Below are 72,089 nucleotides of genomic sequence, written 5' to 3'. Positions count from 1 at the left end.
CACTGATACTTTTCCAGATGAGAAAACACCTGTAATAAGGACCACACATGGCATCTGGGTCACACTTCCCTGTCCTGATTATATTCCCTCTGCTTGAAATTCTCCAAAAGGCCAACTATACCTATTTCAGTTTAAGGCCAATGCAAAATACATCTGCTTTCTAATTTTCTTGGCTATGTCTCCAGAGAGCTTTGTGTACATCTGTCACAGGACAACAAGGGAGCTGGGTATGTCTAAAATAGTCACAAAGGAAAAGAACCAAGTGACCAATTAGAGGGAAAGCTTGTTAAGCTTACAGAGGGCAAGTCTTTATTTTTATACTTTGATCATCTAACACAATGCCTAGGATTTAGTGCATGTTGAATAGGTATTTGACCAAAAGTTGCCTAGGGCCTGCAAATTAGGCTACTCCTAAAAAGAAGCTAGGTGATAGACAAGGAATAAGGTAATAAAAATGGAAACTAGGGTTTCAGCCTTCAGATTTCAAAGTAGATATTTCTTGAGGCTATGGCTAGTTTCCTGAGTACTGTGAATGATGGGTGATTATGAATACTTTGGAAGCTGAAGGATTTTCGGAAGTTCTTTGAAAGATGGGTCTACCAGCATTTCCTGTTCTGAGTGAGCATGAGTTCCCTTAACTCATGCCCTCAGAGCGCAGTGTTAGTGTGCCACATACTGTTGCCTTAGCCCAGATTTTTCCTGTCAACAAAACATCAAAAACAACTTTAAATGGAGAAAATGAGTTTGTGGGGGAGGAGGGAGGAATCTATGAGTCCAAGAATAACCTCCAGTTTGGTAATGATTTATCCTGTTCCATTGTTAATTTTGCAATTAAGCAAGAGTACTTTATATGCCTGAATAACCCATGGATTGTATCTTTATCAAATTACTATGTCTGCAACATAAGACTGATTCCAGTGATCAACTATTAGAATGACAAACGATGCAAAGCCCAAATATTCTCATGAAGCAAAGCCTAGTTTTCTTGCTCCTTTCTCTGTTTTGTCCTCGCTAAACTCTCAATCATGAAAGCTTAATGGCTAAAAGCCTGTTGTTTTGATACCAGACATGAGCTCCTATTGGTTAAAAATATGAGAAGGCTGGCTATCTCCTCTGCCCCATTTCAAACCCACTGTGTGTGTGTGTGTGTGTGTGTGTGTGTGTGTGAGAGAGAGAGAGAGAGAGAGAGAGAGAGAGAGAGAGAGAGAGAGAGAGAGAGAGAGAGAGAGAGAGAGAGAGAGAGAGAGACTCTGTACATGGGTTTGATGAAAATGAACTGTGGTTAATCCTTTGTATTATATACTTCCTGCCACTGACATTTGTTGTTGCTCCAGTGTGATAAGGTTGAGACTGTGAAGGAGAATCACATGCAAACTATATATATGTATAATCAATTATGACTACCCCTCTCACCCACCATGCTTGGAAAACCTGAGAACCTAGGAGTAGATGACTGTGAATGTCATTTAGAAATTACACTACCTTAAAGTCACCCCATACAACTGTAAGTTAACTTAGTTGATAAGAAATTTGAAAAATAAGATTGAGCTTAAATATATGTGCATATATATAGAGAGAGAGAGAGAAAGAGAGAAAGACTATAAACCAAAGTAGCCATTTTTTTAAAAGGAGCCTTATGATATCAGTCAAAATTATTATCCCTGTTCTCTGTTCATCAATTTTCTGTAGGATCTTAAGCAAAAGTTTACTACTCTTCTCCAATCTGATTGTGTGTGTGTGTGTGTGTGTGTGTGTGTGTGTGTGTGTGTGTGTGTGTGTGTGTGTGTGTGTGTGTGTGTGTGATCATACTAGGGCTTGAACACAGGACCTGGGACACTGTTCTTTAGCTTTTCAGCTCAGGCTGGTACTCTACCACTCGAGCCACATATCTAGTTCTGTTTTGGGGGGGGCGATTAATTGGTGATAAGAATCTCACAGATGTTCCTGCCTAGGCTGGCTTTGAATCAGGATCCTCAGCCTGCTGACGAGCTAGGGTTACATGTGTGAGCCACTGGGTCTAATCTATTTTATACAACTCATACAGTAATTTTTAAAAATGTTAATCATATCACACTACTTTCCAGTTTGAAACCTTACTACAGCATCTAGCTGGTCTCAGTAATTACAAGGAAGTTCAAAGTACTTTATGTGGCTTAGAATGTACTACATAATATACCCCCTGACCCCCTTCTTTTATCTCACCCACCTCAAGACCTTAGCCACTTCTGCAGCCTTGTGGTCTTCATACAAGCTGTTCTTCCTGCCTGCTTACTCATTGCTCCTTTCCTGGCTCACAGTGTAAGCATCTTCTCTTTAGACGGTATTTCACTTACCCATTATTGTAAACTATGCCATTTCTTCTCCTTTATTTCCTTCTATGTTTTCCTTATCACTGCATCGCAACTTGTAATTTTACAAGTTTTTGTTTTACTCTCTACTTAATGCCTATTTGTTCTCTAGTCAACAAGTTATGTCTGCTTTGTCTGTCTCCTTCCTTCCTTCCCCTGCCCCTTTCTCCTTTCTTTTTAGTACCAGTACTAGGGTTTGAAGGCCTCTCACTTTTGCTTGGCTTTCTCACTCCCTGTTAGTGCTGTACAATTTGAGCCACAGCTCTACTTTTGCATTTTTGCTGGCTAATTGGCGATAAGACTCATGGGCTTTTCTACCCTGACTTTGAATTATGCTTCTCAGATCTCAGTTTCCTGAGTAGTTAGGATTGCAGACGTAAGCCTCCAGTACCCAGCCACAATGACTTTTATAATGCTTAAAATTCCTTAGTCATGAAATAGAAATAGTCATGTTATCCTTACTCTACAAATAGCTATGGAATTCATTTTCATGTTTGCTTTCTGTTGAACTTTGAGATGCTAGAATATCAGTTGGATATGGAAGGCATGCAAGACAGTTTTTGTTTTTGTCTTTGCTTCCTCTGTTCAAAGTTCACTGGGTCCTGTAGCTGAGCACAGAGTCTGTGTTTCAATCTATGACAAGGCAGATCAGCAACACTACTGCTATATCAACTCTACTTTGGCTTGGGTAGTCAAAGTCTCTGCCTTCAACAATTCAGGTAAGTTAGAGAGAATACAGAGAAGTCAATAGCTGGATACTCCTTGCTATTTATCCTTTCTTGTCTTGTCCAAGCAACCTTGGAGTAGTGTGGGGTTTTTTTTTTTTTTGTTTTTTTTTTTGTCGGCCGTGGGGCTTGAACTCTGGGCCTGGGCGCTGTCCCTCAGCTCTTCAGCTCAAGGCGAGCACTCTACCACTTGAGCTACAGCGCCACTTCTGGTTTTCTGGTAGTTTATTGGAGATAGGAGTCTCACGGTCTCTCCTGCCCAGGCTGGCTTTGAACCGCGATCCTCAGATCTCAGCCTCCTGAGTAGCTAGGATTACAGGCGTGAGCCACCAGCGCCCGACTTGCTCTAACTTTCAAAACAGGCATGTAAACCTAACAGAAGGTGAGACTGAAGAGTTTTGAATACCAAAAGGAGCTACGTGTTTTCAGAACACCCAATGAATAACTCTAGACTTTGGTTTATCTATAGATAAGAGTTAAGTGTTCTAACCTGATAGAACATTTAAGACTAAATTAAATTACATGCGTTGAGATGCTTTTATCATGTCTGACATTCAATGCTCCATAAATGCTGACTGATTATTAACTGACCACTTTGACTTCTCTTGTTGGCCACTCCATAGGCCATATTATTCAGCTCAAGATGAGACGAGAGAGTCAGTGACTTGGGAGGCAGAGACAGGAGGATTACAGTTAGAGGCAGGTCTGGGAAATGAAGTTATCACAAGACCCTAAATGAAAAACAAATTAAAAAAGCAAAAAGAGTTAAGGTATGGCTTAAAAGTACCTATCTAGCAAACACGAGGCCTTGAGTTCCATCCCCAGTACTGAAAAAAGAAAAGACAGAAAAGGATAGATGAAGTGTTTTCTTTATCAGATGAATTTTGTACAGGAAGAAGTCTTATCTTTGGAATTTGCATGAAAACTTGCATGGATAAGGCTTGAGAACTAGAAATGAAAGTGTAGCTGGAGGCAAATTTCCTAGTCCAGATTTATATGCTATTTTGAAATATACTTCAAAGTCCAGAGGAAGAATTCCATTTCAAAAGATGTGGGATTTTTTTTTCCTTTTTGTTGAAAGTGCTCTTTAAGAAGCAAGAGTATGGATGGGGGTTGTATTGCTATTATAATGAGAGAGATGCCAAACCTGTTGTCTCTGACTCTTCAGCAGAGATAATGGATGAACGGAACAAAAACAATAAATTGAGACATTGTTCTGAGAGAGATGGCACCTAGTGCCCTGACAAGATATTGCATTGGCACCTAAAGCAGGGGATAGTGGAAGGGGATAGGCCTTCAGGAACAGTGGCATTTAAAGTGAGATCTAAGGATTAGAGGAAATCCTGACAGAGTTGGAGGCATGTTTCCAACAGAGAAATCAGCGTGGGCAAAGGCCCCAGGTGAAAGATCATAGAGACAGGTAAAAAGAGCCAGAGCAAGTGTGGGAAGGTAGCAGGAGAAAGGAGTAGGTGGAGATGAGTTAGAGGTAGGCGGAAGGGCAGCTCCCGAGCATCTGAGTAGCCAAACTGAGGGATTAGCCTCCATCCTAAAACCATTCAATGTTTTGATCAAGGAGTAATGGTAACCAGAGATGCTGCTGGCTAGGGCCTGTCTGGATACTTGTCCAAAAAGAAAGGAAAATAGTCAGGATTCAGGCAGTGTTGATGGGGCACGTGAAAAGAGGAAGGATTCAGAGATGGTTAGGCCAGACACTGACAGCACTTGGCAATGGGTTAGCTATAAGGTACCTGAAGGAGAAAGAAGCTGTTGAGAATGACACCCAGAAATTTGGCCTGTGCACTGCTGCTCATCGAGACAGAAAGAGGGGGCAAGGAGCAGCTATTTGAGGATGGGTGTCAAGTTCAGTGTGGATATAAAGGTTTGGAGTTATCAGCATAGAAGTAATGTTTTCTCCAATTATTTTCCAGCTACCATTTGCATGAAAGCCACCTGCGGTACTTGAGATTACCAGGGAAGACTACCGTTAGTAGACCTGTTATATGCTTTATCTATGAAATGGCCATAGGATATAAGTTGGAACGTTCTCTTAAAACAAGTGGCCATTTGAGTAATGGTATTTGCGTATTTCTTGTGTGGAATGGCACAGAGATGTAGGAAGGGCTTTATTTTGTTTTCCTGGTCTCCTTGTCTTTCATACTATGTTTTCCACACACCTACGTCCTCAACATATACTAGTGTTTTGTGTGTGTGGCTAGTGCAAGTGAAGCCCAGCTCTATGCTTTCTTTTTTCTTCTTTTTAAAAAATTTCTTTTGCCTCACACATTAAAAAAAATTATCTTTAAGAAGTTGTACAAAAGAGTTGCCACTTAACAGAAGAGTTTAGAAATACAGTGTATCTTGATCACTGTACCCTTTTCAATGTTCTTACCCATCCTCCCCACCCACCCCTTTCCTCACTTTTCTTAATTTTGCAGGATAGACACTGAATTTTTTATTGCATTCTCCCCCTCCCATTTCTCCCCTTCGTCAGTCTACCCTTCTCCCCTGGACCCCACCCTACTCCATGCCTTTCAAATACCTATTCCCTGGTATTTATTTTGCTGAACTTTTGACTTTGCCTTATCTAAGGAATTACAATCTTTGAGTTCTCCTTTGAATCTATGGTACTTCAGTTAATAGATGTATATATCCTTGCATACCACCCAACATATTTACTGGTAAGTTTATAAGCTAATTCTATAAGCTAACTCTCGTTTCCACATATAAAGGAAAACTTACATCTTTTGTCTCTCTCCAACTTATTCACTTGACATAACTTTTTCCAGGTCTTTCTGTTTCTGTCCACATAATATAATTCTTTTCTTTCTCTTTCTTTATGTCTAATCCAGGACAGAAAAAAAACCTTTTTATCAAAAGAACAGATGTCATCTGCTTTGGCCTTTTTGGTGGTTTTATTTTATTTTATTAAAAAAAATGTCTTGTAGATGAGGCTCATTTAAACATAATGACAAGGTCACAAAAGACGTACCACAGAGAAGCTTCAGATAGGGTATTAGTCAGAAGAGGGAGATCAAACAAGGAGATGTCCTGTCCATTTGTCTCCTCACTTCCCCCCTTTTTTTCCAGTCCCAGAGCAGCTGCATTTCAGATGCAAATGGGAGATGAAGGAGGGGGCATTGGGAGGGCGATGGAAATGCCCGGGAAGCTGGCGTGCAGGTGTTGAGGATTCCAGACATCACTGCAACAACAGGCTCTGAGAACACAGAGCCCACAGAGAGGGCGGGCTTGAGTGTGCCGCTTGGAGGGCTCAAGTGGACCCGCAGCTGCACTGGACATTCCTTTTTGTGGTCATCAATGAGCCCTGTATTGAGAATATGTGAGTGAGCAACTGGCATGTTCAGAGAAGGGAAATGCTTTGGAAATGGAGCAAACCCCAGGCTGAAGGAGCTTCCTCGTGGGTTATGCTCATTATGTAAACTCACGTATGTGCATAAAGCAGATATTTGATCTGTGATACTGTGGCATCCTGGGGTTGGAAGGAATTTATGGAATTGTTGAATCCATCCATCTTCTTTAGGCTTCTAGGAGTCCAGTGACTTAAACCAGGTCAGGTCAGGCTGCACATCAGTGAGACAGAAGACATAAGATTGCGGGGGGCGGGGGGGGCAGTGGAATTTATCAAGTATTTCCTGTTCTAGACACTGTTCAGTACTTTGTGTGTGTGGTTTTATGTAATTTTCACAGCAGATCGAAGAGCTTGGTTTCAGTAGTTTCCATTTTAATGTTGGAAAATTAAGACTTTAATGAATTTAGAATTGTCCCAAGCCAAAAAGCTAATAAGAATCTGGTTTTGAATCTATGTAGGTTTTCAAGTTTTATTCCAGAAATCATCTCTTTTAAGAAAAATTATATTTCATTCCTAACTCTTCAGCAGGCATTTTCTGCTTCACACACACATCTGTATATATGCTAATATTGTTTCCACTCAGGTAAATAAAATACACACACACACACACACACACACACACACACACACACACACACATATATACTTGAAAACATGAAACAATTGACTTCAGGCATAAACATTTAACTAAGGTACTATCAAATACAGCTTTGACATAGCTAAAGTTATGGTTGGTGGTAAGCTTTTGCACATGTTATGTACGTACTCAGTAATTCTGAGTGTTGTTCTTCCTTAGAAACAGAACCTTGCTCTTGTAACTGTAACCCCTCTGTACAGTACTTTTACAATAAAAGCCTATTAAATAAATTCTTGCAATAATAAATAAAAATTTTCATTAAAAAAGAACCTAGCATCTACCAACATTACTATTTCTATGAATCATATATATATTTGGTCTCAGGGCCCTGAGCATTGTCCCTGAGCTCTTTTGCTTAAGTCCAGTGCTCTACCACTTTGAGCCACAGTGCCACTTCCAGTTTTCTGGTGGTTAATTGGTTAAGTCTCACAGACTTTACTACTTGGGCAAGGCGTTGGACCCATGCTCCTCAGATCTCAGCCTCCTTAGTAGCTAGGATTACAGGCATGAGCCACTAGCACCCACTTTGTCTATTTTTATTGAGATTGTATTCATGAGACATGTTTGTAGATATTCATTCAATATATTGTGGCAGTATCTAGAAAAGAATGGAGTAAAGTTGCTCTCATCTTGAAGATAAGAAAACCGAGGCTCAGAGAAATTTAAAGAATCATCCCAGAGAAATATGGAGGGTGATCTCAGGCCTTCTGAGAAAATCTGGCAGAAGCTAGTCAGTGATGTTAGTGATTGGGACCCAGGGTAAAAACTATCTGAGAAAAGGAGCTCTTGCTTTCCTGATGAAAGATGCTGTGGTGTGATGTGTAGAACTCCAGATTTGCAGACAGACAATCTGACACCTTGTGGGTGTGTGAGTGTGTGGGTGGTACTAGAAGGTGAAGGAATCATAGAGAGGTGACCTAGAAGAGGTGAGACTGTGTAGGTGGCTTCTGTAGCACAGATGTGTCACCCTTAGCCTGCCTGAAGACTGACAACTCTTGTGTGAGTGCATGCAAAGAGCACCCATGTGGGTAGAGGACAGGAGGTTAGTGACATAGCTAGAGTACTCATCTGAGGTGTTCTGAGTCTCACGTTTTGGGTCCTTACATAGAGCACCAGTTTTCAGCAGTTTTGTAATGTCACCTTGAGTTCTTGAGATCAGTTATTTTGCTGTGTGGGTGGGCCCACAGTCCCACTCCTTCCTTGGAAAAAATAAGTCAGCAAATATCTCCTGCTAATTAGTGGGTTAAGAGTGTGACTTGATATTTGAAGAGAATGATTGTATACAATTTAAGGCTACTAAAGTTGGAAGGTACTTAGATGGATAGAGCATTGGAGACCAGAGGACAAAAATAGGTTTTAAAATTCATAGTCTATTGCTTCAACAAACATTTGTTGAGTAGCTATTCAAAAGAAGGATCTATGTTTGAGGCTGTCAGTGTAAGGGAGAGAGACAGGCATAAATAAGAAGTTACAAGATTAGTAGGTAAGCTGATGGGCATCTGGGAGGGTCATACCTGAGAGATAATATTGGAGCCAAATCTGGAAAGATAAGCAATTTTGGCAGAGAAGTACATAACTGTGAGAGGGAGTAGCATGTTCAAAGACTCTGAGGTAGGAAGAGAGATATGCAACAGAGGACTCTGAGGGCTGGCTGGAATCTAGGTCTTATCTTTGTATATGAATTTATGGGGTGGGGTCAACAGACAAAACCAGAAGGTAGGAAAGTGCTGGACCATAAAGTGCCTTAAACATCAGACTAGAGAATCTAGACTGTCTTGTGAAAACTAGAGAAGACTTAGTGGATGGTAACAAGACAAAGTTGGTGGGAATGTAAATTGGTGCAACCACTGTAGAAGGAATTTTGGAGATTCCTCAGAGAATTAAACATAGAACTATCCTACAATCCAGTTATACCACTCTTGGGCATTTATCCAAAAAATTACAAGTCAAGATATAGTAAAGATACTTGCACACCCATGTTCATTGCTATACTATTCACCATAGCAAAGTTAAGGAAATAGTCCAGCTGCCATTTCATAGATACATTAATCAAGAAAATGTGAAATATATATTATATAGTATATATATGTATATGCACACACACACACACACACACACACACACACATATATATGTATTTTACTCATCAATCAGGAAGAATGACACTATGTCATATGTAGGAAAATGGATAGACCTGGAAGAAATTATGTTAAGTGAAGTAAGTCAAGCACAGAGAGACAAAGGATGCATATTTTCTCTCATCTGTAAAGGTTAGATCTAAATTATAAATATGTATATATATACACACACATACATGCACATACATAGCTATAGGGTCAAATGCATATGTACACAAACACATTAACTCACATATAGTATATGCAGGGAAGATTCCAATACTGTGATTCATTTGAACAAAAAACTTACAGTTTAATAAAATGAATACCAGGGAACATGTATGTGTGTGGGGGGGGGGAGGTGGATGGGTTGAGGTCAAGGGGAGGGAGTAATCAAATGAAGAGAAGTATGGGTGAAAGCAAATCATGTACTAATAGAATGTGAAATGAATTTTAAAGGTATTATTCCATGTAGTTGGAAAACAGACTGAAGAGAGATGGGATAGGGAGACTAGTTCACATGGACGAAGGTGTTACCAGAGCCGCCTGTCATGAGAAAAAAAGCAAAAAATACATAGATAAATAAACAAGAGAGATGAGAAATTCAGGAACTGGAATTCATATGGATATTGCAACAATCAGGAATATGATTGGTGAATGGACTCAGCTGACTCTGGGTATAGGCTGAGTGATTGGTTGGATAATGGCACAGCCAAACAGCAGAGGGGCTGAGTGATGTTGGACAGCGTGGGCTTCATTGTGTCCAGCTGTGAACTTGCCTCATACACAATGCTCAGGGATATCAAGATATCTCTGTGGGAAGAGTTCATAGTCTGGTGTCCAGATGTCTGTCAGAATTAGGACCAGATTTGTTTTTTTTAAAGGTTAGTCCATCCAAAATGGTATCCAAGTATCTCAATACTTGGCTGAAAGGTTCCAAAGGACAGAGAGTGTCCAGCATGTGCTCTGAAGGGCCTCTATAGTCAGGCAATGAGTTCAGCTTGAAGGGAGGTGAAAGGAATCATGGGAAGCACTCAGACCCCTGTCTTGTCGGCATATATCAGAGCCAGGAACTGAGGAGGGTCTATTGCTTCATCTTGGATACATCCTCCATCAGATACAATATTCACTCATTTCCTCTTAGCCCCCACCTTCTTTCTACCACCACCACCTTCTTACCTTAGTCATGAGAGCTGAATCATCCTTTGAACCTAATTCTGTCACTTTTGCCTCCATATTTTGGGCATAGGCTACTGGGCATAGGCATAGCATAGGCTATCTGTTGCATATTGCTATCTGCTGGCCAGATGGGAACAAGGGGCAGGATCCCAAACTTGGGATTCTAATTCTTTAACCACTGTTTAGTTTCCAGAAGAGAAAAAAAAAAGAGACTGGCCAGTTTCTGTTACCTTAGACAAGAACTGAAAGAAAAAAGTGATGGGAACTGAGCCTTTCCTGCGTGCCCAGAAAATGCCGTACTCATCAACATTCATTCCCTTTCACCAATGATCACAGGCTGTGGCAATTTCCTCAGACGAGAAATACGAGACCCAGTGAAGTGAAGCCGTATCTTTCAGGGTCACCCCATAGGGGTATCTGAAGGAATTCAAAGCAAATACTATTTCTACCTCATTGCTTTGCCTCTTTACCTCACCTCTAGTTGAGCATGGAATTTGAGCTAGCTCCTGATCGAGTGCTCACTTGTGGAAACATTGAGCTAGAGAGGTTCAAAGAGGGCTCATGCTCTCGGGAAGCTTAGCATCCCTTAATGGAAATCCCTGATGCTCTGATTTACATCCTGAATAGTAGCTAGACACCACCTATATATAGTGCCGATCCCACAGGGGGTTATGGAGACTTTCAGCTCAGGCCTACCATAACACTGAAGACAGTATGCTATGATAAGACAGGAAGGCACACTGAATATTCTATGGAGAGTTCCAGGGAGATAGCTCACTTCTTTTAGAGAGACCTTGAAGGGGTGAGGCTTTTGGTAGATCTGGGCATAAAATCCAAGGAAGTAGGAATTGAAAGGACATAGAGGTGGAGAACACAGGAAACATAAGGTATGCCTGGTACATATGGAGATCAGGATGAGTTGGTAGATGATGAATAGCTGCTTGCTAATCAAAACAGGCCTTTAAAATCCTATTAACAAGAGGCAAACTGCTGAAGTCTTGAATGCTTGCTTGTTTATTTGTTGGCTAATGAGATATTTGTGGCATGCTTCCTCATTTCTAGGTTCTGGGCCAAATGCTAGGGTGTTAGCTTTTAAGTCCATGACTAAAAATTCGTGGGCAGTCCCTAACTTTAAGGAGATCAAAGATTTATCTAATAGGTCATAGGGCAATGAATGTCTTACAAACTTAGCATCATAAAGCGAAAGATGATAATGAGAAACACCAGAGAACAGGCAGAACTGTTTCTTCTCTTTTCTTCGTATTTTTTTTGAGAGTGGTAAGAATAGACTAAAGAAATCGTTTTAACCTGAATCTGGAAACATGAACAGGAAGAGTCATGAGTGTGTGTGTGTGTGTGTGTGTGTGTGTGTATGTATGTGTGTGAGTGTGAGTGGGGGGGCGTCGGTGTGTATGTGAATGCACACATACACATGTGCGTGCACATATGCGCAAGCACATTCATTGAGAGAAAAGTAGAGACAAGGAATAGGGGCAGGGAATATTGTTCCAAAAGGATGGAATTAACAAGGGGTCTGAGGTGATACAACCAACACTAGCAAAACATCAGGGCAGGATAGTTTAGAAGTTGGCAGCACCTTGCCAGCTTTCCTGAATTCAGTTGTTATCATGGTAATACCCTGTGATCATCCTGGGGAAACCTCTACTGGGGCCTGCCTAGTATTGGGTCTTTTATCCTGCATTTTCTCTGTGACTGGGAGCCTTATGCTTCAACGTCGTCATCTGTAGAGTGAACTAGAACAGGCCTCTGTATCTTTCAACTTACTGCTCTGGTCCTAACTAGAAAGGGTAACACATAAATTGTCCATAGACATTCACTCAAAAGCCAGGTGCCGATGGCTCACGCCTGTAATCCTCACTATTCAGGAAGCTGAGATTTGAGGATTGTGGTTGGGAGCCAGCCTAAGCAGGAAAGTCTATGCACCACTCATTTCCCATTAATCACGAAAAAACTGAAAGTGAAGCCATGGTTCAAGTAGTAGACTGTTAGCTCAGGGACAGTGCTCAGGTCCTGAGTTTCAGCCCTAGGAGCAACACACACACACACACACACACACACACACACACACACACACACACACACACACACACACACACACACACACACACACACACACACACACACACACACACACACTGCCACTGCCACAGTTTGATACTTTCTAGTAGATGGGTGTGGATTTTAGACCACACAGCTCTAAGTGAAGAGACTTTGAAAGATGCAGGGCACGACTCTCCACTGTGTTCCTTGGGACACTGTTAAAAAGAGGAAATTGCCTTCATTTATCTTAATTTCTAGACACCCGTTTCTTCCTAGAGTTACAAAAGGCCTTTTGTTTGGAGCAAAAGTACATCACACACAAGGATTAGTATCTGAGCTGGAATGAGAATTCAGATCTCTGTAGCACTGGACTGCCACTTTTTGAAAGCCAAAGTCCTGGCAGAATTTTCTCTTTTGTTGTACAAAAGCCTAAGAATGCTTAGACTCTGCAACCTTCAGAGACAAACGAGAAGATATTTCCATGTTATTCAATAAATTCCCATCCCAACGATGGACTGTGACAGTTCTCAGAGTGGATGTGTGCTTTAGGAACTGGAGAACAGACTTTCTTTTTTTTAAGGCCTTGGTTTTAGTAGATGTTGTCTCTTTGACCTTGAATATGGCCACTTCCTCAGTTTGCAACTGTTTCTCCATCTCTAAAACAAAGTATTTGGCATAGGATTACTGAATCTGTGTAGCCCTAATGTGCTATATTTCTCAAACTTCAAGCCCCCATAGGAAGTCTGGGATTGGGATTTGGATTCCCCTTTCCCTATGTTTGTTTGTTGTCTGGAAGGCACCTCCTTCTCCCTTCCTGGCATTCTGTCACTTAAGCCTAGACTGCAAATAAGGTTTCCCAACAATACTATCAGCACTAGCATTTCATGGATGACTTCTACATAGTTTCAGAGTTCTTATTTAGGAGGGCTCAATGGGCCTGAATTGATGCCAAATGAAGTTTGGTTTATATTGCAAGCAGAACCATGGTCAGCCAAGATAAGCCAAATGGAAGATGATGGATGCATCTTAGTGTTACTTTTCTATATACTCACAATGATGTATGCATAGACTATACCTATTTGTTTCTTGAACATTCTTATTTCTATACATTTAATCTCATATATGAAATTAAATATATATATAGGAGATTAAATATATATATATATATCTGATATCTACAGTTGGTCCAAACTAGGGAATAGAAGTAAGCAAACAACCTTAATGTTTTTATATTTAAAAAGAGTCTTATTGAAAAGCTTTCTGATCTCTCCCATACCAAGGAGTTTTAGAGGGGAAAGTACTTTCATCCTCCCAACTTAAATCAATGTAACACAAACCATGTAATTTCCTTAGCTGTTCATGATGACCCTGTAAAGTTGTGAGGGCTGACAGAAGCTCAGGAAACAGAGGCCCAGAAAGTCATCCAGCTAAGTTCCAGAACTAAAAGACAACTGCTGTCTGATAAAAACCCAATACAGTGCAAGCATCTAAGTCATCCATAGTACTAATGTAATCCTGTGGACGAGAAACCAAAGGCTTTAAAGCTAAGCAAGTCCCCGTGGGTTGTGATTTGGCCTAGCTCTGTGCTTGACCTGGACAGCTGCCCATCACAAGATTGTATTGCTTTCTGCTTGATTATAAGGGTTACCACTCTGGTGAGACAGTTCTACTCACAGCTCACACGTCTGTCATTCTCTGTCTCTTTGAAAACCCATTTCATGGTCCAGTAGAGCAGAGTTTCATCCACTAGCACTTTTGACTTGGTGGCTTCAAAGTGCAGTGCCCACCCCCTGGCTAGGTTTCAGGCAGTAATGCTTTAACAGTCTGGTGATTAAATGAGGAACAATAATAACATTGGAGTCAGGTTTGGTTTCAACACCCCGGTAAGTCTCAACCCTCAAGCTGTAAGTGGAAAGGTAAAAAGGGAGGGATATATTTGGAATTCTTCTGTAGAATTCCTACTTTGTTCTTCTATAGCTGGACAAAACAAGAAAACCCATTTGGCCATGAACCAAAATATTGCCCCATGATTGGAAAACCTTGTATTCCATAGACCACCTTTCAAGGGTCAATACTGACAAACTAGAAATAACCTAGAATAATGTATTCTAACACTATTCCAAAGAAAAAACTTTCCCCCAAATGTCTGGATTGGCTTACTATCTGAGCATCTGCTATTTGAGTTTTCTCCCAAGTATTAATTAAACAATCTTTCTAGCTCTGACCCTCAGAATAACTCCAGGGTCCCCAGAAACAAAGTGTCCTGACTATGTCTGTCCCTTTTCCAAGCCCGTTCTGGCATGAGGGCTCCACCTTGACTTCCAGAGTTCAACACCCTCAGATGCCCCAATGAGAGCAGATTGGTCCATGGTTCACTTCAGGACAATGCAAACTGAGCTATGCATTTACTGTAATTCTAATCAGATGATTCTATAATTGGAAGAACACCAGTGGCATTTTGTCTTTGGAGTCTTCTCCATTAAGTGACTGAACAAGGGCCAGGGGACCTTTGTTTGTCCCAAATGTAGATCCTGATAGAGACTTTGGGATCAGGGCATCACTTTGTTCCATTCTATAATAGGACCAAGTTCTTTCGTCTCTCTTGGTAAGATTATGAAATGTGAATAGCAATCATTTACCACACACTCTTAATAAATTCTTACCAATTGCTATTCTAACACTAAAAACAACAAATGAAATTAAGTGTGTGTGTGTGTGTTTGGGCCAAGGTATGCCTCCATGTATTTTTTTGACTGAGGATTAATATTTTATGTACATATCTCCCATAATCATCTATAAAAATCTAAAATAACAAATAATAACTTGAATTTCTTAATCTCTCGATACCTTAGACACATAGACACAAAACGTTGACAGATGTACTCAGACAAATGAACTGAGTTTGTAATAGAAACTTTGCCAACTTTTGTGTGGCTTTTGGAATTACAGAAATGAACCAGATCTACACCTTTGACCTTGAAGAGCCATAATTTAGAGAGGGGGCTAAATCATGATCATATGAATCATAACCTAAGATTGGAAGTTCAGAGCCTATGACACTGGGAGTTAGAGGAAGGAAAAATTATTCCTTGCTGGGGAAATCTGGGATTTTAAGCTATACTTCAAAGAGCAAGAAGGATTTGGTCCAGGGACAAAAGAGAAAAAGCAGGAAAGGAAATATGAAGGAGGATGTGGAGCTGCTGAATGTTGCATTCAGGGTAGTGGGTAAAGGACATTACTATAGATCACCAGGGATCCTCTTAAAATATAGATCCTGACGTAGTAGGTCTGGGTGGAGCCTGACATTCTGTGTTTCTAGTACCCTTCAGGTGACTCTGAAGTTGGTAGTCCAAGGTTCCCTCTAAGCAGCAGGGCATCACTGAGGGTTTAAAATAGTAGGAAGGAGTTCCTGATATAGCCTCAGCCTTTCATGTCCCTTTAATGAGGCATTCTGAAGTTGGACACATGGAACAATTGGTATAGCAAGCAATGTTTCTCTTAACATTTGCTTTGTATCCTCCTTTCTTTACTTGTACCAATCAAGTTAGAGTTGAAAAGAATGAAAAAGCACTAAAGACCCGGATTTGAGAAAACAGATGGATACAAGCCATTGCATCAATGTTGTTTGGTTTCAGAAATAGAGTCTCCTTTTGGACTGTTTGTTAGAGGATAAAAGAGAAGATAAAAGACACACTTGTATATGGTCAGTGATTTAAATACTGAACCTATGGTTTGATCACTATAAAATGTTGTGATAGCAACACTCATACCATGGGATAAGAACTGGAATTAGAATTGAAGATGTACCTTTACAATCTTCAGCCTCTCTGGATCTCCAGTGAGCTTCTTCACCCATAATAATCCCAGAGAATAATCTTTTCCTTTACTACCTCTCAGTTCATCATAAAAGTCAAATGAACTAATCATGCACACGAAAGTGCTTTGTAGAGAGAAAGTGTCTTGCAGATATTGTAATGGCCACCTTTTATTATTATGAATAGAAACCTTTGTCTTTTCTCTGTTCCTAAGAAGTGCCAGTGGAAGGAGTTAGTAACCATTGGGAAGAACTCGTGACAGCTTCTTAGCATGGCAGGCGAGGTCCCCCTGTGGAGTTTGCTTTCCCTGCTAGAGCAGGATGCACCTGTGGCCATGTCTGGTGGTGTAGCTTCCTGTGATCTCTGGGGAAATGCTATCAGCAGCAATATTGCCCTGCAGACCATCCCCTGGGAGTGACTTTGGGGGCCAGACTCATCTGCCCTGAGCTGCTTCCTAAATTATGCGCTATATTCTCTGCTACCCACTGAAGATTTTTCTTTTGGCCATACTTTCAGACCAGGTAACAGGTAGCTAGAAATATTTAATGGCTAAAAGTAAGGACAAGAGCCTTCGGGTGCCAAGGGCCAATAGAAAAGAAGACATCAATAAACTGTCTTTTAGCAGGCAAATAGATGGCTTTCAAAAAAACACTTAGGGAGACAAAGAAAGATGATTTCTGAGAGCCAAACTTGAAAAGTCAATACCTACAGAAGGTATTTGGGAGGGGGGGGGGTTAATTCTATAGCATTTTTATAATTAAGAAAATTGGATAACAGGCATTAAAATTAAACACGGAGGTCAAATTTGACCTAACTTTGCATATGCAGACACCAAAGGATTTGGCACAAAGGGCTTGCTCCAGCTACTTTAATTAATAGAAGACCTTAGGATAAATCCCAGGTCTTTTAATTATCTGTCTTGCTGTTTGGCCAATGCATCCTTTTTGCCTCCCTTGGCCTCAGTTTCTCGAAATAAAAAATCAGAGGAAAAGCTACTGTCTTCTGATGATGCTCTCCCAGCTCAAATAGTTGATGGGACCCAGGATCCCAGGCTCCAATCTTCCCATCCAGGCCAGGCCCATAGGAATTTTACCCTCTCCCTTCATTCTCCCCAGGGAAAAACTGCAACTATGCTAAATTCCTGCTCCCAGACCCACTTTCACCAGGGGGAATCAATAGATTCTTCAAGCTGGACCACAGGCTGATGCTTAGGCCTATTTTGTCAACCAGGTGCGCTGGTGAGGGAAGTTGTATGAGTCATTGTCGGTCAGAAATGTAAATCTGACCTGAGGCTTCCTTTGCAGTGAAATTCAGATCATTAATAATAGTGGCCATCTGTACAGCACCTTACAGTTACCAAGCACTTTACATATTTGATTTGCTTATCACACCTATTCAGAGACATGTTATTGTTATACCTATTTTACAGATGAGGAAAATAGACTCTGGAGATATGGTAATATGCCCAACGTGATAGAAAATTTGAATGGCAGACCTGGGACTTTAGTTAAGATTTTGAACTTTTTATTTATGTTATTTGTACCACATTTCCTTCTACCAATTAGGCTTCCTTCAACATCTAGTCTGCCCATATAGATAAACAAAAGCAAGGAAGGCCATAGGTCCATATTTGAAGAATGGGTAATTGCAGCCTTCATGTAGGTATGGCAATCATGGTACAAGGTTTGGAAACAGACCTACAGGGCAATGGGGCAGATAGCCTCTGTCCAAACCTGCCCAGCGTATGTGTCTACTACCCTCTACCATTCCTCAGACTTAAGGTCAAACCTCTTGATTCCAAAACCAGAGCATCTTCCTCTTGCATTTTTCAAGTTTGGAAAGAAAACCGAATACTGTACTCTAGCAAACATCCATGGTGGTTCACTTTCATACTGTTAGGTAAATATGTCTAGGTGTTTCCCTCGTATGCAAGTGTTTAAATTGACCCTTCAATAGAGGAAAGCCATGGAACTAGTCCTGATAACCTAGCTGTGAAAGATGACTGTGTCACCTCAAGGCTAAGGCATGCAATTGCTCTCATAACCATCAGCAAGGAGTTGTGACACCCAGCAGTGTCTCTTTACCAACCTACCATGTCCAAGCAAAAGAAAAAAAAACTGTTATTGTAAGCCACAGAGATTTGGCGGGGGTGGGAGAGTAGGGGTGGAAATGGGTAGGGGAGCGTTATTACTTCAGAAAAAGTCATATTCCCACTATCTCAACTTTTAAGGATGTTAACATTGCCTTATTATATGCTTCGGCTTTTAAAAGGAACAACAGAAAAAATTGCAAAAGACTCCTTTTGTAACTCACCTCTTCTCAGCTCTTTCCCTTTGCCCCTAGATCAGTCTCATCCTAAAGATGGTATGTTTCTATTTGGGGTACATTGATTCCATAAGTAGGTGTCCAAGACCATGTATAGTATTGTTCTATGTTTCCAAAAATTTCAAGACTGACTTATCCTGCAAACTCTCATTTTCTTTTAATATTACTTTTTTAGGTGTGCCAATTTTAGTACATTAGTTGGTGTCCATTCACTGTAACATAATATCCCCTTATGTGAATATGTCAGAATTGATTAAGCATTTCCTTACTAGTGTGCTTTTTTGTGTGTGTGCAAGTATTAGGGCTTGAACTTGGTGCCTAGGAGCTGTTCTTTACCCTTTTATGCTCAAGGCTGGTACTCTACAATTTGAGGCATAGCTCCACTAACAGCTTTTTGGTGGTTAATTGAAAATAATCCCACTTTTTTCCAGGTATTAGGTGGCTCATGCCTGTGATCCTAGTTACTCAAGTGGCTTAGATCTGATCTGAGAGCTGAGGTTTGAAGCTGGCTTGGGCAAGAAAGTCAGTGGCGTTCTTATCTCCAATTAACTACCAAAAACTGAGAAGTAGAACTGTGGCTTTGAGCACAAAAGCTCAAGGACAGCATCCAGGCCCTGAGTTCAAGCCTCTGGACCTCAATACCCACATGCATGCATGCACGCACAAGCACACATACACACACATACACACACACACACACACACACACACACACACACACACACACACACACACACACACACACACACACACACACCTCACTGTTTTTGTCTAGGCTGGCTTCCAATTTCAATCCTCAAATCTCAGTCTACCAAGTAGCTAGGATTACAGGTATGAGCACCTGTATGCAGCTCCTTGATGAGCTTTTTTTTTTGGTCCGTCATGTGGCTTGAACTCTGGGCGCTGTTCCTCAGTAATTCAGCTCAAGTCTAGCACTCTACCACTTGAGTCACAGTGCCACTTCTGGTTTTCTGGTGGTTTATTGCAGATAAGACTTTGCTGCCCAGGCTGGCTTTGAACCTCAATCCTCAGATCTCAGCCTCTTGAGTTGCTAGGATTACAGGTGTGAGCCACCAGTGCCCATCCCTGATGAACATTTAAATGGCATTTTCCTCTTAGAATCGATAATGCAGTGATCATTCTTTTACAAAGCTCTTTGCATATTTATGCAACAATTTCTCTTAGTTGTTTGTCTGGGGATAAAACTGCTTAGATATGAGGCACATGTAGCCTCAAATTTCAAGAAACATTGCCAAATTTCTCTCCACAATGATCGTATTCATTTATAGTTCTGTCATCAGATTGTATATGTTTTGGTGTTGCTTGATATTATCAGACACTTCATACCATCAGACTTGAAAACTTTTCACCATTCTGATCGGTATGAAGTGGCTTCATTGATTTTCAAATTTGCATTTCTTCCATTATTAGTGAAGTTAGTATCTTTCCACTTGTTTAAGACTCATTTACTAAGTTTTGCAAATTGAAATAGTCTGTCAATTTACTCCTATTTTTTTCCTGCCTATGGATGTGTAGATATTTTTTGTCCTATATTCTGGGTACCAATCCTTTGTCAGTTACGTAAGTTGTAAATGCATTCTCGGCATCTGTGACTCACTTTTAATTTTGTCCATTGCTTACAAGCTGTCAGCTGCCTCCTTCCTTCTGCATACTTGGTTTTTCCAATGATGGCAAGTCCATAGTGAAAACTGCTTAGAGGTGTATTTTGAAAAGCCAAGGTGAATAAATATCCCTTGACTCTTACATCTGTAGTAGGATAAGGAATGTGTTCTTACAAGAGTCTATGAAGGGCCTGTTTTGCTTACTCAGAACTCTCTCCTTTACTAACACAATTGTGTAGTGAAAGCAAAAGAACCAGGTGTAAGTGGAAAAAAACCTTAGTCACTGAGGGTTGCTTGGGCTGTTCAGTGGTGACTATCAGCATTGGCTGGTTTGCCCTGACACAGTGAGTCCTGGCACAGCTTTTGATATTGTGTAGACCTAGTATGTGTATGAGAGAGAAGTTTCAGACACAAGTGATCTTTCTTCTCTCCACATATACCCCAAGAGTCTTCACAAAGATGTTTTTGATGGGGAATTGGGGACATACATAGCAGAAGGTAGGAATATGAAAAGATTTGAAAATACTTTTAGCCTTCTAGTGGGGAGAGTCACTTTAAAGCTTTGTTTATCTCTCAGTGCCTCAGCTATCCCCAAAGGAAAATCTTAGCTCAGGACAGGAAGCTCAGGGCACCTGAAAGGATGACTACAGAGTGTAGCACTATTTACGTCTCCTCTTACGTGTCTCTCCATGCTACCCCCAGGAGGCCGGGCTGTGCCAGTTCTCCAAGGAAGCCTGAATGCACTGTCATTCCCTAGGAAACCAACAGGTATGGTAGAAGCTGAGCTCTGGGATCAATTACGTGGGTAAAAGTACAAAGACAAGGAGTAAACCAGAAGCATTGTGGCTTAGCAACACTTGCTCAAAAAAGACTGGATGTTCCCAAGTGGAGCCCTGTGGCCCCAGAGGAGGTGACCCCAGCTGTCTGGTCAACCAGGCAGAATGCTGGGCCTCTGGAGCCAGGACACACCTTCTGTTCCAGTTGACTCACTTGAGTGGCAAATTCTTTTCTCCCTCACAATCCTCTCATCTTCAAAGGGAATTCATTAAGCTCTACCATGCCACCGGTACTTAGCCAGGTGTTGTACTGGTCCATTAGGTGGACATGGGCCATAGCCCCAGGAAGCATGTCAAATGAGGTGGAGAATGGCAGTTGAGACCAATTGACATCTCCCTTCCCTCCTCCCTCCCCCAACTGTTCTGCAGCACTTTCTAACCCTCCAGCTGTTTCGAACTATTTGTGTGGAGCACTCTGCATATTCTGGGTTCTTTCCCATCTCCTGCTTTTGCTCACTCTATTCCCTTTGCCTGGAATGCTCTTCCACTCTGTTCCATACACTCTTCAGGGGAACTGCCTCTGATAATCCCCAAACAGAATGAGCCATCCTGATTTCTGCACTCCATCAGTCCTTTGTATCATGTAGAGCACATACAACTCGGTGTTGGAACATCAGCCTAGACTTCACTCTCTCTTAATGGATTCTCAGGTCCTTGAAGGAGGATTCTGTTGCTTGTTGGTCTTTGTTTCCATAGCCAGAAGTGGGTAGGTTGTCAGCAGATATGAGCCTCATTAAATGTGGAGGCCATGGGTAGGGACACAGCTTCTGACTTTATCTGACTCTACCCTGTGGTAAAACCGGAAGCAGGTCGTGTCTGTCTGAGTTTTAGTTTCTGTTTCTGTAATACAGGTGGGGGATGGGGACATATTAGAAAAATGACCTCACAAAGTTTTCCTGGTCTAAATACAATTTTAAAATTCCAGTCTCCTAGTGGAAAACAGATCGTTTGTCATAATTCCTTAAGACCAAGACAATGTCTCACTCACATATATCTAGATAAACCCCTCTAGTTTGTCACCTTCCAATAAATATGTGTTAGCAGTGTACAAATTCTCTGACTCGTTTCAAGGTTTGCAGAATTGATTGACTATAAGAAATACCTAAGTTTTTTTTATCTTTCAGAGGGAATAAAATGGTTGTTGGACCAATTCTTTGGCAGACATTTCTGACTTGTAAGTTTTTGGATGACAGTTCACTTGGATTTGTGGGAGGGCATTGTTGTGTAACTGTGTAGGCCTCCCAGCCTCTCTCTGCCACCTTGCAGTCACTCTACAAGTGTCACACCCCATAGAGCTGTCCCATGAGACACTCGTGTTTCATTCACTGCCTCTCAGCCCCTGGACTTTCATTTGGAATTTCCTGCACAGAGCACGCTGAGTGTCCCTTCCACTCACAAGGTACTAAAAATACTAACTGTGGTCTTGGAATTTTATACCTGTTCTATCAGATGAGGTAGGCCAGGGGTCATCACTGACATATTTTCCACATGGAAGTAAGTCTCAGATCATTGAAGTGACTTGCCTGAGCTCACATGACCAAGAAAATCTGAGCCTGCCCCAAAGAACCCCCTCGTTTTTCCATGTTCTACATTCATTGACTATTTTTTTAAGGTGCAGGAAGTGGGGGGGGGCATGGGGAGCGGTTGTACTGGGGTTTGAACTCAGGAACTTGTCCTCATTTGGCTTGCTTGCTGTTCTGGGACTCTACCACTTGAGCAATACTTTCAGTCTTGATTTGTCTCCTGGTTATTTTGAAAATGGAATCTTACAGACTTTGCTGCTAGGGCTAGCCTTGGACCATGGTGCTCCCTGCATCTCTGCCTCCTGAGATTATGGATGTGAGCCACTGATGGTGCCCGGTGCCCTTAGCTACCCAGGAGGCTGAGATCTGAGGATCCAGTTCGAAGCCATTTAGATCAGAAAAACCCACGAGACTTTTAGCTCCAATCAACCACCAAAACTCCACAAGTGGAGCTGTGACACAAATGGGAGATTGCTAGCCTTGAGCAAAACGCTCAGGGACAGCGCCTAGGCCCTGAGTCCAAGCCCCGGGACTGGTATACACACAAACAAAAATTAGGTAGGTCAGAGCTTTATCAACTGATTGCTCTTGATCCTGTAGTATAGTAAAGCCACATGCAGATAAATTCTATTAGAAGGAAAAAAAAGGGTCTTAATCCAACTATTGATTTTGTAGAACAAAGTAGCTACATTCATTAGTGAAGGGGAAAATCAGATTAGTTAAAACTGTCCATTTAGTGGTTTCTATCATTAGGATCTCACTCTGCCAGTAAATGAGTTGTTGAAGCCTGAAGTTGAGCCTCCTTTGAGAGCCTGTAAGGACTACATACCATGGGGCACTGTAGAGTTCATGGCAGGACAGCTTTCCTCTAGATTTTACAGAGGCAGCAAAAGGGAGCTCAGCATAGCTGTGCCTCTCTCTGAGGCTGTTTTTGTGTCTCCTAGATGGAGGTAATAATTCATTCCCCCACTTGCCTCAGTGAAAGAAGGGTGATCGAGGATCAGCTATTATAATGGCAGTGACAGTGCTATAGACTCTGAAAATACTGGGTGAAAATCAGGAAGTAACCAGGAACTGGTGGCTCATGTCTTTAATCTTAGCTACTCGGGAGGCTGAGATCTAAGGATCAGGGTTCAAACCCAGCCTGAGCAGAAAAGATCATGAGACTCTTTTCTCCAATTAAGCAGCAAAAGCCTGAAGCATAGAAGTGGCTATGCTTCAACAACAACAACAATAACAACAACAACAACAATCCTAAGAGACAGTACTCAGTTCCTGAGTTCATGCTCTAGTACCACAAACGAAGAAAAGAATATTAAAGACCATCACTTCACGCTACTCTACCTACCCTGGCAAAGGAAAGTGAGCCCAGCTAGTCTAAATGTGACACAAGAAACACTTGTTGAGACTCTAGATAGCCTCTATATGGGGTCTGAATAAGCACAGGCCTAGCCCTGTCCTAACTGTAGAGATGTTGAGTAGGGTTAGGTAGATAATGGACTTGAGGGCATTTCTCAACCATAAAAGTCATTGTTATTATGACACATTTCCTTTTGTGTTTTTTTTTTCTCCAAGGCTAAAGATATCCCTGAATAACCTTAAAGGCGTTGATCCAACCCATCTATGATGCTATTTTTTGTCATAGTGCTGGCTCATCTTGAGTCTAAAGCATGCCCCTTGCCTGGTAAGCAGGAAAGAGGCTAGACTAGAACCCATCTACTAGGGATTTGCCTCATAACTTTTGGCTCCTCTTTTTTTTTTTTCTGGTTTTCTGCAACACTCTATAAGCCTCTGACTAAATTTCTTCAGCTAAATATTCCAGAGTCATCTCAAACCAAACGTATTCCAAACAGAAGTTGCTCACTTCTCTCTGAAATTAGTCTGGCCTCCCGCTGGGATAATGTTTTGAGTTACTTCCGTTGCCTCCATACCTGGTTTCAGATCTTTCCCAACCCATCCTAGATACTGTAGTTCCTCAGTTTCTTTAAAATCCTTCTTTTGAAGGGTGGAAAATATGTCTTACTATGTAATGTACAGATGTGAAAATGGGACCAGGTGGTTGAGGGAATGGGTAGAATTAGGCGAGCTGGGGGAGAGTGATGGAAAGGGGTAACATTGGTCAAGATGCATTGCACTCACATTAACATGTTGAATTGAAACCCCTTTGTCCAACTACTTTAAGTTAATAAAAATCATAATAGAAAAAGAAAGACGTGAAGTAATAATCATACTAATAAAACATTCTTCACCTGCTCTCAACCCCATCACCAAGGCTGTGGCTTAGGGCCTTGCATTCTCTCACCTAGACTACTGCAATGACTTCTTAACTTATCTTCTTGCCATTTTTACCCGTCACCACACTGCCTTCTCTAGAAACTCACCTATCAGATCAAACCTAAATTTTCTGAGACTCCTTCAAAGGCTGCCCTCTGTTTTCAAGGTGAAAGGGCAGAGGGACTTCTATTTACTTAATTCCAAACTTGTCTATTGCACAATACTTTACAAATGATCTGTCCCAGTAACAAAAGCTGCTATGCCACCCATGTATCCTACCACTCCTCCCACAGTGCTGTGCGCATGGGGTTGCTCTTTAGATGGGTATATTTTATACACAGACCATGTTTGGAACATACTTTGTACACTGGGAATTCTTATGAATATGCTGTTTCCTCTGCCTAGAAATCCTTCCTTCTTTGCTAAACTGGTATCTCCTTATTCTGGAAAGCTTTCTTGATTCCCTTTGGATGACCATTATAACTTAGCTCTGCTTTCTCTGTATGCCTTGGTAAATCTTATTCATACTTATTATATGCTGCTATAAAGGTTTGCTTAGTTCCAAGACTATTAACTCCTGAAATACAGAAACAGAATCTTACTCCTCTTAGATTTTTAGTTGTATCATGCACCTGATAATCATTAGAACCTGATAACTATCCATTGATGGATGCTGAGATAGAGCACTGCTTTATATAGTGTAATAAGGTTGGTTTTAGGACATGTTAACTACTGCTACAAGGGTGATAGCTGTTGTGTTGATCACAGAACTTTCCTCTAAGATGTTGGGGAAGAGAGCGATTAGGTAGAGTTTAGATAAACATTTGAAAGCATGTCTCTGGGTTGGCATTTGGTAGGAAGGGAGCCGCAGATAGTGAGTGACTTGCTGTTCATAGAGACCTCAACAGCTGGCATTGTGTGTGACATCACCAAGCACAGCTGTGTACTTTACCATCGTGTGTGTGTGTGTGTGTGTGTGTGTGTGTGTGTGTAGAAAGAGAGAGAGAAAGAGAGGCAATAACAATTTATTAAGGGAGGGAAGAAACTTGACAAGAAGCAGGGTTTTAGGGTATCTCCCTGAATAGCTAGGATTTTCAAGAAACATTGTTTTCTATCAAACAACTGGTTTAGAATCGGTGGATGATCTATCTAGAGCTTCACATCATGCAGATTTTTTTGGTGTCTACTTTTCTTTGCAGTAGAATTAGAATTAATGGGGGGGGGGGATTTGTTTTAAATACAGATTCTCTAAGCTCTCTTTGAACTGACTCAGGCCTCAAACAGAGCCTCAAAGTTAGCTGGCATAGTTTTTCAAAAAGATTGTAATTGTCTCTCTCCTTAGTGGTAATGATATAGCTTTGGTATGACAGAGCTTTGGGCTGGCCCTTGTTTTTAACCTCCACGGATCATTAGTGTGAAGATTTATGGGCTAAAAGAAGTTTCCAGTGCCCTTTGGCTCTGTATAGTAGCGGTATGCCCCAAGCCCCAAGGGCTTGTGGTGTCACAGAGTCCTGCCTGAACTCAGCTGCACTTAGCAGAAAGAGCATGTACTTGTACTCCAGAAAGAGGGTCCACATTTCTGTGCGGCGGTTGACCAACACAGCATACCTTGGTAATTCCTATGACCCAAGAAGCCTAATAGTCAATAATTGAAGTGAACAATAATGACTTGAAGACAAGTAAGATTTTACTGTTCCCAAAACTCTTACAGTTCCTTTGATCTCAGAAAAACCCTACAAAGCAGGCAAAGCCAAGATGATTCTTGTTTTATCGAGAATCTGAAACTCAGGAAAGGGAGGTGACTTGGATAAGGTCACATAAATGGGATTGTTTGCACTTGATTCCAGGTTTTTCTGACTCTGTTTTCTTGATCTGTTCCATTCCATCTTGTTTGCTCATCTCTTACATCATCACATTTGAAAGCGGAAAATCACTTCTTAGGATGATGGATTTTATCTTAGGATTTAATACTGTCCATGAAGAAACTTACTATTATGACTTGCCATAAAAATACCAACTATAAATTTACATAAAACTGAGAACTCTCATTTCTGAATTATTAGAAGAGTACATCTACTCGTTGGTCTGTTAAAACTTGAGTCCCCATTGGATGTCAGTGGCTTGCTCTTGTAACCCTAGCTATGCAGGGGGCTGAGATCTGAGGATCACAGTTTGAAGCAGAAAAGTCCATGAGACACTATCTCCAAGAAACTACCAAACCCCTGGAAGTAAAGCTATGGCTTTAGTGTAGTGCTAGTCTTGAGCAGAAGCAGCTCAGGGAAGCACTTAAGCTCTGAATTCAAGTCTTAGGACTGGCACAGAAAGAAAAACAAAACAAAACAAATAACCCCCAAAACTTGAATTCCCTTGTATCAAAAAATCACCTAGAACTAGGTGCTGGTGGCATATACCTATAATTCTAAATATTCAGACTGGACTGAGATTTGAGGATCACAGTTCAAAGCCAACCTCAAGGAGAGAAGTCCATGAAACTCCTACCTCCAATTCATTAGGGAAAAAAGTGGAAGTAGAGATGTAGCTCAAGTTGTAGAGCACCAGCCTTGAGTAAGAAAAGCCAAATAAGATTGTGAGGCTTTGAGTTCAAGCCCCAATACTGCAAAAAAAAAAAAAAAAAGCCCGACGGAGGCACTTGGCAACATTCTTTATAACAACCCAAAGTTTCAGACAAGTTTTGATTGGTAAGCTAGAGCTGGAGCTGGCTTGCACCTACATGTGTGACCTGGCTGAGGGCATGTTTTCCTCTCTTCATGGTTATTGATGTTGCATTGGTAGCTTGAAATCAATAGGCCATGGTGCAAATAACTTACACAATAGAGAACAGCAAATCTTATATTACAGAGCTTTTCCCCATCACTTAACCAGTGCTTATACACTTACCAACTACTAGAACTGCATTTAATAACAACTAATATAAACATAGCTCAAATGTTCTTTACTGTGATCTGCATGGGATTGCCTTCAGTTCTGACTTTTGCTTTCACCACAAGTCATCCCCTAGTTCCATCTCTTAAATGAGAGACTCTTCATTTGAACTTGCAAAATACGATGGATGGATTTCCACTAATACTCTCCTGTCTTTGTATAGTTTGCAAAGTGTTTTCACATCTTTTTTTTAAATCATTTTTGAGCTTCACAGTATCTATGGAGCAGTTGCCATCTCCATGGGAAAGGAAGGACTAGAGACCTCATAGGCAATTGACCACTTACAGAGTCAAAGGCCTTCTTCCAAGTTACAGATAGGGCTTGAAGAGTGGGTCTTCTGCCTGTGTCATAGTTTTATCTTCTACCAGTTATCTCCTTTCACTATGACACTGTATAGGCCTGGTGAGCAAGTTACAGCCTGAGGTGCAGAAGAAGTTCCCAGCAAAAATCTTGGATACAGTGATCTTAGCACTTCACACACACACACAAAAACGCATGCACACACACACACACACACACACACACACACACACACCAAACACACACTAAGATACAGAACCTAGATTCTAGTGGCTCATATCTGTAACCCTAGCTACTTAGGAGACGAAATTTGAGGATTGGGGTTCAAAGCAGATAAACCTAAAAGACTCTTATTTCCAGATGACCAGGAAAAAGTCAGAAGTGGTGGTTTGGCTCTAAGTAGTAGAGTACCAGCTTTGAGTACAAGAGTACATGGCCCTGAAGTGCAAATCCCAGTACCAGCACAAACAAAGCAAAGCAAAACAAAAACATAGAAATGTTCGTTTGGAGGTATCTATACTGGGTCCATGTTTCTGATCCGCTGCTTCCATTCCCACTGTGGCTTGGTCTTCTTTGATTCCATTGTGTGTTTGGGTCCCACTCCCAGCGGGAGTTTGGAGACTCCTGAATGACCCAGCATTCATGCTCAGCTTCCCCTCTTGCACAACCCTCAGCCTTGCTGCTGCCCAGTGATGTATTGATTGGAAAGCTATTTCACAACACATTTTCAAAACATGCCAAAGGTCAAGAATGACTGACTCATGGGCAGTCACATTTCTTTCTGCCTCAGTCCCTCTATATTTTATTGGTTAGGTCAGCTAATAGAAGTCTGAAGAAACTGAGGCAAAAGTTAACTCTGTCCAATTTGAAAAGTAACTCCTTAACTTCTATGTAGGAATTGACCTGCTGAATCACCTCTCTCTCTCTCCCCCCCCTCCCCTAGGGTTTGAACTGAAGTGCTATCTTTAGCTTTTCTGCTCAAGGCTAGCATTCTACCACTCTGGCTTTTTACTGGTTAATTAATTGGAGATAAGACTTACAGACTTTCCTGCCTGGGCTGGCTTTAAACCAAGATCCTCAGATCTCAGCCTCCTGAGTAGTTAGGACTGCAGACATGAGCCAAGGGTACCTGACTCACTTATGTTTTAAAGCCAGGTCAGTTGAAGAGTACAAGATGGAATGTGAGGGACTTTGGTGATGATTTTGCCATGACTTTATCCTAAAGCAACAGAGAGATACTCAGTGGAGGACAAAAGCTCAGGTATATAGGGAAACCTTTGTTGCTCTGGTAATCTGGGTTTCCACATTAGCTGTTTAGAGTTCAAAGATGCGACCTCTCATGTCAGCTTGGACTTCATGACTCAGCGGCCTGCTTAAGGCAAAAGAGCACTCCCTGTGGGGCAGAAGACTCTGCTTGGGAGCGGAGTCACAGACAAAGTCCCAGACCAGGAGCAAGACATCTGTGCTAATGCTCAGGCTTGCCACCTACAACCTGAATATTCTGACAAGTGGCTAGGCCTGTCAGCACTTCAGTGTCTTCACCTGGAAAAAAAAAAAAAGGTGGTGACAGTGTTTTGTTTCACAGGGCTGCTTGAAGATTAAATGATCGACCGTATGTGTCTTTGAGTATGATAGAAAGGCCAACATTATGATTCTGTCTGCAGGGAAAAGAATAGTAAGATCACTGTGTTTTTATTCATCATGTGCAAGTTTTTTCTTAAACATCTAATGTCTGGAATTAAAACGTCTTATCTAGATCATCATAGGACTAGAAGTTTCTTATTGGTCATCCCCTATGTTCTTATACTTTCTGGAGGTCCTTTCAGCCTACCACAATATAGTCACAGAAATAAGAATAATCAAGCCAAGGCAATGAGTGTTGCCTGTACTTTTCTCCTGTCAGCTTAGGCTTCCTCAGATGCTCCTCCCTGTAAACATTCTGCAGCCCCATCCTATCTACACAGCTACAGTGCCTCAACCCTCACTCTTACCTGGAGAATGAGGCAGTAAGACAGGAAGCAAATTCCCTTATGGAAAAGTACATTCCAGGCATCTTCTTCATTGAAATTAGTAATCATCTCTACCCTGGACTAGCTGGTCCCCCCATCAGGACATGTTAAAACACAGAGAGACCTTAGCAGTCACAGGTCCTAATTCTTCATTTTACAAATGAACAATGTAAGGCTCAGAACAGAGAGTCAGCTTTCAGAGGGCCACGTGGCTCACAGATAGCAGCCAGCATCAAAGATTTAGATAGCAAGCTCCTGATTTCTCCATTGCACCAGATGTCAAGTGAGAACTCAGAAGAAGGAAGAATAAAATAGATCATTGTGGAGTGTCTTGAGCATCTGGTTTTTAAGGACGGGTTTTGATAAGTAGCAGTCATGCCTCCAAAGATACGGTTCTAGTGTGAATGAACTTATGTAATCATCATTTGTCACAGAACATGTGTCATCAAACACCTGCCAGATCCGAGTATTGGCACCAAAGCTACTTTCATTGTCAAAGAAAAAAGGGGAGAAAGGAATTTGGCTGAACAGAACTGGCAGATTTTTTTTCTTTTACTAGAAAATCCAGAGGTAATTTCTGAGAAACAGAAATACATTTCTAAAGGCTTAAAATTTTATTTAAATGTGATTGGCTGAATTTGATTGCTAAAGAAGTGAAGAAAATTAATAACACTAAGGTGCCTAAGGCAACCAGGTTCTTAAGCCTTCTGTCTGCCTTGGTCACAGAATCCTGGAGATGGCAGACCCAGTGGTTGCCCTGAGGAATGTTGGCTTGTTGATCTGCATCCAGCCTCCTAAGCAAATGCATGGGTTCTCCCCGGAATCTCTTCTCATTAGAAGAACACAAGCAGAGTCAGACACGGACCATTTGTCAGTCAAATGGAATCCATGCATACAAAGATGATGGCCCCACATAATAAGTCTGCCGACATCAACCAAAAGACATGGCCATTTCCTATAGGCCACCCACACATTTTGAACAGCAAGATTATTTTGTTTACTCATTTAATAGTTATTATTATCGAGAGAGCATTGGTCTAGAAAATTTGTCACACTTGCGGGTATAACAGGCTCTTTAAGCCTGTTTCTTCACCCATGAGATACTATTCATTACCGACTTCCTGGAGTTGTTGGAACACTGAGTGGAGGACATGGGGAAATGTTGTATAAACTCTGAAGCCTGCAATGACTGTGAGGCAGATCACTACTCTTCTGTGCTCTGTAGTCTGCCATGGATTTAAAATATAATATAATAGATTGTCCCTTCACACAACTAACTCAGTGTTGAGAAACCAAGACACATTCAAATGAAACACCCATGCAGATGCTGCCCACGTTCCATCATCTCAATCTTACTTAAGACTCTGAGCCCACTATGAGTACCTGAAACGGGAAGAGAAATAAAAGAATAAAGATACATAAAAGATAAATAAAAGAATGCTGGAAATGCCTCTTGGAGGTGCTGGGTGATAAAGTAGATAGAGAAAAATAAAGGTCTCTATGGTGTGCCTCAACTGAATTAACTAGCACATGGGTTTCCTTCATTCTTTCTTGGTGATTAAAGAGTTAAATTGGGCAAGTAGAGGCAACCAAAAACTGGGGACATTCATTACAAGACATTGGAAAATGCTTGAAAATCCGTTTTCATTTGTTGATCAGAAAGCATGCAAACTTTCTGCTGACCCATAAATCAGTGATTATCAGAGCTGAGCAGGGCAGTAAAGGCCATCTGGTCGCAACATGAGTGAATTTAATATTTCTGCTCCCCATTCCCAGGGGCAGTGCTCAGTTTCCCTCTTCTTTTCTTTTTTTGCCATTCCTGAGGCTTGAACTCAGGGCCTGGGTGCTGTTCCTGAGCCTCTTCGTGCTAAAGGCTAGTGGCTTTACCACTTGTGCCACTGTGCCACTTCTGGCTTTTTTGAGTAGTTCGTTGGAGGTAAGAGTCTCATAGGGACTTTTCTGCTTTAAAATGTGATCCTCAGATCTCAGCTTCCTGAATAGCTAGGATTACCAGAGAGAACCACCTGTATCTGGCTAGCTTCCCTCTTCTTTTTTTCTTTGAAAGTTATTTTTTAATAAGTTTTTTTATTGTGAAAATACTGTACAGAGGGGTTACAGTTACATGAGCAAAGTAATGAGTACATTTCCTATCCAGGATTGTTACCTCATCCTTTGGTTTTTCCCCTACCATCCCTTCCCTCCCCACCTGTCCAACCCATTGTAACAATGAGATGTACAAGACACTGTGTTGAAAACCAACTTTACAACTTGTGGAGGGGGCGGGAAAGGGAGCTTCTCTCTTCTTTAACCTCTATTGTAAAAGGATTAACAGCCACTGGAAGAAGCCCTTCCTAGTATTGGATGCATCTATGGCTTCTTAAATGTTATTTGTGTGTGTGTGTGTGTGTGTGTGTGTGTGTGTGTGTGTGTGTGTGACTTCTACTACCTGTCTGGCTGCCTGTCTTCGTTTCTTTCTCCTTCCTTCCTTCCTTCCTTCCTTCCTTCCTTCCTTCCTTCCTTCCTTCCTTCCCTCCCTCCATTGCTTTTTCCCTCCCTCCTCCTCCCTTCCTGATTTTTTTAGTCTTTCTTTTTTTTTTAATTTAATTTTATTTTATTTGTGAACATACTGTACAGAGGGGTTACAATTGCATGGGCAGGATAATGCGTACATTTCTTACCAAGCACTGCAGCCTCCTCCTTTGTTTACCCTTCACATCACTTCCCAGCCTCCCCCCTCCCCCCATCCCCGTTCTTCTCCTTCCCCCCTTCCCCCCGCCCCCGCACTGACGTTGTAAAGCTCATTTTGGACATGACAACTTGTACTTCTTCTTTTTTTTTTTTGAAACAAGGTCTCACTATGTAGTCCAGGCTGATCTCAAACTCATAGTGCTCCTAAGCCTACCCTCAGAATGCTAAGATTACAGTTATAAGCTACTACATCCAGCTCTGATTGGCTTTTTTTATTGCCTATCCCCCTCCAGTGTCATCCAAACTCTTCACTCTCTTATAAATTCTTGATTCTGTCATCTAGTAAAAAAAATATAGGCCTTGTCTTCCTGAGTTATTCTCACATTTTTTTTCATTGAATAGGTTATGTGCTAGGAAAATCTTCAGTTCTACTTTTATCACTTGACCCAAAGATAAGAAAGACAGCTGGATCCTAACTACTGAGAAAGAAAAAGAGAGGCCTTGAATGAGAGAGGGAGAAAGAGAGAAAGAGAGAGGGAGGGAGAAAGAGAGAGACAAAAAGAGAGAAGAAATATTGTATAATCCTTATCTTCTTCAACTGGGAAATTTATTTTATTTTCCTTTTGCTCTTGCACAAAAGCTGGGTACCTTGAAACATGTGAAATAAATATTTCATTCCTTCTTGATCTGATCAATGGGATATCTTTGTAAGAAATCAAATTCAGTGTAGGAAGTTTGGCAAGATTCAGAAGTCTTGCCACACAGAAAAGAAGAGGGGGAAAGTTAAGTCAGTTAAAAATGGCAGCATGTATTTTAAAATGAACACTGCATATTCAGAGCAAGAAAGGACTTCAGTCAGTAGTAGCTGATCTTAGCAAAGAAGAAGCTGAAAGAAATAATAATAATGAACAACCAAAAAAAACATAAGGTAACTTTTCTTTTGGTGGGTAACATTATAGCACAAGGGCCTACTTCATTTAGTGAAATAAATGTTTCAATATTTGCAAAACGTTGTTATACTGAAAAATATTGTCACTGAACAAAACTTCCACAAAACCTGAGAAAGACTCATGAAAAATGGAAGCAACACCTACAGTGCTTGAAATGTCTTCATTGATCCAGACGAAATATAAGAGATGAGCTATGTAAATACCGTCTTGCCCTAGGAGAGAATTCATTGTTACCATGGCAAGTTAAATGTTGGTGATCTGTTTATGATGCTGTAAAAACATCTTTACCATTTACCTTAAAAGTAGAGAATGGAAGAGATCATCTTTCATACAAACATGGACAATGTCACATCAGATAAAAAAAAAAAAAAACAAAGAAACAAACAGAAGCAGGTCATTTTTTTCCTCTTTTTTGGCACTGGGCAAGACCATATGCTTCCAGAGATGGGAATTTAAAAATAGCCTGTCACACAGCTCACATTGTAGCCCCGGGAAATGATGGGGGAAGGAGGGATTGCTTCACACTTGCTAATAGTGACACTTCACTTTTATAACTAGCCTCCTTTAAAAGAAATCATTAAATCAAATCTTCTGGATACCACTGTAAGTTCAATGGGAGGGGGTATGGTTTTCCTATAGACTGTGTGGATGTTGATAGAGTCATGGAAAGGTAAAGACATGGTACTGTAGAACCTTTAGAGATTTTTCTGTGTTGTTTGAGTGTCTGGAGTGGCCATGTGCAGCAATATCCTTGGGCCTGTGAGAACCATGGGTTCATAGGACGTTGCCACAAATAAAAGAGAGAATGTGGCTTTTTCATTGCTTCTGTTTTGAAATGTTCAGCCTTACACCACAAGCAATTCATCAGTTTCTAATTTTAAGACAAATTGCTTATAAGCAGTGACCTGTGCTTGCTGACATTTGAGGTCAAAACCTCACACCAAGGTATGCCTTAGACTTGCATTTGGAACCACCTTGCAGACATAATCACATATTTCTTCTATCTCTTAACTCTATCCACTTGAAAATGGCATCTCATCGGATTTGGGTATCGAGCTCTAGTTTAGGGCTTGCCAAGTTATGGTGAGAAGGAACAGGGCTCATAGTGTGACCGAACATTTCCATCTGCTAACTGCCACCAAAAATGTCCACAACCCAGGTTTTCTCGTCATGTCTGGAGTTCTTTCCTGCTTGCCGCACTGCCTTCTAGGTCAAAGTAATGTGTTAGACTTGGCTGGTGAGTGTATGTGCTCAGGAATTAGCTATGTAACCCTGTAAGGTCAGGGGGCGGGTGGGGGGAAGGGGAGGAGGATGCAGGATGTGACAGAGATCAGGCAAAGTCAGTAATGAGCTCCTTTCTGGGGGAGGGAAACTCCTGGCATTCTGATGGATCCTGGCAGATAACATGGACATATAGACACCCCAGTGATGTGTGATTGGCTAGGCTTAGTTCTATTCCAATGCTAGCTCCCTCTGCTCTGTATCATAACTCTCTAACAATCAAAATTCTCCAGTGGCTTTCCTTTTTATTGTACCTGGCCTAACCCCAATTCGGCTGAAATGTTATGACTACCTTTTGTTCCTCCTATATTTGCACCTAAGTAGCAGAATGTTATAAAAAAAAATAGTGCAGACCAGGCTGACCAACTTACACTTAAGACCACAGATCTTTCACGGACCCTGCCAAAGGGTTCCACAACACCCTATTCTCCGTCTCTGGATCAACTTTTTCACATCTTGGCTCCTTCCTTAAATTTCTACCATGTTTTACCATTTCCATTCTTTAGGACAATGGTGTTTATTACCATCACAGGAGAATGATTTCACATCTCTACCACCAGCTCTGTACTATACTACTTACCCCATTTCCCTTGCATAGTGGAGGAAGTGTATCAGCTTCTAATGCCTACCCTTCCCTTTCTCTTACAGATCCTATCTTCATTTCTGTATTTTATTCTATCACATCAGTGTCTCTTATCCTGTGACATCTTTTCCATCAGCATACAACTATGCCTTTATAACAACCGTTTGTAAAAATACCAACTCTCCTTTGATCTACATGTCTTTCCAGCTGCCATCTTGTTTCTCTGATGCTGTCATAAAAAAAATTTAAAGTAGCATTTTAAATTTAAATTTAATTTGTCTCCACTTCTCATTTCTCCCATTCTCTTCTCAACTCTGCTCTATTTTTCTTCTGAGCCATCATACCACTTAAACAGCCTTTATCAAGGTCATCAGTTACCTACATGTTTCCAAAGCCAAGTGTACTCAACGAACTGGATTTTTCAACATAATCTGAAGTACTTGATCCTTTAGTACACTCTGTTCTCTGGGCTTCTGTGATTCCATACTCACCTCTGTTGTCCCTTCCCTTCTATCTCTTTCTCCTTTGATTAAACTGTGGAGTGTTCCAGGCTCTTGTCTCTACCATCTATGTGCTTCCTGGATGGACTCTCCAAGTCCTATCACCTAAAAATATGATCTATATGCCGATAACTCCAAATCTCTATCTTTAGCTGGCATTTCCCTTGAGCTTCAGGCTTTTTTTTGCAGTAGGCATTTCATACAAACCATAACCCAAACTAAACTACTGATTGCTTCTTCCTCATCCTCAATTTCTGTCTTCCAAGTCGTCCTTGTTATAGTTAAGTGATTCTTAGCCCTCAGATATGTGTGTAGAGTAAAATAACTAAGGGTCATTCTAAAGTACCTTTATTTTCTTCGAACCCCATGCTTACTCATTCATCAAGTGCTATTGATTTACATTTAAAGATGATTTCTCACCATCTCCAGTACTGTGTTTGAACTGAGGGCCTCATGCTTGCTACATTGGCACTCTATTGCTAAATCTTGCCTCCAGCCCTGTTTTGTACCATTTGTTTTTAAGATAGAGTCTCCTATCTCAGGCTCATGCCTAGACTGGAATCTGCACACATTAGACTTTGCATAGTTGGATCACAGGCACATGCCACTGTATACAGCTTCTATCCTTGGAAATGGAGTCTTACAGATGTTTCTGCCCAGACTGGCCTGGTTCTTCCAATATTAGCCTACCACATATCTTGGGAGACAGTATCTGCTTGTATGTTACAGCTATGGGATGAAAAAGGCTCTTGTGAATTTTTCTGCCTGGACTGGTTTCAAACCACGATCTACCAATCTCAGCCTTCCAAGTAACTAGGCTTATAGGTGTAAACCACGGTCCCCAGCCACTGGTGACTATCTGATTCTAGTCCACCCTCCTGTACTTCCTGTCTACACTTTTCCCCCAATTTGTCAGCTTTTCATGTAGAAGCCAGACCAATGTTACTCAAGCATAAATAATAATTTCTCTTTTCTGCTAGTTCTTCTGTGTGTTCTAAAGTCTTACCTGATCTGGACCCAATCACCAATCCAGCTTCAGCATCCCTTATTCTCTGCCCCATTTGTAATGCTTATTGGCCTTTCCCTCCTCACTCTTGCTAAATATTTCTCAATCTGAGGACCTCTGTGCTTGCTTTTTCTTCTGATTGGATGCTTTGCTCCAGATCTACAATGATTATTTTATCTTATCCGGTGACCTAGGTGGCTGAGGTATTCCTGCTTTGTATCAGATAAGAAAGTATCCAGTTTTCTCACCAGAGAAATGGTTTCAGAGACTTGAATTTTAGTGAATACCCTCAATGCTTTTAATGAGTCAACATAATTTTTTTTTTTTTTACTGCTTTGACTCGTGTGGTTTCTGAAGACATTCTTTGCTGTGTCACTCACTGAGTGACCTTTTCTATTAAGCCCTGAATGAGGAATTCTTTTACATCTAAATAGTAGGAAAGTTTAGTTTCCCTGGAGGAATTGATAATGACACAACCATTCTTAGTTTTTTTTTTCTTTGCTAATGTGAAGATCAGGCCAAAAGTTTGGTTGATTTATTGCAGATTTGTAAGACTATTTAGGGCTTGGTCATCTGTCTAGACAGTTCTGCCCAAGAAAACTTTCTACAATCATGACAACATTCTGTATTTGGAAAGATCAGTAAGTAGATAATAGTTAGATGTGGCTTCTAATCAGGTAAAATCTGTAGTAATACTGAAGAAATAAATTTAAGATTTTATTTAATTAATTTGATTTTAAGTAGACACATATGCTTATTGGCTACCACATTATGATTTCCATTTCAAAGAATGTTGTTTCACAAAGATACATAGATATACCTTTTCCCGAAGGTAGGTAAATGGTGGAGTGCCTATTTAAATCCCACGGTCTGACTTTAAGGATTACCCCTCCCCTCCCCTCTCCTCTCTTCTCCCCTCTCCTCCCTTCACCTCCCTTTCCTCTCCTCTCCTTTCTTCCCCTTTCCTATCCCCTCCCTCCTCCTCCCTCCTTCTCTCTCCTCCTCCTCCTCCTCTTCTTTCTTTCCTTCCTCTTCCTCTTCTTCTTCTTCTTCTTCTTCTTCTTCTTCTTCTTCTTCTTCTTCTTCTTCTTCTTCTTCTTCTTCTTCTTCTTCTTCTTCTTCTCCTCCTCCTCTTCCTCCCCTTCTTCCTCCTCCTCCTCCCCCTCTTCCTCCTCCTCCTCCCCTTCCTCCTCCTCCTCCTTTTCCTCCTCCTCCTCCCCTCCTCCTCCTCCTCTCCTCCTCCTCCTCCTCTTCCTCCTCCTCCTCCTCCTCCTCCTCCTCCTCCTCTTCCTCCTCCTCTTCCTCCTCCTCTTCCTCCTCCTCTTCCTCTTCTTCTTCTTCTTCTTCTTCTTCTTCTTCTTCTTCTTCTTCTTCTTCTTCTTCTTCTTCTTCTTCTTCTTCTTCTTCTTCCTCCTCCTCCTCCTCCTCCTCCTCCTCCTCTTTCTCCTCCTCCTCCTCCTCCTCCTCCTCTTCCTCCTCCTCCTCCTCCTCCTCCTCCTCCTCCTCCTCCTCCTCCTCCTCCTCCCCCCCTCCTCCTCCTCCTCCTCTTCCTCCTCCTCCCTCTCCCCCCTCCTTCTTCTCTCTAATTTTGTGCTTTCTTCTTAGGCAACAATGTCATTGTTTTCCTAGTTACTCATGAGTTATCTAATCTGTTAAGCCAAAGACTTCCAAATTGTCTTCTCAGTCCTTGGAGTAGCAAGTAAGGCTCAGCAAAGCCAGAATTAAGAGGTAGGATGCCACCAGGCAAGCAGATTTTTGTGTATTTTCCCAATAGGCTGTGCAAATTTTATCACATTCTATGTATACCATGATATAATGAATTTTGGGAAGCATGTGGGCTTAGATATATGACATGTCTCACTACCAGGGAACTATTTACACATCATTTCACACAGATTGTATAGAATTTTTGTGAAAAATGGATAGCTTATTCCACAAATCTCATTGTTTCTTGAGAGCGGGGTTTCTTTCTTTCTTTCTTTCTTCCTTTCTTTCTTCCTTTCTTTCTTTCTTTCTTTCTTTCTTTCTTTCTTTCTTTCTTTCTTTTTTTCTTTCTTTCTTTTTTCTCTTGGGTAGAAAGCATTTAGTTATTTATCTTTATTATTACCTTTAAATAGTTGCACAAAGGGGTTTCAATTCAATATATCGGTTTATGTGTACATGCATTTTTTTCTTTTTGAAATATATATAATTTTATTGTTGCTATTTAGATGTTATATGGGAGGCTACCATTTCGTAAGTCGGGTGATGAGTACATTTCTTTTTGTGGACAATGTTGCCCCTTCCTTCACTTGCCCCCAATTTCCCCTTCTCATCCCTGCCCCAAAATTACATGTCATTTTCCACATAGTTTATACTGAATAGCGTTTTTGCATTTGCTCACCCTTTCTCCCTCCCTTTTTATAAAGCAGGATTTCTTAATCTTCTTTGAATCTCAAATATGTTCATTCCAAGTCCTGGCCCTAACTTATTCATCAATGCATATATTATTTTGCTAATTGACAGAATAGCATTCTTATTTTTAGTTAGTATCCTACAAAGTCAGAACTATAAGAATTTTTGAAACTTTAAGTCCAACTCCAAGAAAGTAAAGGATTTTCTGAAGGTTAGTATCAGAGTTGGTACTAAATCTCTAGTTTCTGTCTTGCATAATCCAGGGTCTTTTTCCTTCATCAATTGGTAATGAAAGGTATTTCCTTAAGAATTGAGGCATAGGAAACATAACTGAAATTTCATTTCATCTCTGCAGATGTCAGGAGCCATAGAACACTGATGAAGGAGCGTCTACCTCCCCTGTCTCCACCAAAAGTCGCAGACCTATGAAAAACCATCCAGCTACTCTGAGCCATAGGCCTGAAGGCCACAGAATCATGTAGGAGAGTGAGAGGAAGTGGAAACGTGCAAGCAAAGGACTCAAAGCAATGTGCTCACTACCGGAAAAAAAAAATAAAAATAAACACACTCAGAAATAGTGTAACTGATATGCAAAGAAGATCAAAACAAGGGTTTTAAAATATCTTGGCTGCTTTAGAGGAGGTGGAGTGGTAAATGAAGCGAGGTTGCAAATGCGTTGGGGGAGGGGATGACGGGGTTGCTGGCTCACTGCAGCAGGCCAGGCCATGGGAACCAAGAAACCCAAAGGTATTTGGGGTGAAAATGTGTACATGCATATGGAATGTAAAAAACAGAATTATTGATAGGGGCTGTGGACTAAAGGAATTGGGAGGGAGCTGGGAAGGTGGCTCCGTGGTAGAGCGCTTGCTTTGCATGCCTAAGGTCCTGGGTTCGATTCCTCAGCACCACATAAGCAAAAAAGAAAAAAGCCGGAAGTGGTGCTGTGGCTCAAGTGGTAGAGTGCTAGCCTTGAGCTGAAGAGCTGAGGGACAGTGCCCAGGCCCAGAGTTCAGGCCCCATTACCGGACCCCCCCCCCAAAAAAAAAAAAAGAGGAATTAGGAAGATGTTGGTGAATGAATAGACAATTTTAGTTAGACAAAAGAAATGTCTTCAGAGTCTATTGCATAATAAAGTTATTCTACTTAATAACAGTCCATTGTGTTGTTGAAAATAATAGCCAATCAGCTGTGGCTCATGTTTGTAATCTTAGTTACTCAAGAAGGTGAGATATGAGGATTGTGGTTCCAAGCCCACAAGGACAAGAAAGTCAATGAGATTCTTAGCTCCAATTTACCATCCAAAGCCAAAAGTGGAGCAGTGGCTCAAGTCGAAGAGTGCCAGCCTTGAGCAAGAAAGCTAAGGAACAATGCCCAGGCACTGTGTTCAAAGCCCAGTACCAACACACACATACATAAGAAGATGAAAATAGATTTTCAAAAAATCATAATGATGCATATGTCAAGTAACTTGATTTAGCATATTCCATATTGTATACATGTATCAAAACACATATTTATATATGCCATAAATATATATTCTTTTAATGTCAGTATAAAAAATAAGAAATAAAGCTGGGCACCAATGCCTGATGCTTATAATCTATCTACTCAGGAGACTGAGATCTAAGGATTGTAATTTGAAGCCCACTTTGGCAACAAAGTCCATAAGACTCTTATCTCTGATTAACCACCAAAAAATCTGGGAGTAGAGTGGTAGCTCAAGTGCTAGAACACTACTTTTGAGCAAAAAAGCTCAGGGACAGCACCTAGGCCCTGAGTTCAAGCCAGGTGGCCCACACCTATAATCCTAGCTATCAGAAGGCTGAGATCTGAGCATGGAGATCTGAATCCAGACTTGGAAGGAAAGTCCATAAGACTCTTATCTCCAATTGACCACCAAAAAAGCTGTAAGTGGGGCTGTAGCTTAAGTAACAGAGCACTATTCTTGAGTAAAAGCTCAGGAACAGCACCCAGGCCCTGAGTTCAAACTCTAAGACTGGTATAGGAAGGAAGGAAGGGAGAGATGGGGGAAGAAAAGAAGAAAGGAAAGAAGGAAAGAAAGAAAGGATGAAAGGAAAGAAAGAAAGAAAGGAAAGGAAGAAAGAAACAAAGAAAGAAGAGAAAGGAAAAGAAGCAAATGTGAGTGGTATAAATTCCTACAGGTATAGCTTAAAGGCAGATATGGGCTAAGACTTAGGAGTCCTTTAGCCCCAAAATCCTTCCTCTTAGCCTCTTAGCCTCCCTGCATTTCTGCTCCATTTGGAGCCATGGATATATGTCTCAGGCTGAGGCACTGAGGTTCAGACAGATCAACAGTGGAGGCACCAGGAAGTCCACCAACTTGGCTGAACTTCAAGGCTCAAGTTTCAATTTGGAACAAATGTTCCAGGGTTAAGGGCCAGGACTGAGCAAACTCAGGAAAGACAAATTCCCCAATCTTCCAGTGAGAAATTTTCTTCCCTTTCAGAGAGTTGTAGAGAACTGTACAAAGGCACTCTCTTTAAAGAAGAATGGTTTTATTTTGAAGCTGATTCCTGAAATGAGAAACCAAAAGGCTAGTGAAGCCACGCTGACTGTTGTAGCTTCCCTCTGCCAATTTAACCAATCCTAAGAATAGTCCAAGGATCAAGGGGCATTTTGAGCATCAGAAAGCCATCAGTCAACAGAGCAGGTACAAAACAGAACATATGCTGTCTATTGATCCCAGTGGACTCATGTATTTTAACTGAAGAAATACAAAAGAGTAGCATAGGGGCATGGCTCAAGTATTAGAGCACCTGCCTTGCAAGCACAAGGCTCTGAGTTCAAACTCTATATTACCAAGAAAGAAAGATAAAGCAACAACAAAAAAATAAACCATTCTGGATAAGTTGAGTTGATCGTCTTAGAACAGTGGCCTAAGTTTTAGAAATTAATAATCTTTCAGATAGGTCTAGAATTTAGTCTTATGAAGTATTTTCATACCTATTATCCAGTGAGATGAGCCTGAAAAGGCTCATCATTAACATTTTCCAGTTGAGAAAACTGAGGTTCTAAAGGGAAATGGTCTAAAGTCACCATGAGTGACTCCAAAGTGCTGGGTATTCTTTAAGAATGAGACTGTCTCTGTGGACTCCTCCTCCTTTGATAAAGGACACATTTAATATTGTAGTACTGGAATAAATTCTTTGTACTTTTGATCTAACACTATTTTTGTCTTTGTATCTTACTTGTTTAATTAGGAGAAGGTAAGGTCTGCTTCAGATTCTTCTTGATTTTGATCATTGTCACAGATCATCATCCAAAAAAAAATGCAGGTGAGCCAGGTGCCAGTGGCTCATGCCTGTAATCCTAGCTACTCAGGAGACTGAGATCTGAGGCTTGAGGTTCAAAGCCACCCAAGCAGGAAAATCCGTGAGACTCACCTCCAATAAACCACCAGAAAACCAGAAGTGGTGCTGTGGTAGAAGGCTAGCCTTGAGCTGAAGAGCTTGGGGATAGTGCACAGGCCCAGAGTTCAAGCCCCATGACTGACACCAAAAAAAGAAAAAAAAAAGATCAATCTCTTTCTTATCCACAAAGCCAATCCAAGATGAGATGTGACAGGTGAAGGGGAGCCTGATCTTTGCCTGGTGCTCATTTTCTATATAGACTCAGAGAAGAACGTGATGGATACAGCTGTGGGATTCAGAAAAGGAGAGTTCTATGGACTGAAGATATCCAGAAATGTTCTTGTAGGGGATGATTCCATTTTTTTTTTTTTTGGTGCTGATCCTAATGCTTGAACTCAGGGCCTAGGCACTGAGCTATACCTTCAATGGACATTCCTGCCTGGTTTGGTTTTGAATTGTGATCCTAGATTTCAGCCTTCTGTGTAGCCAGCGTTACAGGCATGATCCACTAGCACCAAGCCTTTTAAAAAATAATATTTACTTATTTTTAAAAAGGTATTTGTACAAAGGTAATTCAATTCCAGAAGTCAGATTATGAATAAAATGCATCTTGATCAAATGTCATCCCCTTCTATCATCTCCTCTATCTTTCCCCATCCCATGCCTACCCTCAGGAGGTAATTTTTAATGAATGGGAGATTTACAGATGTGTGGAGAAATATAGGGAAGCCACAGAACAAAGATCCAGAAGTCTACATTTACACAGGAAATTATGAGGATTCAAAAAAGATCAGCAGAAGTAACACTGAGAGACACTTCAGATCTATACTGTGGAAGGTCCATTGGCCTTAAAGAAGAAGCTGAGTTACTTATGTTTTATCCTACGGCATCAAATGAGTAGCTGGCCACTGAAAAATAACAAGGAACCCTGAGCTTAGAGTCAGGCTAACTACATTACTTTCTAACTGGGTAGCCTTGGTCAGACTAGTTCTGCAATAAGCATAAAGTTATAACATTTCCTCCTTTTTTATAGGCAAACCTGTCCTTGCCTGTCCTTTAGGGAAAGCCTGGACATTACATACAATGAGAAGGGTTAAAATGCTTTAAAAATGATAAAAACTGTAGAACAAACATGAGGGCTTAATGAAGCAGTTTGGCAAGGTAATGGAAGCATTGGGAGGTTGGTGGCTCTGGGAATAGGTATTTGGAGTGGGGGAGGATGTTAATAAATGGCAAATTTCCTTTTGGGGGGCATCTTCCCTCTGGAAGGATATCTTGATTCTCTATTTGGTGTTATCCAGTGTCACTTGGCACAGATTGGAGCTAGCAGAAGATGAAAACCATGTCAAACTCATAATCAAATGTCAAAGATCAGAAATCCCTATAGTGTCTAGCAACTTCCCTGAGAAGGTTAAAAAAAATTAGTTAACTCTCCAACTTTGAATTTAAAGTAAAAATAAATGGCTGGGCCACTGTTTTGCAGAGTTGTTGAATAATTGGAAGGGCAAGAAGAGTAAGTTAGCACAAGATGATGGTTCAGTGGAAAGTTCCTGCCAGTAAAGTTATATGGGAAAGTACAAGCAAGAACCAGCAAAGTGATTCTAAGGAGCTAACCAGTGGAAGACAGCCTTGGTCTTTGGAGGAGAAGGGTTAACATAAACCAGTAGGATAAAAACTTCTGGACTGAGACTAGATTAGGAGTGTTGGGAGAGAAATATCTGGGCTTGTAGCCAGCCCTGGGCTTCAAGTGAAAGCATTTCACAACCTCCTTTCTTCATGGGTTATGTCCTTGTATTGAACACCCTGTGAAGGCATCTTGAGGTAGTGGAAAGTGCATGGGATTTAGAGCCAGAGTATTGTGTTCCAGCCCTGGCTCTATCTGTGCCTAACAGTGTGATCTTTTCTCTTTGGGTCATGGTTAGACTAGACTGGCTGATTCCTGGAGCTCCCATTTAGAGTTAGACCCCTGAGGGAGTGCACAGGGCAGGCTCACCCTATGGAATGTAGGGAGGGCAGCTAATATGAGTGAACTTACCTACACCCTAGAGAGACTCAATTCTGAGACCAAGCTTCAGCTCCAGCCACGATGGTAATGCGGGGCATTTCACATGGGGCCAAGACAATCATGTGCCTGTCTATTGACCAAGGACTGGATCAGAAAGTTGGGACCCTCCCCCCAAGTTCATGTTCAGTGTGCTATGGAACTCCATGTGATTTGAATTCCCCAATCAATATTAAATCCAAGGCATCTTCCTTTTGATCCTGAGACCATAAGCCACAGATCATTTTGCTCTCATCCAGACTTTCCTCGTACAGCTTTAGAATATAGGACCTTTCCCTCTCCCTCTTCCACAGATTCTATTACAAAGAAACACCCTTTCTCCCTTGGAGTCATTTGCCTGCCATCTTTCTGGTGAATAAGAACAGCACTGGCTCAGACTTTGGGAAATAAGGTGTCGGAGCACAAATGCAGAATTCACAAAGCTAACCAACTGGTCTCTTGAATGTCCATGTAGGATCCACAGTGAGCTGCTCTGTCATATTTCTAAGAGGAATCTCATTCCCTACAGCAGCTCAGTAACATCATTGAATATCTCTGGGCCCCCCTGCAGTGTTTAGAGGAACACTCAAATGAAACAAAGCTTCCTTGGAGCATCTACTACACACCAGGACCCACTTTTAGGTCAAGCAAATGCACAGGTAGATCCCTTATAGTCCTTACTTCCAAAGAAGGAGCCAGGATGAATGAAGAAATCACTACAATAGCATGCAGACTATGAGCATAACCAAAGTATGAAGAGACTTCAAAAGAAGAAGGAAAAGGGCTCACCTAGGAGATCAGAGAGGGCTTCGTGAAAGTGATGGCATGAGATTGGACAATCATCAACACCATTACTATTTTGATGACTTTGATTAAAGATACTTTTTTTTATTGAATTCTTACATGTTGACATGAATTCAATGAAATTCTTAAATGTTTGACAAGAATTCAATGAAAACCTTCCCCTTGTAGATGGCCTTATTTAGGAGATTAAATGCATTAAGACCCTGAGAGGTTAAATAACTTTCCTAATGCAACCAGAAAGTAAACAATTAGAGCTCATGATATCTGTGGAAATATGGAGGTGAAGTATTTTTAGGATAAGCACATTTTTTTTTACGTTCCTGGGGCTAGAATTCAGGGTCTGGGTATTGTCCCCAAGCTTCTTTTGCTCAAAGCTAGCTCTCTACCACTTGTGCCACAGCTCTACTTTCAGCTCTTTTTGGTAGTTTATTGGAGATAGGAGTCTCCTGAACTTTTCTGCTCAGGCTGGCTTCAAACTGCAACCCTCAAATCTTAACCTCCTGAGTAGGTGGGATTGTAGACATCAGTCACTGGCACTGGGTTATAGCACAATTTCAGTTTAGTGGGGAAGTCTACTGCAGGAATTGAAGCCAGTAAGCTTGAGGGCCAGTGTGTTTGCAAAGAGGCTGGGGATGTTTAATCAGGACAGAAATGTTAGCAAAGCTGGCTCTCAGAATAGTAATTAACTGTTGGTATAAGAAAGATCTCAGGGAGAACTGAAGGTAAGGAGTGGTTGCAGGAGCTAGAGTCTAGGCTAGGGGAGCAGTCTTGAGAGCTGGAGGTAGGGGTGCCAGCAGGAAGGATTCAGAGTAGTTCTCTGAGGTTGAGCACCAAAAGTATGACAAGCACAGAATAATGTGCATAAAGACCATCTTTGCCCTGGGTGAGGCTACACAGGTGTCCTTGGCAACTTTCTAACTGTCTTTCATCTTCCATAAGAAATTCGCCCTCTGAATTAGAATCCTTCGTATCTTTGCAATTTGCACCTTTTCTCATTCTTGTCTCCACCCTCCCAAGCTGAAGGGGGAGGGCTCTGGGGGAGGGAGCGAGGGGCAGGATCCCAGAAAAAGCAGAACCAAATGAATCACTGAGTTCTTTTAATGGAATCAAGGTCTGAAGGAGAATACCTGGGTGGAACCAAAGGAGATGAGGCTCTGAGTCATCTACCACCTTCAGGAGATCCAACAGAAGGTAGATCAGAGAGATAGAGAAGAGAGGAAGAGGAAAGAATGAGTGCTGGTGACTGCCTGCCTCACCAACGTCAGACACAACTCTGAGGCTCTGTGGTATGCCCTACATTTCCAAGATCCCAAGAAGCCCCCCACAATGGCAGGGGCCACAGCAAAAACAAAACAAAACAAAAAAACACAAAAGACAGAAGCGTTTTGACCATCAGTGTAGCCACTGGTGATCATGTACTTCATTGGTATTGCCTAAAGGGCTACTTAGACATCAAAAAGTTGTCCAGACAATCTTCTCCCAAAAAGAAAGGCCATCATCAGAATAGTGAAAGGAAGGAGCTCTAAAGATCATAATTCAGGCTTGGGGTTCATGGGGTGAGCAAGTAGCTGACACTCAGCCTTCTGTCTTCTTAGTTCTACTGCTCGCTACCCACCACATGTTTTAAACACTTTTCAATGCATTCAATCCAAACACCCTCCATTTCTTTTTGTCCTGGTCCTAAGACTTGAATTTGGGCCCTAGGCATCGTCCCTGAGCTTTTCTGCTTAAGACTAATGCTCTACCACTTGAGCTACAGCTCTACTTACAACTTTTTTTGGGGGGGTGGTTGATTGGAGGTAAGAGTCTCACAAACATTCCTGCCCAGGCTGGCTTTCAACTAACTGATTCTCAGATCTCAGCTTCCTGTATAGCTAGAATAACAGACATGAGCCATCATTTCAATTAGGTTCTACCTCTTAACTTTCCATTACCAACCATTAGCCCATCAGATTATGAACCTATCTATGGATTAATCTATTGATAAGGTGAAAGCCCTCATGGTCCAATCACTTTCCACAAAGCCAAACTTTTGAACATTGCTGCTTTGAAGGAAAGGCCCTCAATACATAAACCTTATGAGGGAACAGGTCAGATCCAAACCATAACAGAGTTGAAGAGGTGTTCAGTAAAAGGCACTGAGTTTCGACCTATAGGTTGAAGACTGAAGTGGGCCACTGACTAGCTATGTCATATTGCCAAGTTATCCAGTCCTTCCAGTAAATATAAATAAGAATCCTTTTTGCCTTATTACTTCATGTGCCCTTTGGGAAGAGAGAACACGCTTTGTAAATGCTGAAATCTTTTCTGAGCATTAGGAGTTACTGTTGCTGTTTAAATCATCCACTGCATTCAAACAAAATCCTCAAAAGGCCATGTGCTGCATTGTCCAATACACTTAGAGTTCCCTGTCACCGCTGGGCTTCCTGGATCAGGGTACCTGGCATTTGGGGAATCCAAGATTAATGTCCAGGGAAGGCTGGCAAAGCATGAGCCCACATGGCATAGCTAAAAATATTCTTGACCTTTGTGGGAACATCTTAGGTCCTACGGGGAGTGGACCTGGAGGACAGAGGGTATGTGAGGAAAATGACCTCTATGAGCTGGGGTTAAAGGAGGGCAGGGAGAGAGAGGTTGGCTGTTACAAGGTCCTTTTTTCAAATTGCCAGTTAGAACACTAGATTGAGGATTTATTCTCTGCCTTCTGTGTGGGTTGCAGGGACAAGTTGGGGGTAGGGCAGGGGCAGAGGAATAGGATTGACCTGAACCTTTTATACTTTTCTATTGGAGTGAAGGCTATGCCTTAAAGTTCTTGCTCATGTAGATCTCAGGAATTTCCCCAGCCTGCCCATGGAGATGATAGAGACAGAGACAAAAAGGAGGTAATCTAGGATCTTGGCTTGGGCTTGACTATAGAGGCTTAACTTTATCCTGGAAAAGCAGAATCTAACCCAAGAGACTTGGCTTATGTATGATCACCAGGGATGGAGAGTAGGGACCTTCACTGTCTCCCTCCTAAAGACCTATGACTTTCAAGTTAGAATTCTTAGTGCTTCAGGTCCTTGTTACTTCAGATCAGGTACATGGATGGTTGGAATCCACATTAACTAGAAAATTATTAGAAATGCAGGATTTCAGATCTTATTCTAGGGCCCTAAACCAGAACTTCTATGTTACCAGAGACCCACTATGAGTTCCTGTGCACGTTTGAGAAACACTGTTTCAGACCCTCTAAAGTTCCTGGGGGCTCACCAATTAGTGGGCTCTAGTTGTAAAATGGATCTCAATAAAGGATTACATTTGAGCTGGGTACCCAAGGCTCACATCTCTAATCCTTACTTCTCAAGAGGCTGAGAATTGAGAACTGAAGTTTGAAGTCAGCCCAGGCAGGAAAATTGGTGAGACTTTTACCTCCTATTAATCAGCAAAAAGACAAAAGTGGAGTTGTGGCTCAAGTGGTAGAGAGCCAGCTTGAGCAAAAAAAGGTAAGGATTGGGCACAAGCCCCAGTAAAGGTAGGAGTGGAAGGAAGAAAAAATATTATATTTGAAAAATGCTTCATTTGCATCTAGAAAAAAAGATTGAAAATGTGACCTTTCCTTTCCATGATCGGAGAGGAATTACATCTCTCCTTCTTGGGCCACCCCTCCCCACCCCACCCTCTCCAGCCCTACCTCACCCTTAGCTCTTTGGATGTCAGAATCCTTAGTGCCTAGCACAAGTCTGGAGCCAGGGGCTGCTCCATCAGTGAATGGCTGTGTTAGGAGTTTAGTGGGCACTGGACTGTTTCCCAAGCCGTGCCATTCCCAGCTTCCAAGGTCCAGCCTCGATAGGGCTGCCTGGTGTGATGCTGATGACAAAAAGAAAGCAGCCCTGTCATGACCTGGGAGTTGAAGACTGAGCTCCTTTCTCTGAAAGGGGAGGGAAGGAGGGTGTGGAGCTTCCTCCTCTGTAGGTGGAATTATGCAGAGAGCTTAGTGTTTGTTGTATGAGGAACATCCTGGCAGGATCGGAAAGAGTGCCAGGAGAAGAGATAAGCCTGCTTCCAGCTGGGATCTGGGCTCAGCCCTGTGGCAGGCAGCAGGTTTTCAGGATTTCCAGAGGGAGTGCTTGGCGGCCTACAGCAATGTCTTTTCAGAGCCACAGTTTGCTGTCATTATAAATAACTGTGATTTGCATTTCCTTTGGATTCTAACCTAGAGGAGCTCAAAGCATTGCTATCAAATCCTCCTGACCTAACCTTTCAAAAATTCCCCTATAGGCAACACTAATGGTTTTCTGGGTAAAGAAGGTGAATCTGAAGTTCTTGGAAGTCATGCAAGGATGCCACCTACGTCTGGGATGAACCAGGACAGGAAAACTTTGGGAAGAGTTCCGTACCTCACTACCATCTCAGATCCCTTGGAATGTGGATCACAGACTCTTTCTGGCCTGAACTCTAGCCTCTCCTCCCCTGATTTCTGCTTAGACCCTCTACATAGCTTGTGTACCCTGGCTACTTTGCGTCTCCTGTGGCATGTCCCCTTCTCTGCTCTCCTACCTCAATACCCCTCTCCTAAATGCATACCGTTGCCTCTTCCTTGTGGCACTACTGTCTTGCCTTGATTGATGTTACCTGAGAATATGTTCTGCCACCTGCCCAGCCTTCAAAACCTTGAAGGCAAGGGGTGTGGCCTAACCTCTTGGATCCCAGCAAAGTGCTGTTCTCAGAAAATGCTTGTGTAATAATGAATCAACCAGAACACCAAAACATACAAAGCAGTGGATGAAGCAGAGAGTTTGTGTTTATAGACTCTCCCGGGTGAAGGGGTTATATCATTCAACAGCTCTGTGAAAGGTGGAGGGCCCATTCTAACAAGATTTGGAGTGGAAGCTGCAGTTCTTTTGAAAACTCTTGCTGTGATTAGACAGGTCTTAAGAGATGCAGTCTGGCACTGGCTTGCTTGAGTTCTCTGAGCTTTTGTTTTATGTTTATAATGTAGAAAAATGAGTACCCTGAGATATTTTACCACCCAGAGGTTGTTACAAAGATGAAACAAGGTGGGGTCCATGTAAAATATTTATTGGAGGGTTGGCACCTATAAAGCCTTTGATGCTTGTTAGCTAGTAGCTAGTAGGAGAGATTATCCTTTCTTCTGTCCTGAGCCAACTGTTGTCTGAGGAGAGAGGAGAAAGGGAAGATAGAAAACCTCAGATTTGGAACTGAGACCTTCTTTTCAGAATATGAATGTTCAGGGAATGTTGATCAAAGCTTTTAAATGAAATGGTGTCTGATCCATCCCTGAGTTATTATTCACCTGCAATTTAGGAGTCAAGTGCATCTAGGCCCTGGGCTATGGGCTCTACACTGGAAACCTTGCCTTTGTAAAGCCAAGAGGGGGTGGTGACAAAATGATTAGGTTAGGATCCTCAGGATCTGGGTTTATTTTCTGACTCACCTTGTAATCATGGCCATTCATTCCCTAATGGAAATTAGGCCACTGATTCTGTCAAATGAGGAGACTGAACTAGAAGCTTCATAGAAATCCATTCTTCTGTTGATTCTCTTGTAGGACCTCTACAATCTCTGTTTTCTAGGCATCTACCTGCCTTTTGCTTCTCTCTAAGTCTACCTAGTCTAGTGAAAGAAGTCAAAGTCGAATGAGAACTTTATATGAGCTTTATACCTTCAAAGTACTCCCATATCTTCTTCAAGAGAAGGTAGATGATATCATACCAATTTTATATAAGAAAGGATGAGCGAATCCAGGTCCCATGGCTCACAACAGCCGTGTGTTCCAGGACAGGTTGTAGTTAGAGCTGGGATAGTTCCCTGGGCCAAAGCAAAACTCTTTCTTCCTCCTCATCGGCCTCCCTTTCCCATCCTCCAGCCCATCTTCATCCTTCTTGCTTGGCTTCCTCATTAGAGTGGGATGTGGTAGAGTTGAATCCAGGATGAATCCACTTGATAAATTCTGGTAAGCACTTTTATACTCTTTCTGCCAATACTGGGGCTTTAACTCAGAGCCTGGGTGTTGTCTTTTAGCTTTTTCACTCAAAGTTCTACCATCTGAGTCACAGTTCACTTCTTGGTGGCTAATTGGAGAGAGGAGTCTCATGGACTTTCATGTACAAGCTGGCTTCAAACCAGGATCCTCAGATCTCAGCCTCCAGAATAGCTAGGATTACAGAGCATGAGGCACTACCGCCTGATTTCAGGCTTTATCTTAAGAAAGGCTTAGAGCTATTGTTCTCCTGAATGCAGACACAAGGTACTGACAACAGAGGCAGCAGTCAGGAGCAACCTAGGTCAAGTGTGACAGTGAGACTTCTGAGCTGCACGGTTGACCTGCTCTGAAGGGTTGAAGACAAGTAATTGGGCAGAAAGTCTTACACCTGGAAGATAAAAAGATTAAGTTTCCAAAGAGTGGGGGCAGGGAAAGGCAGTGTTGATGCTGGCAATGAAAATACACGTATGAGCTATTGACAATTAGTCAAGGAGCTTTGGAAGAATTTAGGCATGTCTATTGAAACATTCTCATACCCATTCCTTCCTTCCTTCAGTTTCCACCGCCACCACCCTCTAGAGCTTCTCACCCAGGAAGTTGCAAAAGCCTCCCAACTGGTCTCTCAGTGCAGTCTCCTCCTGGCTCCATTCCACCCCCACCTAGATCCCAACCTTCCTGTTTCCCTTTATGCTCCCAGTCTGAGTATGCAGTGCTACAGCCTAGGTAGATACTCACTCTTCCTGGTCCTGTACTTTTCCATTTCCAGCCTTTCCTTGTATGTTGTCCTAAATCTCAACTCTCCTAGCCTAGCAAGTATAAAACAGCTTGATCATTTTAGGCTCCTTTCAAATGTACCTCTCTGGTGACATTTTCCCTAACCCTATCTGGGAGGTGACCCCTCACCCCCTGGAGTGTATATAACATGTAATTGTTTGGTCTCCCCTTTCAGGCCTTTTATTGTCATTTATCTGGTACCATAATGACTGTGTGTGTGTGTGTGTGTGTATGTGTGTGTGTGTGTGTATGTGTGTAGACTCTCCTGCTAGAACCAGAGATCACCTTGCAGTTAGGAAATGAGATCACATTCATGTTGGTATTCCTCAGTGCTTTGGTTGCTCCTTAGCTATTTGATGAATTAATAACGACATAAATGAAGGAGGAGACAGAAGAATGCTAGCATTTAAGCATCAAATAAGGTCAACTGTGTAAAGTAAATTAAACTGATCGAGGCACCTGTGGAGGAAAATTCAAATAAATACGTTCACAGAATGGTGGATCTGAAAGAAAACAGCCCAACAAGGGAAGGCAACCCAAGGGACCGAGAAAATAGGTACAAGGGAGATGGCAGTGTTTGTTTTGTGCTTGGTAACAGAAGAAGTCAACAGAAACTGGAAGAAGCTTTTTAGGGTGGGACCAGAATGAATCACAAAAGCATCCATTTAACCCTTAAATAGCCCTATATATCTTCCTCAAAGTAGAAGTCAAAGGAGAAAAATGTGCCTGGCACACCAGCGGGCCCCAGGAATTTATAAATTCTTCTGCATTTAATGTTTGTCTTGAGCTAGCCAGTGAAGAATATCAACATGAGCCATGCACAACCCTTGCCCCAAAGCTTACAGTTTACTTGGGCAAGGATGGCACTGTTTCAAACATGAGCCGTATACAGATAGCCACAGGAATTACACATAAGGGCAGAAGAAGCGAAGACAAACGAGGGAAAGCTTTTCAGAGAATATGTTTTAGAAGCAGCAGATCCAAAAATGGATCTCACCCCCACCAGGGTCAGAGGCACAGGATACTTAAAATAGGGGCTTGGCTGAGGAGGGCAAACCTGACTGCAGCAAGGGCTATGTGGGCAGCAATGCAAGACCAGTGGGCACTTACTAACCAGTGTTTAAGTAGTAGAGCAGCTAAGAGGCCTACACTGGTGTGTGTGTGTGTGTGTGTGTGCGCGCGTGTGCGCGCGCGCGCTCACGCATGCATGCGCGCACAAGCGCACACGCGCACACAGTCTGTGAAAGAGAAAGAGAGAGAGATGAGTAAGGAGGCCAAATAAAACTATGAGATTGAAAACCAGAAAGCCATTCTCCCTCATCCAAACTCAGTCCCACCTGTCCAGGTGGATGCAAGGTGAACCCCTAGAGAAGAGGGGGTTGGGAATGGATTCTGACCTTATTCACTTGTCATTCCTTGGACTAGGGAAAGCAAACACTAACAAGAGCAGGAGGAAGGACTGTGATTATTCATGGATTCATTTACATAAAAATTGGAACATCCTTGTGGCCCTGAAGCTGCTTGGAGACAGAGGCCCTGCAGCCACCAAATACTGCGAGGGCTGGGTGCAAGAGAAGAGGAATATGAATGAAAGAGAATGAGGGACAGTGTCAGAGAGGAGCACAGTTCCGAGGTCATTTACACGAACGCCTTTATTTTACATACCATCACATGCAAGTGAAGAAGAGATTGTACAGTTTTACTTAGTGTTTTTTGACTCGAGGCTACTGTGTTCTGTCTCCTTGCAAAACTGGAGTAGAAGAGAGGGACAGAAAAATGAGCATCACACGTTGATAAAATCAACTTCTTGTCTTTCACTCCACTGATGTTCCGAACTTCCATTCTCTGAATTATTGAAAGTTTGGAGAAAATATTATTTTATAAGAAAACCTTTCACAATTCCCATGTGATCCGCAAGTTATTTTTGTTGTCCCTTGTTTGTTTAACTTAGTGGAATACTTCAAACTCTCTTTAATGTCACTTTTGTGGGCAGAGAATTGTTAGTGACTATTTCTTTTGGAAGGTTTTAGATGGTTAAAAGAAAACCCACCAACATGATGAACATTAAAAAAAAGTTTGTTCCATAAAAGTTTACTTTATATTTTTGAAGGATTAAACTTGATTTTATTTTAAGTTTTTAAGGTAACTAAGCTGAAAGGCTCTAATTTCTGTGGGAAGAGCATCTTGACATCAGAAAAATCTGGGCTCAAATTCTGGTTCTCTCTCTCTCTCCGCCCCCCCCTCTCAACTTTGACCAGATCAATTTATCTTTCTGATCCTCATTTTTCTCACCTTTAAAATTAGCTTATGAATAATATCAAATACAATCCTGAACAAGACAGCTAAAATTCACAGCCACTCGAGTTTGTATAATCAAATCTACTGTGATAGCATATATTGAACAGTTTAGCACAGTGCCTGGCATATAGTAGCTACTTTAATACATCACAAAGTTACGATTCTCACAATACAGACACGTGAAGGACTTGCTTGAGTTTCATGCTTGGCATTAACCAGCTGGAGGCCCTAGAACTTCCTAGATACTGAAATACTTTCCAGTGCTTGTCTAGGTAAACTTCTTCCATCCACATGATCAGGGTCCCTCCCATGGTTCACCAGTCTTACATGGCTTCCACAGACAGGACACGTCCTTGCTTATGTAGAGGTTAGACCAAGGTCACGGCCAAACATAGGTCTGGGCAATGGTCTTTGTCCCATTGATCAGTTTCAAGATCTAAATCTAAATTTCTTTTTTAATCTGTTTTTATTGTAAAAATACTGTACAGAGAGGTCACAGTTACATGAGCAAGGTAATGAGTACATTTCCTATTGAGCATTGTTGTCTCCTCCTTTGTTTTTCCCCTACTATCCTTTCCCTCCACCCCCACAACTGCCTGCATGCCTGCCCCCCCAAAAAAGTTTGTTTTCAACATAGTGTCTTGTACATCTCATTGTTACAACCTGTATCCCTATTTAAGCATTTTGTGTTTTCCCTTCCCCTCCCTGAATTAGAGAAGTGTATATACAAGATGCAGGGCACCGACATCAAATGAACCCCCAAATATTTTTTTCTTTCTTGCTATTGTTTCTAATGTATTTATAATGTACCATGTGATTTGTTTTCTTTGTATGTTCCTCCCCCACGGTATGACCCCTGTTTTCACTGTATTTGATGTCACTAAATCGAAATTTCTAACTGTTCTATTTGTTGATTGATTTCTACTTATTTACCTTTCCCTAGTTATAAGTGAGCAAGTTAGCTGAAACAAATGAAAATATGATGAAATCTGTCCTATCTCTAGATAGACCTGCTTTCCTAAGAAATGGAGGAGGGCAAGTGGGTGACAAGTATCATGGACAAGGAAATTTCCTTTCTTGAAGTATTAGAACTTGCTGATAAAACTGAGGGTTGTATCAGAAGTGTGTTTGGGTTTCAGATCTATGCTTGTTTGAGAATCATGGAACTGTGATCCAGAAATGTGAGGTCCCAGCCCTATGAGCTTCATCTGGTCATTATAGGAAATATAGTGGTGTGAACTGGAAAGTTACAGAACCCATCTACTTCCTAGGTCTCTTGACCTGCTGTCCCATAGTTGCTCCTTCAGCCTTTCAAAGCCAGAAAGAGTACATAATAAATCCCCTTCTTATGGAGCTTTGAAAATCTCACTAAACAACCACTTGTTCTTTTTTTTTTCCTCTCCATTTCTGTTCATGGCATTGCCTACCGTAAATAAGGGTAAGCCAAATTTAACTACCTGAAGGGAAATAAAAAGACTCTTCAAATTTGTTGAATGAAAATTCAAAAACAGAAACTGAAGCAAAATGAATATACGACATTTCACAATGAAGGTAGGTTTTGTCCAAACCAATGCTTTGCCTTGGAAGAGAGTAGAGAGCAAGGAGATGCCAGATGCTTATCAGGTAATAAGTTAGGCTAGGTGAACTTTAAGGCATCACGCAGCTTTAATAAACCACATGAAATTAATGGATCCTGGTATTTAAATAACCCCTTCTTAAACTCATGGGTACATCTGTGCTGTGTGCCAGTTACTCGTGCTCACTGAATTTGCTATCTACTATGCAAAGTAGTACTTCCTTTTATTTACTCTAAAATTAACTCTTGCAAAATTTGGGGTAAAAGAGGCTGGGAGAGTTCTGTTTTTCTGAGATTTGCTGATTAAGTGCTTAGCTACACTCTATCAAATGTTGTCATATCTCCTATCAGCCTGCTTTCTTTGATTGCAGAAACCAACGATTTCAAAAGAAACTATCATTTTTGTTAAATCAGCATTTATATCAACAAGCTGCCATCATATCAGTCATTTCAATAGTTCTCTTTCCTTTTCCACCTCTCCAGCTCCACTAAGTTTTTCTTGAAGGTCTATGAGTAGAACTTCATCTTTTTTCCTAAATCAACACACTGCTTTCCTATGCACAGACCACACCTTTTCTATCTGGCTTCTATATATTTTTAAGGAAACCCAGCATTTCATTAAGTAGTGTGGCTTAAGCTGCCACTGGAGTTCAGATGTATAGAAGTAGAACTCAGTATCTCTTCTGTTACTATTAGCTCAGTAACACTGTACAAGTCACTAATTCAATTTTCCCCTATGCAAAAGGTTAATCAATACTTTGAAAAAAAATCTAAATGACCAAAAGGTTAATCTATGTAAGTGTGGTATATTAGTACCACACTACTGCTGTACTTATTATGTGTTTATGGAAGTGAAATGAAATAAACTGCAATAAATTTCATAAATTGGGATACACTAGAGTCTTTGCATATATCTTGCCTAAGAGAATTGCTTTGTATTTGCCCAAATGGAACTCACTTGTTCCCTTTTCTCCTGCTTCTTTTGAAATCTTGATGTCCCTGAAGTTTAAAGTCAAATGACTCTAATTTAAACTCCATATCTATGATTTATTGGCTCTACAGTCTCATTAACATCTCTAAGTCCATTTTTTCAACTGTAGCTTTGAGATAACAAAAATATTTGACATGCAACACAGGATATGAACCTAAATTGACTCAGGGTATACACCTAAATTGATTCAGAATTCAAGTCTTAGCTCCATCAATTTTTTAGCTTTGTGACACAGATAAATTGCTAACCCTTTCAAATATTTAGAAAACACACTATTGTTTGTACAAGTCCTTGCTATAATTTAACAGCATACCTGTGTACATTATCTCATATAGCTCTTAATCACTCACACCGGGTTATTAAAACAATTAGTTTTTTTCCTTTTCATATCATAAACTTACCCAGGTGTTCATAATTTCTAAAGGGATTTGTAGCTATTAAGAGTTATAATCTGTACACATTGTGAGACACATTGTAGGGTGGACAGGGTAGATTTGGAGTTTAACAGGGATTCAAATGATGTGAGCTTTGGGAAAAAGACACTGCTCCTTGGAGCTTGGGTTGTTGTGGGGTTTGTTTTTTTTTTGTTTTGTTTTTAATTAAGTGGGAATGATACCCTCACAAGGTTCCTGGTGCATTCTTAATTGTCATAGTGCTTCGTTTTCAGATTATATTAGTGTTTTCTCTGTTAATGTAATCTGAAAATAGGGAAACCATTCATGAAACCTGAAAATGGGACACAATGAAAACTAAGGATGCTCAGTGTTATTTGCAAGAGTGGATATTTCATAACTTTGTATTTCTTGTTCCATGTTCTTCATTAAAATGTGAAAATGTACCTAAGTCAAGGTTTTATAAACCCTGGATTTCTGATATATGAAGATATTTATGTTAATAGGGGGTGCCACCCATGTTACCATATTCTATGATCCTTTTCAAGGATGACATAATGCCAGGCCATCTTTATCCATGAGGCACTTTAATGTAAAAATTCAGTCTCAGATATCTTGAATATTAGAACACTGACATTTATGAGTCTTAGTAGTCTTTCACTCAGACCTTCCCAGGCCCAAGTTTCTTAAAGAATAATGGCTTGCTCAGGCACCAGTGGCTCACGCCTGTAATCCTCCTACTCAGGAGGCTGGGATCTGAGGATTGCGGTTCAAAGCCAGCCTGGACAGGAAAGGCCATGAGACTCTTATCTCCAATAAACCACTCAGAAAACCAGAAGTGGCACTGTGTCTCAAGTGGTAGAGCACTAGCCTTGAGCTGAAGAGCTGAGGAACAGTGCCCAGGCCCAGAGTTCAAGCCCCACAACATTGGCTTTTAAAAACCTTTTGCTGTTTGTCTCATAACATTTGTTACATTCCATGATCACCCTCTGCATTATGTGTTACATATATGGAAGTGAGATTTAATAGCTTATAATTCCTAGGCACCCCTTTATATGGTGTAATTCCTTTGGCAGTGATTCAGTGACCACATATAATGATAAACTATGCATCTGGACAATGGCTACAGAATTTTACTATGACTTATTCCAGAATTCTGGAATACCATCTGGTCTAGTTGGCTTATTTATTTAGTTTGTCCATTGCATAGTTGAGAGAGAGTATACAACAGACCCGACTTGACCAGTAAGTAATTTGAACAATTACCCCCAACACTCTAGTGGATGAGTTCAGGAAAATTTATACCTTTATGACTCACATAGTTGCATGCTTGAGACTTGAAGGAACTTGGTGAAATCATCTGTGATGTCTTTTTGAATTTCATTATTTTGTGATTCTAAAATTTTGTCATTCATAGTTTTTCCTGGCTATTTCCTTGACATACAAGGCCACTGGTAACTGAAACACATGATAACATACTTTCCCTTCCTTTTTAGCATTTAGAAGCTCTCCTTCAAAGAAACTGGGAAAAAGATTCCTGACTGTGCACACTAGACTACGGAATTCAGAAAAATTTATAGTGTCTAACGTAAGTGCTCAAAGAAAACAATAGGAAATCATTTGTATTGATTTTATATTCATCAAATAACTTGAAAAAAATACCCGTTAGTAAAGTTTAGAGGAAATCATTTATTTCTTACTTCTGACATTGACATTGCAATTGCAGTTGTGTACAAGACATGTACTAGACACACAGATTCTACCTTGGTGGCATTCTATGTCCAGGGCCTGAGCATACCTAATAATTTCTTTGGGCCTTTATTTATTTTCAAAATGCAAAGAACATGTGAATTATCTGGAGATCTTGCTAAAATGTAGCCTCTTAAGTCAAGGTTTGGAATGGGACTTCTGATTCTGCAGGTGTAACAAACTTCTCACTGATGCTTCTTTCATGAAGAAGCAAAGGGTGGATAATTTTCTAAGGTCCTTTTTGAGCTGTGGACATACCTTGTTCAAGTAGGAGGCAGATGGGAAGTTCTCACTAAATGGTGAATTATCATGCTAAAAATCTATTTGCTTTAGAGACATAAGAACAGAATTCCTAAATATGCACTTAAGCAAGAGGGGAAGCTGGGCACCCAGGGAGCGTCCTCTGTAAGCATGAGACAAATTGAAAAAGCATTAATATTTGAAAAGAAAGAGGAGCAGTGAGGCAGAAAATTTGATGAGGCAGGTAGAAAAGTCAGGTAAGCAGCATCTATAGAAACCACAAGTGATGGAATTGAAAGTGGCCATCGAAAGGCATAAAGAGATTGATGGGAATTCTTCAGAAAGGTGTGATTGGCTCTGTATCTTGCATTTTCCCATGTTCTTCACAGTGTGCCTGCAAAGCAGTGGAAAGCAGTAGGGCTCTCCTCACCTTAACAGGGAGCTAGGTAGGGGGAAACAGGACCGAAGCAAAATCAAAACCAAACAATGCCAATAACAACATAATACTACTCAGAGAAATGAGCTGCAGGGCCCTGGTGGGTCCTGGATCTGACACTGGAGTGAAGGGGCTGAAGCCTGAGTGTTGGTGCTCATGATTCTGATTAACCTGTTGAGGCTGTCTCCCCACAAGTCTCCTCTGGAGCTGTGTAGGGGAAGGAAAGTGTCTCAGCGCAACCTCAGTTTCACTTCCTGCCTCAAACCCAAAGAGTCATTATATAAATATCGACCTCAGCAGCTGCTACTCTCACCCTTCTTCTCGCTATTACTCCCAAAGCCCGGCTCACAGGTGGGTGCCTGCTGCCTCTCACTTTCCCCTGGTCTCACAGCACTTGCACCAGGCCCACCAGGTGGGTGCTGGGGCCAGAAATGAATCACAACCTCTCTCTGGCCCTCCAGCCAGCCATGCCCAGAAGCTTTTGCCTCACTGAGCAAGAGTGGACGTCCTGACTGGTGGCTCACGTTAATCAAATTCAATCTTGTCCATAGACATGACAGGACTAAACCCATCTGTGGAGGCCACAGAATGCACTGTCAGCACTCAGGCTGACAGAGGTGGGGCAGGGCAGAACTTGGCATGATCACATATGTGTATATTCTAGTCTGCGGAATGAGCTCAAGTCATCAAAACATCCACACATGTTCTAAGTCAAGAAGGCATGGCACAGAAGTAGTCTGAACTAACAAACCAAAAATGTGTGTCCCAGTCTCTACTTGATAGTTTCCACTCTACCATGAGCGAATAACCACCAGAAACATTGGTTCAATTTTGTTTACCTATATTGGTTCAGCAAACAAAAAAACCTTACACTTGTATAGGAAATAATGGCATCAACACTGGTTTTCTCCCAAGCGTGTTGTAAGGAATGTATGAGACATATGATGTTTCATTCTCTGCTTACTGAGCACAGTGCTTGCCAGGTGATTTTGTGTGTGTGTGTGTGTGTGTGTGTGTGTGTGTGTGTGTGTGTGTGTGTGTAAGAAAGATTAGCAAAATGTAACTGATACTTTATTCTAAACTATTACAATGACTCCCATTGTAATACTACAACCGTGGTCAGTTTAGAAACAGAGAATGGTAAAATAGGCTGAAACACTTAGTGGAAAGCAGTTTTGGGGTATCTCCATAGATTTAATGTTGGGAGAGCATTAGGCCCAGTCTCCCATTCAATCTATTTATGGTCTGACAAGATGCTTGTGATCTATTCTTTAGTGACAAAAATGGATTACCAAGCAGAATGTTTAGAATCAATCCATTAAAAGTATATATGATCTTAAAAAAAAAACAGAAGACTGAGAAAGGATGAATATTCACAAAAATGTTAAGGCCTGGCAGTTTCTGGATGGTGATATTTGGGTTGTTTAAGTTTTTATTTGTGCTTCTTTGGAGCATCTGTGTTGGATATGATCAGCAGTATAGACACTGACAAACAGCATAGAAGTTGTGTGTTCTTAATTTTCCCTTTTCCCAAAGCATGCAAGAAGCCAACTGTAGAGGCTGGACCCTAATGGGCCCAAGAAAGACTTTCTCTATAGTTATTTACTTATTTTTATTTCTTCCTGAGAGTGACTGATTGATTTCTGTGTTTGCCAATCGTTATTTTAATCCATCCCTCCTTAGTTATAAAATATTTTGGATTTTCTATGTAGTATAAAGAAAGCAATGGATTAGGATTTAGAAGACCAAGGTTGAAGTTATGCTACCATTTTTCTGAGGTCATAAGCTGTATGTAACATATGGCTCCCGGTTAAAAAAAATAAGAACAGCAAACCTAAAGCTCTCAGAGAACTTGGTAATATCAGACAGAGAAGGGATTTCATTTAGTATAAGACATGAAGTAGCAGTGTAGGAGAGAAAGGTATGTTAAACACCAAAAGCACACATGAGAAGCTCTCATTTGATTAGACTGCTATCTTGATGTGAAGTCCAGCAGTGTGGGCTTCTGACAGAATCCCTTAACCGGAATCCAGGAAGTCTGGGTTCAGGTCATTCTTAGCCACTAGCAGCTTATGTGACCATGAGAACTGATTTTCTTTCTCTGACTCTCATATTTACTATTTGCCCTGTGAAGGGTTTATTAAGATCATTTCCCCCCTTGGGTATTCTGTGGAATCAATTAAAATGAGAAAAAATTGAAGCACATTGAGATACTCACCAGAATTCAACATGTATCATATGTTGGCTCCTTTTTCTACAACGAAGACACAGGGATATTTCACACAGCTCCAGCACCCCAAGAGTCAGTTGTTGGGTCTGTCAGTACTGGTCTGCTGGATGCTCTGTTTCTGTCCCCTCAGGAGAGAGACAAGGAAGTTCTACAGGACGATTGGGAATCCATGAATAAACAAGATGGCCATGGAATATTTGCAATGCCTTTTGGTCCTGCCTTTTAGTTGTTTCTCAAACCTTACTGTGAGTAAAGCAGTTTCTCTAGCCTCACTGCATAGTAAAACTCAAGTCTTACTATGAGTGTGAAATAGAGGTAGAAAATGTGGTAAACAATAGTGAGGCCAAGCACTGTAATCTAGAATTCAAACTCAGATCTAGTTCTGCTCATGACTGGCTGTGAGACATACATTAATCCAGTCATTCTGATGTGTGTTAGGCTCTAAATTAGACATTCAAGATGACCAAGATGGTGCAGAAAACCATGTTCTTCTAGAAAGCAAGCATCCTATCCTTACTCAGCATCTAGATATATACTCAGCACCTACCCTAAGAAACACATAAGCTAATGGGGGTTTTGGGTAAGTCATTTCTTTTCTTTAATGATCTCCAAAATTAACTAACGTAAGTATCCTCTTTTGGTGTTACCTGGTATATTGCAGTGAGAGAGTCTGCACACACAGACAGAACAAGGTTCCCAAACCATCAGTAGCAGATGTGAAATGAAATTGAAAAGCCTCCAGAGAGTGTGTAGACCAGTTCATCTCCCCTCACTGAGGTGGTTATGAGAGAACACCACATCCAGAAATGCAATTAGTTAGTGAACTAGGCTTAGCATGGGCAAGAGCATGAGCTTTTGAGTCTGGATAGACCCATAGGGGATCTTTTAGGAGAAGATGAGGCTTACCAGAGACATGTGGGACAGTGCTACAGTTGTCCCAATTGTCAGCTGGGAATGACATAAGGCAGTTGAAGGAAAAAACAAAAACATAAACCAGAATCTGGACTCCTGTCACCATCCCTCTCCTCACAAGTTATCTATGCCACCCAAACTCTCAGGAAATAGCAAAAACCTATCTTGTTATCGCTATGAAGATTAACTGTGAAAATTCATATGAGAAGTCTTTGTAAACTCTAAAATGCTTCATATGTAAAACATAGAAGCAGTATTCATAGAGGGAGAAGAAGGGGATGGACATCTTAAGAAATGAATAGGCACCTCAATTGAATGGTGTACCCCAAAGCCAGAAATAGCATAAAAGTCTACTCATATAAGCCTCACCATATGTCTACAGATTAAGAAACTGAGTTTTAAGGATATGTAAGTAGCTTAATCAAAGTTACTCCTTGAATAAGTGAAAAAGCTGGGATTCACACCAAGTAAGACTAGCTCTTGTGCTATTAAACAATATGCTTTTATGTTTCCTTGGATGGAAGAACATGATTTTTAAATCAATTCAATTCTAGACAGTAAACATGGCCTGCATGCTGGTGTAGGAAAAGGTATATGATAAAGAAGACACAGTCAATTATTTTGAGGAGCATATGCAAATACTCCAAAAGATAAGAAAGTAGAGAGTAGAAATATAATAGACACTAGAACAATGTAGAGAAGACTGTGGAGTATTCCAGAGCCTCTACATTGAACAGTCTAGAAATTCAAGGGTGGAGGAAGGTAAGGTAAGATAAGAGTAGCTAAAGGTGAAGCTGCAAAGGCTCAAGAGACAATGTGTTAGCCTGGAATTTATAGAGAATAATGAAAGGCCTTGGAGTGGCTAAATAGTGTTATTCAAGTGGAATTTTAAGAGTTAAAAGAAGGTCATTTACCTCGAAACAACAATATTATAATCTATACTCTGAAGACTCATAAAGGATAAGGTGTTGGAGGCTCATGCTTATAATCTTAGTTGCTCAGAAGGCTGAGATCTAAAGTTCTCAGTTTGAAGCAATCCCAGACAGAAAAGTCCACGAGACTCTTATCTCCAATTAACCAGCAAAAAGCTGAAAGAAAAGGTATGGCTGATGCTATAAAGTGCCACCCAGAGTAGAAAAGTCACCAAGTGAGAGCAAGAGGCCCTGAGTTCAAGCCCCAATACTGGTTTCCCCCAAAATACATGAAGGTAGATCATAATTCATTTTTTACATTGAACTCTTCATTCAAAAGAAAGGAAAATGAAATTTTAGAGATTTGGTACATGATTAATACTCAAATGATGAAGAAAGGGGGTTGAAGGAGATCCAACAGTGGCCATTCCCTGGCCCAAGCTTGACCTCTTTACATCATTGTGGAGGTTGTGGTCTTTGTTCCAGCTTCTTTATTTATCCTTTGAGAGCTTCTATTGTTAGAGTGAGTTCTTACTTTCTTAAGTAGCTACAAGTGATCTACCTTTGTTTTACCCAAATGCAAGCATGTCTTTATCTCAGAATTACTCTATTGGACCTTCTCTAGCTGTCAGCCAAGGAACTCTGTAGGAATCAGATGAGACTGAATTAGGGAAGCTCAGGAATGGAAAGGAGGCTGAAGGGGTAGACTAAGGTAGATTAGGAGTAGGAAGACCAGCCAGGTGGGTGACACCTGATGTTTAGATGTGGAAGATACAAGGGAGTTGCTGTGTATTGGTCTCACTAGCTGATCTTAAGAACAGAGCTTCAATCATGACTTTGTTAGTCAAAAAATAAGAGAAGTAATTCAGGTTTACACCTGTAATCCTAGCATTTGAGAGGTGGAGGTAGGAGGATCACAAGTTTAAGGTCAGCCTGGGCTATATAGCAAGATGTATCTTGAAACAAACAAGCATAGAGAAAGTAGCCTAAATCAACTCCAATTCCAGTTAAGCATTTTTTTAATTGTAAAAATACTGTACAGAGGGGTTACAATTACATGGACAAGATATTGAGTACATTTCTTATCAAGCATTGTAGCCTCCTCCTTTGTTTCCCCTTCCCATCCCTTCCCATTCTCGCCCCCCACCCAATCCTCCATCCTCCCCCCCCCCCGCACCAAAGTTGTAAAGTCCATTTTCTTTTCTTTTTTTTTTTAAATATTTTATTTTATTTTATTTGAGAACATACTGTACAGAGGGGTTACAATTACATTGGCAGGATAATGCATACATTTCTTACCAAGCATTGCAGCCTCCTCCTTTGTTTACCCTTCACCTCCCTTCCCAGCCTCCCCCCTCCCCCCCACCCAATCATACCCCCACCCAAGTAAAGTCCATTTTCAACGTAACGACTTGTACATCTCATTGTTGCAATGGGTCCACCTGTATCCCTATTTAAACGATGTTTTTCCCCTTCCCCTCCACAAATTATACCGACATCAAATACAGTGAAAGCAAGGGTTATACCGTGGGGGAGGGACATACAAAACAACAGAGAAATCATCTTATAAATGTGTTAGAAACAATTGCATAAAGAAAAAAAAACATTTGAATACATATCTTAGGGTTCATTTCCCTAACATCACCTTATCTAACCTTTTCTGCTTGACTCAGACATATACTAGATATTGCAAATAAGGGAAACCATGGGACCTATGTTTCTTTGGGCCTGGCTTACTTCACTTAATATAATTTTTTCCGTCTTTCCATTTCCTAACAAATGGGGCAATGTCATTCTTTCTGATAGAGGCATAGAATTCCATTGTGTATATATACCACATTTTCTTGATCCATTCATCTACTGAGGGGCATCTGGGTTGGTTCCATATCTTAGCTATAGTAAATAATGCTGCAATAAACATAGTTGTGTTTCATAAATTATGAACTAGGAGATCTCACAAATAATTCCTGCAACCAGCACACTCTTGGTCTTAGCAATGAGGTTCATAAACGTATTTCACACAATTCTTGTGTGAGGAGTTCACATACTAATGGGGCAGAAAAGATAAACACATGTGTGTATGTGTGTATATATATGTCACTCCTTTTGTATACATACTAAGTCACACATATGTGTACACATGAATGTATGTGTACATATATATGTAATACAAGCTCAAAGTTTTGTTCAGAACTCTCTGTCCAAGTGCCAAGAAGTATCAATAATGAGAACTAGAATATTGTTAGTAAATATCCACTGAAATGATAAAATGAATAAGTTAATGAGCAAGTTGCTAATCATATCTGATGTAAAACCAGAACCACATTCTTTTCACTAGTACATGGATATACTGGATATCCCCATTTTGTAATGTTTCCTCTGTAGATTTGTCCTAACAGGTAGATATGAACAAACTAAAGATATGCCCACATTGCCCAGTCCAATGCTGATTTCTTGATCACAGGAGAAGAGTCTCTAGTCCCATCAGCAGGAATCTGAACTGTGAGGTCAATGACTCTATCATGAATACTTCCTAGCTGTCAAGTGAATTTGGCTAGGTTACTTCTCTTTGAACTTAAGTGTTTTGACTGTTTTAAAAAAGGTAATATTATGTTTAATTTCTATAGTTATGAAATAATTTCATTCTGGAATTTTGTTGAGAAAGGATCCAAATTGAAATGACAATGGCCTTTCTTTCTTCCTGACATAGTTTAGTTTTTCTTTTCCTTCCTTCCTTCCTTCCTTCTTTCCTTCCTTCCTTCCTTCCTTCCTTCCTCTTCCTTCCTTCCCTCCCTCCCTCCCTCCTTCCTTCCTTTTTTCTTTCTTCCTTCCTTCCTTCCTTTCTTTCTTTCTTTCTTTCTTTCTTTCTTTCTTTCTTTCTTTCTTTCTTTCTTTCTTTCTTTCTTTCTTTCTTTCTTTCTTCCTTCCTTCCTTCCTTTCTTCTTTTCTTTCTTCCTTTTTCTTTCTTATTTTTTGGAGCATTTAGATTGAAGTATTAGCCATAGGGAGTAGCTAGCTAACCATCAGAGGGGCATTTAAACTGTGAACTTTTGGCTTAAAAGTAAGAGTTCAATTCTGGTGTTGCAGTGTTAGCCACGGGTGGTTGCTGTAGACTGCATAGGACCGGAAACCCCAAATCGGGTTCGCATGTATCTGGCCAAGGTCCCTTCACCAGCTCCACCTCCAGATGTTCCACTGGGGGTTTGAGGTAAAGAGGAGGAGTTCATAGAACTTGTGTCTCTCTGATAGGGGCAAGTGCATGCACCACATGCACTCCTACAAATGGTGTGTGTGTGGGGGGGGGGGGTTGTCCCCTGTGAGCTGCTGTAAATGTAGGCTGGCTACTGCAAGGTGCATTAGCCAAAGGAAACATGCCCTGTAAACACAAGATAGAAGCTTCCCCCTCTTCTCTCTGAGAAAGTTTAGGAGGCCATTTATTATTTTTCAGAATAGTGCCAAGTTTTGCTCCTACATCAGTAATATTTCAATGACTTTTGCACACTTGCCTGTTTGCTTCTTAATAAGCAGGCTTTGCATTGATGGTACATGTGTAAGATCTGACCTTTTCATAGGAAAAAAATTCATAACCAAAGCCTATATATAGAAACTTCAGACTGGAGCAGATAAAGACGTAGGTCATATGACTTTTTTGTGTATGAAGCATAATTCAAGAGGTACTCAGTAGACAATTTAAAACACATAAAATACTGCCACAAGCTTGAACCTTCCTAGTATTTATCAACGACTTTAAATAATGACTGTTTTCACCTGAGAATGATCATGCCACCTTCTATCCCTGAGCACAGAATTACTCACCAACTCCACTCCCCATCATTGGAGAAATGTATTTAGTTTAAATTTTACTTTTGCTTTCTAGTTAACTCTTCATTATTCCTGCTACAATAAATAGTACTCAGCATAAAAATTTATTCAAAAATTTATATAGTAGGTAACCAAAAATTATGATTTATGTCAATAATCAGAGAGAAATATTTGCCCAGGAACATTAGTAGCTAACTAAACATGAACCAAACTCCTTGCCAGTCAAGGATAACCTGAAGCTTGCCACCTTCCCCAAAATCTCCTTTATGTGTTGTTTGACCAAATCTTATATCATCAGTGCCTATGTGTCCCCTGGTCTATTGCCTTTGCTTCCCTTACTTTGTTTTCTTAAAATATCCTTTTCTGGTTCAATTTGTACATCCATGTCTATTCAGAAATAATGAGTCTAACCATCATCTCCATGAATCCCTTTCTCTCCCTTTTCTATCCTTTCTAAGCTCTTTGTCTCTAATGAGTTAAGCATAATTTTCTCTAGATTATATTTCTAGTGTCCACGTTTCATTTCATTCTGATAGACTAGAAATTCCTTGAGAGTTGAGCAAGAGTAGAAAATGCCTACAAGATGCATTCTTGCAAAATGTCCATTGAGTAAAGGAACTTGGCTTGAAAATGTACCAAGGAATTCTTTTTTAGAATTTATGACTATGTGACACAGTTTCATTTAATTGTCACCAAACTCCTGAAGTTATTATTATTGTTGTCACCTTCAATGGCTTAAAGAGCTAAAGTTCAAAGAAGTTCACTCAGAATTCAAATTTGATCCTATCTGACCTAAGAATGTGCTAGAAGTTGGCTTGCTCCAGAACTGATGATTAAATTTCAGAAATGTTGCAAATTGATTTGAAAGATTATTGAAAATTAGATCATATAGATGCATAATAACATATTATTTGAAAACCAGTTATAACAAATATTTAAAGCTTACTATTTCTTATTTATTTAGGCATTTTATTGCTAAATATGCTCTTAGTTATTTATGCTTGCTATAGTTGCATGTAAGAAATATTATATAATCATTATAGCACTATTCAATGATACTTTGTTGATATATTGAAATTGACCATGGTAATAATGTACACAGGCAAGCACAAAAATGAGGGCTTTATACATGAAAGTCAGTTAGTTATTAAACATTTGTAGAAATACCATTGGTATGACCTCAAAGTCAGATTATACTTCATTAACAATAGGCTTTGGGCCCAAGACTCAGACTCATAGATTCTTCTATTTCCTGGCTTAATGTCAACCCAGTAGGGCAAACCATAACAGATTACTGTCCCCTGATACATAATATTAATGTTTACAAGGTTCCTTTGGGCTTCAGAATTAGAATAAAGTAATTCTTGGTAGTTACACCTAAACTCATATACCTCTACCACCAATTTAATTATCTATTTTATCATATCTTCTACACAACAATGTATGTTGCACTCTTACAGAGTCAACTGGGAATTTCATAAGATAGATAGATAAATAGATGTTAGATTATATATATATATATATATATATATATATATATATATATATATATTTCTCCAAATTGATATTAACAGAATATACAATACTCTAGAACCTGAATTTCAAAGGCCAAGTTTCTCTGTTTTGTATATTCGATGTGATCTTATGAACTAAGATCTGAACTTGGAATCAGAAGCTATGGGTCTCAGCACTAGTTTGTGAACTCAAAATTAGGTCAATTATCATTGCTGGGCCTCAGTTTCCTCATCTACCTTACACTGAATTTTGCCTAAATGACTTTTAACTACCCTCTATCTCTACATGACACTTCATATTGCTCCTCTTCTCCATAATTATGGGGCACTAAGCTTGATAAAAGTTATGAAATCCTTCACAGCTCCATAAAATCATGAATCCATGTGTCCTTCCTATCAGATAGCTTCTGATTAAAGATGGAATAGCTTTTCCGGCTAAGATCTCTAACTGACTCCAAGCCAGCCTGCTTCAGCCCTTAAGTCAAAGGGAAACACATGAATTGTCTCTCAGACAATTTAGACAACTAAAGCAGAGAAGATCAAATTTGTGGAGCTCTGATTTGACACCCCATCTGGGTATTCAGTGTTAGTGGAAGGAAGAAGGAAAGCACAAAACTTAAGAGGGGTGATACTGCCTATTGGAAGAAGAGAAAGAAGGGATGGCTACACGAGCAGTATAGTTCCTGTGTGGTAGGCAGAGTACAGCAGGTAAGATAGATGATCTCTCTCCTTACCTTTGACACACCTGTTGACCCTGAATATATAGATCATTTACATCTTTATGGGAAATCAGAAAGTGTTCTTTACTCTTGAATACCCATCTGTATCCTCACCCACTCAATTCCTTCTGGTTTCCTGCTTACAAAGCACTGTGGCTATTCATAATCTTACTTGATGCACAAGATGGTTCTATGACACAGGCATTATTTACCTGTATTTTTCAGAGAGGGAAATCGGAGATTTGGACAGGGAATTGAAGTAACTTGTTCACAACCACCTAAGTTTACAGCTGAGATTGGAAGTGAACTTGCTCTTTTGACTCGAAGATTGGTGTACTTTTCCTACCCTAAATGACCTTTGCCTAATGATGTCAAAACTGTTCAGATGAGAAATTTCTGTCTGCTGCTCATATAAGAACCCACAGAACCACATTGGTGAAAGAAGTAATTCATACATTCATGGGCTCAATGAATCCCAGAAGCAGAAAGAACTTTATACATCTCCTGTCTCAGAGGTTCCATTTTCAGGAGGAGTGACTGAATCCCAGAGACATGTGGCACATGAGAAGTCATGCAGAGTCACATCTAAGCTACACTACAGGCCCTTGCACCAATTTGTTCTTTTGTTCCAGCAGCTCCCTCTGTACTCTCAATTCAAAAGGAAGTATCATCTGTCCTTGACTTTCTCACACAAATCTCCTGTCACTGACATCCTCAAACATTGTTAATTGAGGAAGAATAGCTACTTTAAAACCCTTGACACAGGTCTGTAATCCTAGCTACTCAGGAAGCTGAGATCTGAGGATTGCAGTTCAAAGCCAACCCTGGCAGGAAAGGCCATGAGACTCATCTCCAATTCACCACTAAAAAGCCAGAAGCTGAGCTGTAGCTCAAGTAAGTGGTAGAAAGCCAGCCTTGAGCAAAATAGTAAAGGATGGCACACAGGCCGTGAGTTCAAGCCTCAGGATCAGCACACCCACAAAACCAAACAATAACAACAAAGAAACAAAAACCCTTTGACCATCATTGTAAGGACAATGTGATATTTTCCACCAGCTTTAGCATGGACTAAAGAAACCCTGGATGGAGGGAAGCCAACAGTGTTCCAACCTCAGCTGTCATTTTGCATTTAATCTACTCTGTGCCAGCAAATGGATTTATTGCTGGTGAGAACAGTGACTCATGTTCTTCTGACGCCAACCAACCAATTTATCCTGCCATAGCTTGGTAGGCACAAATGTTTAGTATGTGATCAAAAATAGAGGCTCCCTGTTGTCTACTGCCTTAAGATTGGACTTTGAGCATGGGGACTCACTTAGACCCAAATCAAATGTTTACCCAAATATAACAAGATAGACTTTATTTTAGGAATCACTGATTTATAACCTATTCATAGAGGCTAGAAAAATATAATAGAGAAAAGGGCTTACTTTATAATAACCTGTCCTGGGTTTATTCTCACTTCTTTTATTAAATTGATCTGCCATTTTTTGGTAAATAATTTCCTTTCTCTGAGCCACATTCTTACCATCTGTCAGAGAGGGTTAAAATAGATGACCTTTAGATGATTATTTATTTCATCTCCTCTTTAAAAGATTACAACTTTATCAAAAACATCTTGTTACATCTCTGTTTTCTCTTTAAAGTCTTGCTATGGTTTAGGGATGAGATTTGACCACTAGTCTCATAGGTTTCTGCTCTGTTTCTAAACAACTCTTTGAAAGCTAATATGCACAATCTGATTAACTCATGAGAAGTCAAAGTTTTAGGGTCAGAAAAAGGAATGTTTGGCCACTTATTTGATTTGATTATTAGTTTTCTTATTGCTAGTACTGGGACTT

Source organism: Dipodomys merriami, unplaced genomic scaffold, assembly GCF_024711535.1.
Source record: "Dipodomys merriami isolate MVZ:Mamm:240054 unplaced genomic scaffold, mDipMer1.0.p SCAF_2, whole genome shotgun sequence".
Classification (NCBI taxonomy): domain Eukaryota; kingdom Metazoa; phylum Chordata; class Mammalia; order Rodentia; family Heteromyidae; genus Dipodomys; species Dipodomys merriami.
This window is presented reverse-complemented; position numbering follows the sequence as displayed.